At 48.1% G+C, this 71,217-nt stretch overlaps 2 protein-coding genes across 2 annotated transcripts in view; one reads left to right on the forward strand and one right to left on the reverse strand.

Annotated features, from left to right (window-relative positions):
* Nucleotides 1-18,413: 18,413 nt before the first annotated feature.
* Nucleotides 18,414-45,908, forward strand: LOC308469981 (regulator of G-protein signaling 3-like). Its single transcript, XM_080993154.1, has 7 exons — nucleotides 18,414-18,573; nucleotides 36,262-36,684; nucleotides 38,728-38,810; nucleotides 40,902-40,967; nucleotides 42,819-42,880; nucleotides 43,571-43,737; nucleotides 45,228-45,908. Exons 2-7 carry the CDS (start codon nucleotides 36,262-36,264, stop codon nucleotides 45,417-45,419), a joined length of 993 nt encoding a protein of 330 aa, XP_080849280.1. The 5' UTR covers nucleotides 18,414-18,573; the 3' UTR covers nucleotides 45,420-45,908.
* Nucleotides 45,909-58,546: 12,638 nt separating this feature from the next.
* The window catches only part of LST1 (leukocyte specific transcript 1), a 14,239-nt gene continuing 1,568 nt past the window's right edge, over nucleotides 58,547-71,217 (reverse strand). The window contains exons 2-5 of the mRNA XM_080993416.1: nucleotides 71,179-71,217; nucleotides 67,752-67,862; nucleotides 63,314-63,336; nucleotides 58,547-59,629 (exon numbers count right to left, since the gene is read on the reverse strand). The exon at nucleotides 71,179-71,217 is cut by the window's right edge and continues 13 nt beyond it. Coding sequence (XP_080849542.1) covers nucleotides 59,378-59,629; nucleotides 63,314-63,336; nucleotides 67,752-67,862; nucleotides 71,179-71,206 — 414 coding nt within the window. The 5' untranslated portion in view covers nucleotides 71,207-71,217 and the 3' untranslated portion in view covers nucleotides 58,547-59,377. The remainder of the gene's footprint in view (nucleotides 59,630-63,313; nucleotides 63,337-67,751; nucleotides 67,863-71,178) is intronic.

Raw genomic sequence — 71,217 nt, forward strand, 5'->3', positions numbered from 1 at the left:
TGCCCAGACACTGAGGTCCAGCACCGAGGGCCTTCTGGTGGTTCCCTCATTGCGAGAAGTGAGGTTGCAGGAAACCAGGCAGAGGGCCTTCTCGGTAGTGGCGCCCGCCCTGTGGAACGCCCTCCCACCAGATGCCAAAGAGAACAACAACTACCAGACTTTTAGAAGACATCTGAAGGCAGCCCTGTTTAGGGAAGCTTTTAATGTTTGATCTATCACAGTATTTTAATATATTTTTGGAAGCCGCCCAGAGTGGCTGGGGAAGCCCAGCCAGATGGGTGGGGTATAAATAATAAATTATTATTATTATTATTATTATTATTATTATTGCCCTTTCATATCACCTGCATGAGAAGAATGTGGTGGGTGGAAGGATCTGCACTCCAGATCAACAGCAAAAACAGTTAAAATAATAACTGCAAAATACAAAAGCAGCATCCATTAAAAGCAGATTCAGGAGCCTTTTTTAAAAATAATAATAATAATAATAAGGAAGCAGCCAGGTGTATCTTGTAGAGAGGGACATTACGCTCGTGGAACAACATTTCAGCTGCCAAAAAGAGGTCCATATGTGGAAGCAGCCTGGGTTAGCCTTAATCATTCTTTCAAATAATTTCTGTTGGTATCTGGAAGCACCTGCAAAGCTTATGCTGGACTCTTACTACAGTAGCAGTCCAAACCTGTTGCTTTTTTAAAATCACGGGGCTCTTGTGCCTCCTGCTGGTCAAACCAGAAAGTACAGTCTTATCTGATCCGTGTGACGTTCCCATGTCCTACAGTACAGGTGGATTCACGGAGAAAGAAAGACTCTACAAGATGTGGGTGTGTTTTGTGACACAGGGGAGAGGCACACATACAGCATGGCTGGCCCTACCATTAGGCAGTTTGAGGTAACTGCCTCGGGTGGCAAAGGTTCGGGGGCAGCAGCAGCACATGCCCTCTCCTGGCACCCCCTAAACTGGCCTGCTGTCTCAGGTGTGGTGGATTCAACTCCCATCAAGGAGATAAAGAACTACACAACATTTAGAAGACATCTGAAGGAAGTCCTGTATTGGAAAGTTTTTAATGTTTGATGTTCTGTTATGGTTTTATATGTGTGGGAAGCAGCCCAGAGTGGCGGGGGCAACCCAGCCAGATGGCCAGGGTATTATTATTATTATTATTATTATTATTATTATTATTATTTGTGGGAGGGGTGCCATCTTGCTGTTCACCTCTTAAGCCAGCGGTTCTCAACCTGTGGGTCCCCAGATGTTGTTGGACTACAACTCCCATCATCCCTGAGCTCTGACCTTGCTAGCTAGGGATGATGGGAGTTGTAGTCCAACAACATCTGGGGACCCACAGGTTGAGAAACGCTGTCTAAAGCAGTATCATTCTCCTTTAAACAGGCCTGCCTTTCCCCCAAAGGATCCTAGGAAATGTAGTTTGTTGAGGGTGCTGAGAATTTATTTATATCATAAAAATTATACACAACAATAATACACTTGTATTTGAAGGTGAACCTACCTGGTTCACGCTTTCTGGAACAATATGCCAAACAAAACACAGCCATCCTTCAAAATTCGCACTTCTCTGAATTTTGCAATGCAGTTCTCCGGCCAAGTAATGTGTTTTAAAAATCCATATACTCAGGTAAAGCATGCATAGAAATGCACATGTGCATGAAAATAACATACAAAAATGGATTAGGTAAAGGTAAAGGGACCCCTGACTGTTAGGTCCAGTCGTGGATGACTCTGGGTTTGCAGCGCTCATCTTGCTTTATTGGCCGAGGGAGACGGCGTACAGCTTCCGGGTCATGTGGCCAGCATGACTAAGCCGCTTCTGGCAAACCAGAGCAGCGCACGGAAACGCCGTTTACCTTCCCGCCAGAGCGGTACCTATTTATCTACTTGCACTTTGACGTGCTTTCGAACAGCTAGGTTGGCAGGAGCTGGGACCGAGCAACGGGAGCTCACCCCGTCGCGGGGATTTGAACTGCCGACCTTCTGATCGGCAAGTCCTGGGCTCTGTGGTTTAGACCATAGCGCCACCTGCGTCCCATACAAAAACGGATTACATTATGGAAAACTGCTTTGCAAAAACATGCCTGCTATGCAAAAATGCATTGAAATGTGTGCGTTAGCAGGAATCTACTGATAAGTTCCACGAGGACTTTCAATTAAAAATAAGATAAAATCGCAAAGGGATGTGGCAATGTGGATAACGGAACATCAGATTGGAAAAGCAAGAAATAGAGAAATGGAAATGGATGGATTCACCCCTACCTACCCAGTGCTAAACTTCTTAAAATCACTTTATTACATTGCATGTGCGGCCTGTAGAGGGCGCTGGTGCTTTCAAATTCCATCTTGTAGCAGTTGGGCTACTGCAACAACATTGCCACAATACAGATTGGCAATGGAAGAATTTGCTCAGGGTTCCTACAGGACCAGAGTCAGCATGTGGTTTCCCTGAGCAAACTACCACCGCGCCAGCTTCCTTGAGAACTCCCCAAATCCAGGATGTGAGGCCAAGAGTGACTTAAGGACCTTCTCCCCCCCTCCACCAAATAGTGCTCTGCCCTCAAGGAGCTTCCAGTCTGAATGTTGACAGTGGGGCGAGAGAGAGAAGGGGAGAGGGGCTCTGGGAAAGCCAAACACAACATGTTAGGAATGTGAACGAATGCCGTTGCACGTGGACTTTTGCTTCGTTTCTGGATGAGGGTGGCCTGAAGCCAAAGGCTTTGCTGCTCTGTTTATAAATAATTGACCCAAAATATGAAAAGTCACCAGTACAATTTTCCACACTTGGAAACAGAAGCTGGGAAGCAGTCTGATTCCTAACTATTGCCTCAGGAAACAGGGAGTGCGAAACAAATGCTTTGGATGAATGTAAGCGTTCTCCTGCTCGCCGTGGGTGACTAGAGAATGACATGCAGGCGATCAAGGAAGGTGGAAGAAAAGGGCTGGAATGGCCTGTCCCTTTTATTCCATCTGCTTTTAGCAAGCCACTAGCCTTGTCTCTCCTCTGCCAGTTGCTCTTAAAGGTAAAGGGTAAAGGAACCCCTGACCATTAGGTCCAGTCGTGACCGACTCTGGGGTTGCGGCGCTCATCTCGCTTTATTGGCCGAGGGAACCAGCGTACAGCTGCCGGGTCATGTGGCCAGCATGACTAAGCCGCTTCTGGCGAACCAGAACAGCACACGGAAATGCTGTTTACCTTCCCGCTGGAGCGGTACCTATTTATCTACTTGCACTTTGACGTGCTTTCGAACTGCTAGGTTGGCAGGAGCAGGGACCGAGCAACGGGAGCTCACTCCATTGCGGGGATTCGAACCGCCAACCTTCTGATCATCAAGCCCTAGGCTCTGTGGTTTAACCCACAGCGCCACCCGCCTCCCTATTCTGCCAGTTGCTCTTAGCAGACTTCTAATCTCCTAGCAGGCTTTAAAATAAAATGCAAGTTTGTGGGCTTATTTAAAAGGCAGCTGTATATGCAAGTGAAAGAACAAAGTTAAGTAGCATTGCTGGGTATCTAAAAAGAGAACCAGATGTTATAAAAGCTCTCACAACAGCTGGTGCTAAAAATAGAAGCCATGGATGCAGCTCCCCCTCCCTTCCCTAAGGTTAAGGGACATGGATCATGAATCACAATAATACCAGTTATAGTAATACGGCACATTTTAAACTCATCTTTCCGGCAAGGAGTTCAGGCTGGCATGCCTTTTGAGCCCCACAAAAAGGCCCTAGGAGGTCGGCTGAGAATGAGCAAGTTGCTTGAAGTCATTAAGCGGACTCCCCAGTGAGATTAGAACTCGCTCCTTGTTCCACTGCTCCGGCTCGTATTTCGCAGATCGTGTCCAGTAGTAGCCAGTGTTGTGGAATAACATCAGGGAAACAATGAATCATCCCACAAAGCTACAGCAGACCAGCAGGGAGCACAATTTTCAATGGAATATTGCTGGCAATCATTGCAACATGCCTTAAGAAGGAAAAATTCTTCTTTTGGTGGATATATGCAAATAGGTTACATAAGTACATGAGAAGAGTCGTGCTGGATCAGGCCAATGGCCCAAACTACTCCAGTATCCTGTTCTCAAACTTGGGCCACACTTTCTGAATAAAAGTTCAGACGTGAATTTTTTATTGCTCAGAAATACATTGGAATATAAAAAGAAACCACTCCTGGTGTACAGTGGTACCTTGGTTCTCAAACTTCATCCGTTCCAGAAGTCCGTCCCAAAACCAAAGCGTTCCAAAACCAAGGCACGCTTTCCTGTAGGAAGTAATGCAAAATGGATTAATCCGTGCATGCGCAAAGTGCGATTTAGCGCTTCTGCGCATGCGCAACCGCTGAAACCCGGAAGTAACCAGTTCTGGTGCTTCCGGGTTTTGGCGATCCGCAACCCAAAAAGACGCAACCTGAAGCGTCTGTAACCCGAGGTATGACTGTACTTAGGAAGACCAGATGGAAAAAGAAACACGGCCTTTAATAGTTGCGTAGAAAATTTCAGAGGATGTGGCTGGCACGGCAAAACACGCCTGAATTCTCCTCTTTGGCGCAGCTATTAAAGGCGCAGGGGCCCCGCCCTCTTTTCCATCTGAACCCGCCCACATAAATAGTATTTTGCCTAACCCTGACGCACATAATGCCTGCTGCCTAATCTCACTTCTAGGCATATAAATGCTTGACCTAATCTAATCATCGAAAAGGGAAATGTTAGAAGCAAGCTTCACCTTTAGACTTGCAGCTACTGTCAGAACGATATCGAGAGTGATGAGGAAGTTCTCTCTAATTCTGACAACTGAGATTGCGGGAGGTGAAGGAGGGGCTGGAATCCAGCAAAGAATGTCCTCAGCAGCAAAGATGCATCTGCCAACGTTTTCTTTCCAATCCTTCCACCCTTAAGCCTTGATCTGTTTATGTGGGGACAACACAGGGCAAGAAAGCCCAGGGCAAGCACCACCCACCGCGGAATAAAGGTTACCAACTTATTCTCTCTTTTAAAAAAAAAAACCAGGCCTCAATCCTGCGCCTTTAGCAACAGCATTATCTAAAGGCTTATACAGTGGTACCTCAGGTTAAGAACTTAATTCGTTCTGGAGGTCCGTACTTAACATGAAACTGTTCTTAACCTGAGGTACCACTTTAGCTAATGGGGCCTCCCGCTGCCGCTGTGCGATTTCTGTTCTCATCCTGAGGTAAAGTTCTTAACCCAAGGTACTATTTCTGGGTTAGCGGAGTCTGTAACCTGAAGCGTCTGTAACCTGAAGCGTCTGTAACCCAAGGTTAGTGCATATTTACATGCCGTGAAAAAGTTTGCCCACAGATTGAGGGCAGAGCCACAAAATACATTTAAAGGGCATAACCTCCACCCCAAGCATCCTGGAAACTGTAATTCCCCCCTCACAGAGCTACAGTTTTCAGGATGCTTAGCAAACCACAGTGCTCAGGGTCCACAGAAGTTGTGTGCTTTCAGTGTGGATTGGACAAAGTATGAGCCTGAACAGTGCGCTTTTCAGTAGCATAGGGAGCAATCCCTGCACCGGTTGGCCTCGTGCACCTATAATAGCATTGCAGAAGAGGAGATTTCAGCAAGTGTAGCTTGTTCTGCAAGGTGCATGAGTCCTCTTCCATATCCGGCCACCCTAGCAGCAACTCCTAGGTCTCACCAGCTTCATCGTGCTGTTACTACACTCCGGAAGGTTGCATAATGGAGGGTGGGAAGTCAAATCTGCCCTTACTGGTTCAGTTTCTTTTGCAGTCAGCGACAGAGCTTCCCACCGAATCTTTGTTCCAGCCCATTAAACGATTTTTAGCCCATTGATCATCTGCCTGATTAATCAACTCAATTTAAATAGCTTGACTATCTCCAGAACCTTAACGCCAATGCCCTTTTGACACGCTGAAGTCAGAAGAGAGGTTGGCTTGGTTAGGAGAAGCACCTTCTTTTCTGCCTTCTGCAAGCTGATTGGCAGAAAGCTGTGGGTGAAGCTTCTCAGGGCAGGTCACAGACAAATGTGATCGTTGTTTTTGGTTACCATGCTGATCCAAGTGCTCCAAACAATTGCAATGAACCAAGGAAGGAAGGAAGGAAGGAAGGGTTAGGTTGTGGGTGAACATATCAGACGGCACAGCGATTCTTCAAACGGCTCTTGTTTATTCACAGGCCAGAACAGAACTGAGCTGAAGGGTTCAGCCAGCCTGCTTATACAGAGCTCCACTACAACGCAACTGTAACAACTTTCTGTAACTATCCAATCACTGAACGTCACTTTCAATCCCTTATTTGCATATGTGGACCTGAGTGAAAACTATCTACAGTATCCCCCCCTTCTGGCCCAGGGTGAAAACTTCAGAACAGGAAGGAAGGAAGGAAGGAAGGAAGGAAGGAAGGAAGGAAGAGAGAGAGAGAGAGAGAGAGAGAGAGATTGCTTTACCTAAAAGCAATCAGTTCCCCAAAGCCTGTTGCCAGCTGAAAGACAGCAAGGAGGGAGCCAGTGTCCCTATTTCCCAGGGACAGTCCCAGAATTACAGGGCTGCCTTCAGATGTCTTTTAAAGATAGGATAGCTGCTTATTTCCTTCACGTCTGAAGGGAGGGTGTTCCACAGGGTGGGGGCCACTACCAAGAAGGCCCTCTGTCTGGTTCCCTGTAACCTCACTTCTCGCAATGAGGGAACCGCCAGAAGGCCCTCAGTGCTGGACCTCAGTGTCCGGGCTGAACGATGGGGGTGGAAACGCTCCTTCAGGTATACAGGACCAAGGCCGTTTAGGGCTTTAAAGGTCAGCACCAACACTTTGAATTGTGCTCGGAAACATACTGGGAGCCAATGCAGATCTCTCAGAACTGGTGTTATGTGGTCCTGGTGGCCACTCCCAGTCACCAGTCTAGCTGCCGCATTCTGGATTAATTGCAGTTTCCGGGTCACCTTCAAAGGTAGCCCCACGTAGAGCGCATTGCAGTAGTCCAAGCGGGAGATAACCAGAGCATGCACCACTCTGGCGAGACAGTCCGCGGGCAGGTAGGGTCTTAGCCTGCGTACCAGATGGAGCTGGTAGACAGCTGCCCTGGACACAGAATTAACCTGCGCCTCCATGGACAGCTGCGAGTCCAAAATGACTCCCAGGCTGCACACCTGGTCCTTCAGGGGCACGGTTACCCCATTCAGGACCAGGGAATCCCCCACACCCGCCCGCTTCCTGTCCCCCAAAAACAGTACTTCTGTCTTGTCAGGATTCAACCTCAATCTGTTAACCGCCATCCATCCATCCATGGGACTACAACTCCCATCAGCCCCCAGCCAGCACATCTGCAGAGCACCAGGTTGGCAAAAACTCCACTAGATCAAGCAGGACTTGGGCTTTTTCAGCCATTGGAGTGGAGACGTGAGGCAACAGCTCCTTCCTTTCCTGGCCGTTCTGCTTCCTGCAGCGGTTACATGGCGAGCCCGTTTCCCCTCACACGGCTCTCTGGTGCAAGAGGCAAAGGCCAAGCGTCAACAGGGGCCTGGTCTTGTTAAAAGCCAGTGATGAAACTTACCGTATATATGTGTGTGAAACAGTTAAAAAACAAAACAAAACACCACAATATTTCTGAATGAAGAAGCGTACTACGTGCCACAGAAAACACCAGGTCCTCCTCCAGTCAAACTATCGCCCGCCTGCCATCTTACATATTGTCTTAGTTCTTTAAAATGGTTAACCACCTGGGGAGAAAGGCAGTACTGTACAGTGGTACCTCGGGTTAAGAACTTAATTCATTCTGGAGGTCCGTTCCTAACCTGAAACTGTTCTTAACCTGAGGTACCACTTTAGCTCATGGGGCCTCCCGCTGCCGCCACACAATTTCTGTTCTCATCCTGAAGCAAAGTTCTTAACCCGAGGTACTATTTCTGGCTTAGCGGAGTCTGTAACCTGAAGTGTCTGTAACCTGATGCATCTGTAACCCGAGGTACCACTGTATATAAATTAGACAAATAGGTAAATAAAGAAAACATATGGGGGGTTTTTGTGGGGGGCAATCACTTTAACCTCTCAGCTAAACCTACCTCACAGGGCTGTTTAGAGGATAAAATGTGAGGAGAACTGTGCATGCCGCCTTGGACATTTTAGAGAGAAAGCAAGAAGGAAATTGTACTTATAGAAAAATAAATGTGTGTGTAGGGCGGAAGCTGCTGCTACTGAAGATCCCTATGCAATGCCTCAACATAGGATCAATGTTGCTAAAGGGTCTGCTGTTTAAGTACAGTGGTACCTCAGGTTAAGTACTTAATTCGTTCCGGAGGTCCGTTCTTAACCTGAAACACCACTTTAGCTAATGGGGCCTCCCGCTGCCGCCGCGCCGCCGGAGCACGATTTCTGTTCTCATCCTGAAACAAAGTTCTTAACCTGAAGCACTATTTCTGGGTTAGCGGAGTCTGTAACCTGAAGCGTGTGTAACCTGAAGCGTATGTAACCTGAGGTACCACTGTACCTGCTGTTTAAAGGCACAGAGAAATTGGCTTGTGAAGAGGAGGAAAGAAAAGAGCAGTTGTCAGCCCTGAATTGGGGATTGGGGGTGGGGTGGGGAAATAAACCTCCCCTATTTCTCTCCACATTGTTATAAGAAAACACTGCTTCCTTTCCCTTATGGGGTATTCCGGAGCCCATATAGAGTCCTTAAGTGGGTTCTCTATCGGTAGGAGAAAATAACAGAAGCCAACCAGAGTATATTGAGAAGCAAAGCGGCTAGTAAGCCTGATCTTTATTAAACCGTTGCAAAAGGGTCCCCACTCACCACACGCAGGAAGGAGGAGGAATCCAGAACAATGGTGCGCAAGCCCTTATATAGACTTTTGAAATTGCCCACCCTGTAGCCCAAGACCACCCCCCTAAACATCATACATACATCACAGAAGGAGGCAGTCTCCAGCAGAAATTTGAGAGTGTTGCTTCTCTCCTGTCTGCCAGGATACCTGATAATGTCTTACTTTATTGCATTTTCTGGGTGGCCTGGCCATTCCTTTGAGATACTTCGTTCCTGAATCTCTTACACATATTGATAGTTTGCTCACCTTAACAGATTCTTGCCAGACTGCATTTGAAATGGGAGATGTAAGCCCTTACAGTCCAAAGACAATTCGAAAGCTCTTCACATTTCCTTCCTCCTTGCAGAGAAATATTTGAGGTCAATTTGGGAGAGTCAAAATGGCTTCAGGATTGCTCTCCTGAACTATTTCAGATATGTGGTTTATATACTTCTGTATGTGTTTGCCTTGTTGTACATTTATGAGCGTTTATTTTATATTTGAGACCTTAGAATTCTTATAACACCTCCTCTTACATTGGCTGCAACAGCTATCTTGAAATCGTCACTTTCAAAGGCTCCAGCACAAAGAAAGGTCTGGGTCGTTCTCGGCTCCGTTTCCAATAGCAACCTTGGGACGGACAAAAGGCTGGCGGCGTTTTTCAATCAATATGGAAGGCTGTCCTTGAAAGGCCCAAAAAACAAAAGGCTCCCCCTTCCTCTTCCCACCCCCTCCCTATCTCGGCAGCATATTTCAGTCCATCCTCAACCCATCCGACAAGGTCCAGTGCTGTCTGCCTTCTCCCTGCTTTGAGAAGGGCAGATAAATGCTTACACCCGTCATTAATATTTCCACCCAGGCAGCTATAGGCAGGGACAGGACTGCCTCTCGCTCGCTCCATTCAGAAAATCCTCCAGACCAGGCCCAGACATAATAGTAATAAGTAAGTAATAGTGCCACTGTATTCTGCTCTGGTCAAACCTCACCTGGAGTACTGTGTCCAGTTCTGGGCACCAGAGTTCAAGAAGGACACTGACAAACTGGAACGTGTCCAGAGGAGGGCAACCAAAATGGTCAAAGGCCTGGAAACGATGCCTTATGAGGAACGGCTAAGGGAGCTGGGCATGTTTAGCCTGGAGAAGAGGAGGTTAAGGGGTGATATGATAGCCATGTTCAAATATATCAAAGGATGTCACCTAGAGGAGGGAGAAAGGTTGTTTTCTGCTGCTCCAGAGAAGCGGACACGGAGCAATGGATCCAAACTACAAGAAAGAAGATTCCACCTAAACATTAGGAAGAACTTCCTGACAGTAAGAGCTGTTCGACAGTGGAATTTGCTGCCAAGGAGTGTGGTGGAGTCTCCTTCTTTGGAGGTCTTTAAGCAGAGGCTTGACAACCATATGTCAGGAGTGCTCTGATGGTGTTTCCTGCTTGGCAGGGGGTTGGACTCGATGGCCCTTGTGGTCTCTTCCAACTCTAGGATTCTATGATTCTATGATATGGGCCTCCGATTCCAAAGAGGGCCTCGGTCAGCATATTTATCTATATTTTCCATTTTGTCTTTATATGCAGATACGGTTCAAGCCTTGAAATAAAATTGTCAGCATAACTTTTGTGAAAATTATTTATATACTTATTTATAAGACTTCAGTTATCCCCAAGGTTAAAAAAGGGGGGGGGCACATTATCTACCTGGCCCGGGCCTCTGCCTGGCTCTGCAAGGCCCTGAGCTTCTCAGGAAACCAGATGATGAGATCGATCGAAATCAGCAAACTTACCGCGCCTTGGACCGGTGTCTCCAGCGCCGATCGTGCAGCGGGCCAGAGAGTGGGGGAGTGCGTGCCCATACGCGTTCGTACACGCTATTTCCAGCGCACTTCCAGGTCAGAGGAGCACCAGAAACAGCTTGTGCGCATGTGCACGGGCCTCCTCTGCCCCGGATGTGCACCAGAAATAACGCTTGCGAATGTGCACCTAACGCTTGCGCGTGCACACAAGCTATTTCGGGTGCATAGCTGTCAACATTTCCCTTTTTTTAAGGGAAATTCCCTTATTCCAAATAGGATTCCTCTCAAGAAAACGGAAATGTTGACAGCTATGTTCAGGTGCACTGTGCTGGTAAGCGTGGGCAGCGGCAGCAGGCGGCAGGGGTCGCCGCGGGCCGGATAAATGAGTCCCTCGGGCCTTATCCGGCCTGCGGGCCTTAGTTTGGGGACCCCTGGGGTAAGGGGCTCAGGGTGCGGAAAGGAAGAGGGAAAGGATAAAAGAAGGGGCCTCTTACCTGTTGCCGGAAAACGTTTTCCAGAAATGGGGACATTTCCTATGGAAGAATGAGTGGGAAAACTTTGGGAACCTGCTAAAATGGCTGAATTGAATCACTATATTGGTTTTAATTGGATAGCTTTGTGATGAGATGGGGTGGGGAAAATAATTGAATAGGTAGTAAAAAAAATAACTGAGACCGATAGCGGAAATAAATTATCAATGTATCATGTTATGAATATAAAGACTATGTTTTGAACATAAGTATTATCTTACAGCGCTATTTATTCATAGAATCAGAGAATCGTAGAGTTGGCAGGGACCCCGAGGGTCATCTAGTCCAACCCCCTGTTTGAAGAATCGCTGTGTCGTCTGATATGTTCACCCACGACTTAACAGCAGGCGCAACCACCGAAAAGGCCCTCTGCCTGGTTCCCTGTAGCCTTGCTTCTCGCAGGGAGGGAACCGCCAGAAGGCCCTTGGCGCTGGACCTCAGTGTCCGGGCTGGATGATGGGGGTGGAGACGCTCCTTCAGGTATACAGGACCGAGGCCGTTTGACCTGGGGGGCCAAGTCGGCACCCCTGGAAGGCAGGGAAGAGCGAGCACCTCTCAGGAACACCGGTCTCACAAACCAAATCTGCTCAGACTTCCTGCTAGGTCGAACGCTGCCCCGGAGACAAGAGGGAGTCAGTCAGTGTGCTGGCAGAAGAGGGATGAGATATGTGTTTGTAAGGTGTTCCTGGAAACCAGCCCACGTCAGAAGGCAAGGCCGTCACAGCCTGCTTCTGCTGAATGGTTTTGCAACACACCCCAAAGGGACTGAACAATGGAGGCAAGCAGAGCGATGTCTTTGTGAAGGATGTCATCCCTTGAGTTTCTGAAGCCTTGTCGCCGGGAGCTGCGGCAGAGCAGGCGCCGTTTGCCTTTCCTCTGGCTGCTAAGGATGGGCAAACGGGTCAAACGCTTTTCCTCTCTCAGCTCCTCCAATTTCCCAATCTTACGTTCCGTTCTCCACATTTCCAACTGTCGCAGGAAACCCCCCCCCCAATCATTCATTTTGTACAAACTTCACAGACACACACACACACACACTCACACACTACATATGCTACACTTCTGTTATAAATTCATAGAAAATCAACCATACATCGGATCTGCACTGTTCCACTTTTATTTTACTCCATGAAGGAAGGACTACAAAATGGGGAAGGTTTGATAAAGGGCAGCCATAATCCCTTGACCATACCAGCACATACAAGGAGGCCCTGCCCAGTTGCTATGCCAACCCTGATGGTCCTTGACAGAAGACCATCAAGATCACAAAGAACTTGCATATGGGGGTGGATTCAGCATGGACTGGAACAAAGGACAATAATCAGCTCTTCCCTCTGGGGGCAGGAAACTGCAAACTCTCCTCTGTCACCTGGAAAGTACTCATGGGGAGGGGGAAAGAGGGAACCAGCCAGGTGACAGGACACTCAGGTTACCACCACAACTCCTCCCTCAACCCCACCTTTTTGTGATGTAGTTGTGATGTAGTTGTGATGTAGTCTTAGGGGTGTAGTTTGGGGGATTAGTTCCTAATTAAAGTTGGGGTCTTCTTTTGTTCTGGGCTTCCATTTTGCTTCATCTTGTTGTGGGTGGGAGTCCTGTCGCGACAGTATTCAATAAAAGCCAAGCCTACAGGCTGCTGTTTTGCTCCAAGTTATCCTGGTTGGTGTCTTTGTTTTTGTCCAAGGGAGCCCTCGGATTTTTCTGTTAACACACATCAGCTTGCGGGAAGCGCAGGTTCTGGGTGCAAGAGCACTCTCTCCTCCTATGGTCTCAAGCGACTGGCGTTCGGAAGCATTACAGTGGTACCTCAGGTTACATACGCTTCAGGTTACAGACTCCGCTAACCCAGAAATAGTGCTTCAGGTTAAGAACTTTGCTTCAGGATGAGAACAGAAATCGTGCTCCAGCGGCGCGGCGGCAGCAGGAGGCCCCATGAGCTAAAGTGGTACCTCAGGTTAAGAAAAGTATCAGGTTAAGAACGGACCTCCAGAATGAATTAAGTACTTAACCTGAGGTACAACTGTACTGGCATCCTGGGCGCAGCCGGCCTCTGAAGGGAATCCGAATGTCATCAAGTGTGCAGGTAGAAATTCAACAGGCAAGGCCTGTCCTTTGCATGGAGAGGTTGTGCGGAGGCAGGCTTTACTGGTTGAATTCTGGCCCACCACGCAGCTGCCAAAGGGTGGCTGGAAGGGGGCGAGAATGCAGTCTCTTGTCGAGAAATATGTCGGTATTCACGCAAACAAGCCCCAACTTGTCTTGTTACACAACGCCTGACTTCCTCATTCCATGGGGCATGAACTCAAGGCTGCTTGTGGGGTGGGAGGTTAGAAATGATCGCAAGACCGCCAGCTCTCTTTGAAATAAAATTTTAAAATGCACACACAAACAGTGAGGCTTGTGGCTTCTTGCAGTAACAGATGACAACTTTGGGATTTAGCACAATTCAATGAACACAAATATCACCCCGTGCCTGATCTCTCTCACACACACACACTCCCTGGCAGAAAATAGAGAGATAGCCTCAAACGGCTTCATGTAGCCATAGCAGCGCAGTTGGGAGAATATAAATAATAATTATGATGTTGTTATCGTTATGATTCTAAACAATCGTTTTGTTTACATGGTGCCTGCCTAATTGCTCTTTGAGGCTCTTTATGGAAATCCTGATGCAGTTCGAAACGTCCTATGAAGATGAAAGCTGTTTTGTTTTTTTATAAGGAGGGAAGAGAGAGGAGGAGGGGGAAATAGGTCTATTAACAGCACAACCATAATCGAGAAAGCCTTATTGACATACCCTCCAACATTTCTCCGATGAAAATAGGAACCTCCTATTCAATATTATTATTATTATTATTATTATTATTATTATTTAGACCCCGCCCATCTGGCTGGGTTTCAGCCACTCTGTGTGGCTTACAGCATGTATCAAAACATAATAAAACATCAAACATTAAAAACTTCCCAATACAGGGCTGCCTTCAGATGTCATCTAAAATTTATGTAGTTCTTTATCTCCTTGACATCTGACGGAAGGGCGTTCCACAGGGAGGGCACCACTACTGAGAAGGCTCCCTACTGAGAAATAGTAATAATAATAATAATAATAATAATAATAATAATAATAATACCACACCCATCTGACTGGGTTGCCCCAGCCACTCTGGGCAACTTCCAACATACAGTGGTACCTCAGGTTAAGAACTTAATTCGTTCTGGAGGTCCGTTCTTAACCTGAAACTGTTCTTAACATGAAGCACCACTTTAGCTAATGGGGCCTCCTGCTGCCGCCATGCCGCCACCACACGATTTCTGTTCTCATCCTGAAGCAAAGTTCTTAACCCGAGGTACTATTTCTGGGTTAGCATAGTCTGTAATCTGAAGCGTCTGTAACCCGAGGTACCACTGTATATAAAAACATTTTCTAAAAACCTTCCCTATACAGGGCTGCCTTCAGACGGTCAGGAGTCGCATAACTCCATACCCTCCAACATTTCATGAAGGTAGGGATGTCCTAAGGAAAAGCAGGACGTTCCTGGGTCAAATCAGAAACTGGGATGGCTTCTGTAAATCCAGGATTGTCCCTGGAAAATAGGGACACTTGGAGGGTCTGCATTTATCAGGCAAAACAGAAATGTGCTGCTGCGCTGCCAAAGTTTCCCTTAACTGTCTTGTGTGATGGCAATTTCCGCAATGTGCCACTCAAAAGGATGCAGAGCCCGCTGCAACAATCCCAGAAAAGGATATGTACATGGTACATCTATGGCACATCTGGTTATGCTTCTTGGGGACAGTTCTGGGTTTCCCAGCAAACAGCCAGAAGTGCTGCAAAAGTCTGCAGAACCAGTTCCACCAGAGATGGCATTCCACTGCAGAAAAAGGGGAACACGATGGCTTTATTGTACTGTCTGCAAACATAGTCTATGTACACAGCTTCAGATACCGAGGATATTACCTGTGATTAGCTATATTGCTCTCTTCCTGGGACAAAGAACATCTTCAAATGTTTGTCTCGTAGAAGATTTGCATGACACGGACTGACACGGGAGCTTCTGCCATTCTCTGCCAATCCAAAGACCTGTGAGAGTTACTGACTAGGTCATTCTGAGCTGCAACATTAGTCCCTCTTGCCCAACACTATCTAGTCCAGCCTTCTTCGCCCTCTGGATGTTTTGGACTACAAATCCCATCGTACCCAGCCAGCATGGCCAATAGTCAGGGGTGATGGGATTTGTAGTCCAAAGCAACTACTCTGTTCCGAACTTAAAAATGGAAAGCGTAAAGCTGGTGGTCAACAAAAGAGGTTTAAAGACTGTCTCAAGGCAAATCTTAAAAAATATACACACTGACAACTGGGAAACACTGGCCAGCGAGCGCTCCAGTTGGAGAACAGCCTTTACCAGAGGTGTCATGTGCTTTGAAGACACTCGAACTCAGGATGCAAGGGAGAAACGTGCTAAGAGGAAGGCACGCTTGGCAAATCCACACCGTGATCAACTCCCGCCTGGAAACCAATGTCCCCACTGTGGAAGGACGTGTGGGTCCAGAATTGGCCTCCACAGTCACTTACGGACTCATTGTTAAAACCGTGTTTATGGAAGACAATCTTACTCGGCTACGAGTGATCGCAGATGAAGAAGAAGAAGAAGAAGAAGAAGAAGAAGAAGAAGAAGAAGAAGAAGAAGAAGAAGAAGAAATCCAAAAATAAACAAATGGAAGACACCAATGCTGGGGGGCATCCTCCTGAGAGCCCCCACCCCACAATTCTTCTCTGTCAGTATTTTGTAGGAAGGATTCAAGGGCACAGTGGAAACGCAGGTTTGAACAATTAAAACAGGGCTTTTTAATTTTGAGGAAAGGCGAGTAGGAGAAGACATGATAGAACTGTATAAAATTATGGCATGGAGGACATGGACCTGAAAAAGCCCCTCTCCCTCTCTCAGAACTTATAAGCATCCAATGAAGGTGAAATATTGGGACATTCGGGATAGAAAAAAGAATGTACTCCTTTACACTGTGCAAAGTTAAGTTCTGGAAAGGACTCCCCCAAGAGGGGATGAGAACAGGATGCCAGATGAGATGAGTGCTTGGCCTGATTTAGGACAGCTCTTCTTGTTTATTTATTCATATTTATATATTGACGGATTGTAAGAAAGTCTCCAAGCCGCCATCAAAAACATAAAACGAAACGTTGGAATTATTCGTACTTTTTCTTCTGATGTCTTTAAAGCAGAAGCTCTTCTCGCTGAAATTCAACACAGCTATTAAAAGTGCAGGAATCGTGTCCTCTTCCGCACCTGGGCAACCTAGCGGAAAGCAGGCAAGTTCTTGGTTTGAATTCCTACTCCCTGCCCTGAGTTCCTTGAGGTGAGGCTCTCACTTCGCTGCTCAAAATACTGGGATGTGGCAGGATCACCTCCTGTGACGTTTCCTACCTGCTCTTCTGCCCCCTCAACAAATATCACATCACAACCTGAGTCATGCGCTGCTCAGATCAGCTATGGAATTCCCTTCGGGCATCTGCACCAAGTTGCTCTTGGGCACATGTGTCACGATGAGCAGAGCTTCAGGAAGTGCATATTTTCCTGGTATGGCAATCCAGTGAGAAGGAGGGCGAGGAAGGATTTTGGCTCATACAGTAGCTCCCTTGTCTTGACACAACTATTACAAAAGGCCCAGGGACCTTGTCCTCATTGCCCTTACCCATCAGATGCAGGCAGTGATGGAGGGTACCCATTAGGACTGGGAGGGAAGAAGGCCAGGAGGCCAACAGCAGAGGGCGCCAGAGCCATCGGCACTATCAGGAGCTGAAGCCAGGAGCAAGTCAGCAATGAAACACCTGATCTCTGTGAAGTTAACTCTTTATTCAAAGAAACCAAAACTGCTCAGGTGCCGTGATCACAGCAATCCTTCCCAGTAGGTCTTGCCCCAATGAGGCACTTGCATGGACTGAAGGTCCCTGCTTTCCCACCACTCTCTAAGACTCCTGCCCCCTCCTACTGGTCCTTCCCCAGCAATCTGAGGCTCCTCCATCTTGTCTCTCTTTGCTCCTATGCCTTCATTCCTCTGTGTGTTCTGGGAGACCAGAGGGGAAGGGAGCTGGTCGCGGTGGGAGGGAGAGACCCCCTGGCTTCTTCAGCAGCCTGCCTCCATCATCCTGTCTGCTGGCCCATCTCTTCTCCTGCCTCTGATTCTGGACTGCTCTCTGCTCCAGACTCTCCCTGCTCACTAAACCCTGTTGCCTCTTCAGCTTCCAACCCTCCTCTTCCCTGTCTTCTCCCTCTTCTTGCTCCGACCACTCATCATCAATCCACCACGGTTCCCTGGGCTCTAAGTCTTCTTCCCTTGGTGGTCCCCCAACTGGTGCCTCCCAGCATTCCTCTGCATCTAGCCAGACCATGATAACGAACAGGTGAAACCAGACGAAGCCTAGCTTGTCTCCATCCCGCCAAGTTCCATATGAAATCGCAACGATACTAAACAGGAGGAGGCCGGTAGCTGGTGGAAAAAAAATACAAAGGCTGGCAGGTGGGGGTTGGCTGAGGTTAATTATTATTATTATTATTATTATTATTATTATTATTAATAATAATAATTTATACCCCACCCATCTGGCTGGGTCCCCCCAGCCACTCTGGGCGGCTCCCAACAAAACACTAAAATACAATAACCTATTAAACATTAAAAGCTTCCCTAAACAGGGCTGCCTTTAGATGTCTTCTAAAAGTTTGGTAGTTATTTTTCTCTTTGACATCTGGTGGGAGGGTGTTACACAGGGTGGGCGCCACTACCGAGAAGGCCCTCTGCCTGCTTCCTTGTAACTTGGCTTCTCGCAGCGAGGGAACCGCCAGAAGGCCCTCAGCACTGGACCTCAGTGTCCGGGCAGAACGATGGAGGTGGAGACGCTCCTTCAGGTATACTGGACCGAGCTTGGTGGGGCAGTGACCCCCCTTCACCCCGGCGGTCCAGCCTGCACTGTAAGCAAGCAATGTGCCTTTGAGCAGCCGAGCGACAGGCAGAGATTGAGTCGCCCCAGCTTTTCCCCCCACGATGGGGAGATTTTGTTGTTGTTTTCCCCGGCCTGATACACACAGTTCTCCAGAGGCACTGGGAGAAAGTGACTAGGCTTGAGCCGCAGGTGGTGTTTAACTCTGCAACACTTCCGTTGCCTGATGACACACTTGTGGCCCATTCAGTCACCGCCACCGCAAATCTCTGGGGAGTGCCTCGTGATGTCACGCTTTACTTTTGCGCTGTCAAAGGCCCAGGGTCACACACACACACACACACACACACACACACACTCTGCCACTCCCATTGAGCATTGAGGGAGGAGCTGACTTGAGCACTAGGCAGTTCAGAGCTGCAAAGGAACTAGCTGGCGGAGGTTTGGCTGCTCCTGTGGCCCAGAAGAGGAGGGAAAGAGTGGGGAAGAGAGAAAGTAAGGAAGAGGAAAAGACTGCAGACGAGTGAGAGACAGAAAGGTGAGCAGGAAAAGCCAGTGCCAGCCTGTTTATTTATTTCTCTGTCTTTTCTTCTCGCCCTCTTTCTCTCCACCTGATTCAATCAATTGCTCTCTCTTGCTGACTCTCTGTATACTTTGTCTGGAGGGAATCAGTTGCCTCACTGTTCTTCATGTAAGACAGAGAGAGACGGACAGGGAGGCTGTGTCTACATAGCACATTTAAGGCAAAACCTGCCCCACCCACCCCCCAGGCTGGGAACTGTAGTTTTGTTAAGGGTGGTGGGAATAGCAGCTCTGTGGGGAGTGAACTACGGTTCTTTGGGAAGGGGGAGCATGCTTTGTGTGTTTTGTAAATATAGGACAGGCACGCAGTGTCAGTACACTTTGATTATCTTTATTGAATCAGTTTCCTCATTCTTTTTTGCCTAGGAGTGGGCGGCGGGGAATCTTCCAGCACTTTGAGAGGCAAATGATTTATTGTGGTCCATACCTGAGCCACAGCAAATCCTGTTAACAGCACAATCTTAGCCACGTTTACTCAGAAGGAAATCCTATTTGGTTTAGGATGGCAGCTGTAGCACTTTGAATACTTATTTTTTTATATTTTTTTAAAAAACCCTTTGCTGTCAGAGACACATCTAGCTTCCCCTCTGGCATTTGCCTCTTAAATTTCTGTGTCCCCAGTTCTGTTCCCATTTTTTAATCTATCCCTCCCTCCCTCCATCTCAACATTGCCATATCCCTCTCCCTATTCTCAAAGACTGAGATCAGGTAATACTTTTACATCAAACAGAAATGAAGAACCGTCACCATTATTTTATTATTATTATTATTATTATTATTATTCACAGTTTAGATATGTGCTAAGGCGATTTGCAGACATACAATGAAAACAGTATCCCCCCCTCCCCAGAATATTTATTTATTTATTCCAGAAAATTTATACACCACTTGATTGTTAAAAACACACACCAAAAAAAAACCCCCAACAACCTTCAAAGTGGTTTACGAAAAGATAAAACAAGAAAAGAAAAGAAAAGGCCTTTCTTTAAAAAGTACAAAACTTAAAATACTAAAGCGGATTAAAATTACCTCAGCTTTCTAATCCTCTGGGTGGACTTGTCTAAACAGGAGTGCTTTTAGCTGGTGCTGGAAAGTGTACGGCGAAGCTGTCTGCTTAATATCAAGTGGCAGGGAGTTCCAAAGCCCAGTCGTTGCCACACTTACAAAAGCAGAACAGATAGTATTGGCAAAAGCAGGATAGATAGCTTTAGCATTTATGTTTGTTATTATCCTGCATATTTTTGTGCTTTCATATTGTAAACTGCCCTACGAACTTCGGATGAAGGGCGGTTCAGAAATTTATGGATAAATATTATGTAGGCACCTCCAGTAGTGCCAATCCCGCCAACAGGAGCGGTCAGTTGGGCAAGGCGATCCTGCAAGTAAACTGCTCTCAAGTTATTAAGCGCCTTATATAACAACAGGAACACCTTGAATAGTAGCACCCAGTTGCAAATCAGGAAAAACGAACACCTAAGGCCCAGCTAGACCTTTCTGCCCAGCTAGAAAAAAAGCTTGCCCGAAACTATTGTTCCCAGAAGGTACAGATTGTGGGTGCAATCCTTGCTCCCCACAAATTGCAGACCCTCCAAGTATCCCTATTTTCCAGGGACAGGTCTGGAAACCGTCCCGGTTTCTATTTCCTGGAATGTCCCGCTTTGCCTTAGGACGTTCCTATTTTCACTGGAGAAATGTTGGAGGGTTTGCAGTTATGCAACCCCTGAGCCGAAGAGATAAGTAACTAGGCAACCTTTAGAAGACATCTGAAGACAGCCCTGTATGGGGAATTTTTAAAAAAAAATGTTTTATTATGTTTTTGTTTGTTGGAAGCTGCCCAGAGCGACGGGGGCAACCCAGTGAGATGGGTGGAGTACAAATCATAAAATTATTATAATTATTATTGTTGTTATGGAGTAGGATGTCCCTGTTTTCATCGGAGAAATGTTGGAGGGTATGTTATTTATCACATTTATTATCAAGGAGTGCAGGAAAGCAAAGAAAAAGACATCTGAAGGCAGCCCTGTATAGGGAAGTGCTTTTCCCCCCACAAAAAACCCCACATGTTTAATGTTTTATTATGTTTTTATATATGTTTGAAGTTGCCCAGAGTGGGTGAGGCAACCCAGCGAGATGGGTGGGGTATAAACAACAAATTTAATATCATTATTGAATAGGATGCCCATATTTTCATCGGAGAAATGTTGAAGGGTATGAAATTGGAGGGGTGGGGGCTGTTTCTCTCCCTCTCCCCACCTTTCTCAGTCCTCACCCTCCTCGTCTCCAAATCCTTGTTGTGTTGCAGCCAGCTGATGTGCCCATGCCCAAGTTAGCTGCAAAGAAAAAGCCTCTTCTATCGCAGTCCCTTCAAATGGCCCCCTTGGTTTTTCTTTCGGTGGTTGTTGATGTTCTGGACATTCCTTGACCTTTCGGGTGGATGGATGGATGGACGAAATGAGTGGCTTTGGGGAGAGAGCCTCTAGGGATGGGGAGAGAGGACTGGGCCGGTTTGGCAGTGGGCTGTGTGCCCATGCGTATGGGACGAAGACGGGGAAGGAGCATAGCTGTCAACTTTTCCCTTTTCTTGTGAGGAATCCTATTCGGAATAATGGAATTTCTCTTTTAAAAAAGGGAAACGTTGACAGCTATGGGAAGGAGAGAGGGCAGGCAGGCTTGTAGGGCACCAGCGCTGGGCTTCTCCCTTCCCTGCTTCGACTTTTCTGCAAGCGCATGATTTACGTCTCAGCAGAGACATAAGCCAGAAACTCCATCCCTGACCTTTTGCTCTCCCGTGGGGTACACACATGCATTAACTCTTCTTTCCCTGTAGCGACAGCAGGCTGGCTTGTCCCAGAAAGGCGAGGGGACGAGGAAGATGAAAAGCCACGGCGGAATGCGGAATGCACACCCGTTCATTACCAGTGATTACTTTCGATCCACGGATTTGCCAACCCAACCCGCTTGGGGAGGGCGTGTGTGCGTGCACCACCCAAGTCCTCCAAACGTGGCAAACCAGTGTGCCATGTGCCTGGCAAACCAGGGTGCCATAAGCTGCGAACAGGTGCACCACAGACAGATGGCTATAGGGCAGGACTCTGCGCAGGCGACTCAAGCAAGTGAGCCAAGCTGCATGTTACAGTGGTACATCTGGATGCGAACAGGATCCGTTCCGGAGCCCCGTTCGCATCCTGAAGCGAATGCAACCTGCACCTGAGCATTCACGGGTTGCGATTCGCCACTTCCGCGCATGCGTGTGATGTCATTTTGAGTGCCTGCGCATGCGCAAGCGGCGAAACCCGGAAGTAACGCATTCCGTTACTTCCGGGTCGCCGTGGAGCGTAACCTGAAAATGCTCAACCTGAAGCATATTTCTCCCAAGGCATGACTGTATAAAGGAACGCGGGTGGCGCTGTGGGTTAAACCACAGAGCCTGGGACTTGCCGATCAGAAGGTCGGCGGTTCGAATCCCCGCGACAGGGTGAGCTCCCGTTGCTCGGTCCCAGCTCCTGCCAACCTAGCAGTTCAAAAGCACACCAGTGCAAGTAGATAAATAGGTACGGCTCCGGCGGGAAGGTAAACGGCGTTTCCGTGCGCTGCTCTGGTTTGCAAGAAGCGGCTTAGTCATGCTGGCCACATGACCCGGAAGCTGTACGCTGGCTCCCTTGGCCAATAAAGCGAGATGAGCGCCGCAACCCCAGAGTCAGTCACGACTAGACCTAATGGTCAGGGGTCCCTTTACCTTTACCTTTATGACTGTATAGGGGATGGCAACACCTTCCCACCCATGTGTGTGTGTCTCCAAGGTCTCGGGCAGGGTCCGCCCGAGACCCTTTCGGCTGCAGGTGCCCACAGCTGGACTTTGCATCTTCTGCATGCAGGGACCTGCAGTATGCATACTTTAGACTAGGATGAGGGAGACTTGGGTTCAAATCCACTGTCAGGCATGACCTTCGGCTAGTTGCACATTGCTGTGAACTCTTCAGGGAAAGGAATGGATAGGCATTTACCAAATTCTGCCCTCTACCAATGAACTCTAGCTCTTCGTCATATGGAGCGGATTCCAAGAGCGAGTGGTCTGTGCTGTGTTTATTTATTTGTTACATTTATTTATTTGCCCAGGTAGCTCAGTCAGTAGAGCATGAGGCTCTTATTCTCCGGGTCGTGCGTTCGAACCCCACGGTGGGCAAAAGATTCCTGCATTCCAGGGGGTTGGACTAGATGACCCTCAGGGTCCCTTTCAAGTCCACAACTCTATGATTCGAATTCTATGATTCTGTATCCTGCTCTTCCTCCAAATGGCGTCTGAGGCCTTTACAGGGGCGGCTCCCTGGTTGCGGAACACTTTCCTCAGGCATTTCATTAGGCTTTGCATAACTGTTTTAAATATTTTTTTATTACAGTGGTACCTCGGGTTACAGATGCTTCAGGTTACAGACTCCACTAACCCAGAAATAGTACCTCAGGTTAAGAACTTTACCTCAGGATGAGAACAAAAATCGCGCGATGGCAGCGGGAGGCCCCATTAGCTAAAATGGTACCTCAGGTTAAGAACGGTTTCAGGTTAAGAACGGACCTCCGGAACGAATTAAGTTCTTAACCCGAGGTACCACTGTACTATCATTTTAAACCATTACCTCTGTTGTGTAATAGCAGGTGAGATGGTGCTTTTTAACTTTTCAACTTTTAGCTTTTCTGATGTAGAAACGTAAGTTGTGGTAAGTTGGCAATTCCTTTATTCTTTTGTGCTGGTTGGGCTTTTCACATGGATGATGTATACTGTATTAACTGCCGTTTTATATATATGTGTGTGTGTGTATACAGAGGTACCTCGGGTTAAGTACTTAATTCGTTCTGGAGGTCCGTACTTAACCTGAAACTGTTCTTAATCTGAAGCACCACTTTAGATAATGGGGCCTCCGCTGCTGCTGCGCTGCCGGAGCCCGATTTCTGTTCTCATCCTGAAGCAAAGTTCTTAACCTGAAGCACTATTTCTGGGTTAGCGGAGTCTGTAACCTGAAGCGTATGTAACCTGAAGCGTATGTAACCTGAGGTACCACTGTATATATGTACACACTCTTTTACTTAGTTTTGCATTTATATTACCTAATGAATCTACATTTTCCGGCAGCTAATAAATATAATGAATGGATATGTAAATAATACGGAACGACAGCCAACATTGCCTGAGTGGAAGTCTGCCTGTGCAATGGGACTTCCCCCTTTCACTGTCAGAGGCAATATGTTTCCGAATACCAGTTGCTGGAAACCGCAGAAGCATGGAGAGGAGCTGCTGAGCTGCTGTTCTGCTTGTGGGTCACTGTGAGAACTGGACGCTGCGGGAACAGGATTCATTATATCTTATTTTCTTAGGATCTCACCCCATGGGCCTCCTTAAAATTGCTCCTGAGAGTCAGGAGCAGATTGTGGGGCACAGGTGTTGCCATGGGGGCAGGGAAGAGAAGTATATTATTATTATTATTATTATTATTATTATTAGTGCTATTTTTCTAGAAAAAGAGGTGCCGGAACTCAATTCCTGTAGCTTCCCCCTGAAAAAAAACCCTGGTGGTGGTTGTTGTTATTATGTGTTATTATTTATTATTATTATTATTATTATTATTATTATTATTATTACCCTGCCCATCTGACTGGGTTGCCCCAGTCACTCTGGGTGGCTTCCAACATATAGGAAACCATAATAAAACAGTAAGCATTTTTTTTAAAAAAAAAACCTTGCCTAAAAAGGGCTGCCTTTAGTTGTCTTCCAAAGGTTGCATAATTAAAGGTAAAGGGACCCCTGACCGTTAAGTCCAGTCGTGGCCGACTCTGGGGTTGCGGCGCTCATCTCGCTTTATTGGCTGAGGGAGCCGGCGTACAGCTTCCGGGTCATGTGGCCAGCATGACGGAGCCCCTTCTGGAGAACCAGAGCAGCACATGTAAACGCCATTTACCTTCCCGCCAGAGTGGTACCTATTTATCTACTTGCACTTTGACGTGCTTTTGAACTGCTAGGTTGGCAGGAGCAAGGACTGAGCTATGGGAGCTCACCCCGTCGCGGGGATTCGAACCGCCAACCTTCCGATCGGCAAACCCTAGGCTCAGTGGTTTAGACCGCAGCGCCACAAGAACTGTTTTATTTCACAAACGGTTCTTCATTCTGTTGGTGGATAGACAATGACTGGTATCTCCCAAGGTGTTTTTTTGTGTGTGTGTTGGACATCCTACTAGAAGCAATGTTGTCTGTGTGTGCGCACACTCGTGTGTGTATTTCCCACACATGCAATAGCATATGGCTGTGTGGGCAGTCGTTCACTTGACCTCCCATTGCTCATGTTGCTGCTGTATACAGGGATGGGGAACAGGAGGGGTCAGGCAGCCATGAGGTTAGTGTGGTGCAAACACACCAGCAGAGCCAACCCAGTGTGTTTCCACTGAGTTGTCTCTTCCTCCTCCTACTCACCCCTTCTCCTGCCTGTCTCAGTATGACACAGGTGACCAGAGGTCAGGCCAATACATTCCCTCTGCCGTCACATTATTGTTTAAAGCCCTAAATGACATAGGGCCCTAAATATCTGAAAGACTCCTCCTTCCCTATAGAGTAGACACACTTGGTCCAAGGGGGCCATCTTAGTGGTTCCCCCACCCAGAACAGTTCAGGTGTTGGTGGCCCCAATATTGTGGGACTCCTTCCCCACAGAATTGCATCTGGAACCTTATTATATTGTTTCCGCTCTATGCTGAAGAAGACACACCTCTCTGCCTTAGGGTTTTTTTTTGGGGGGGGGGGGTTCCAGGACACATTCCATTTCTGTGGCCGTAATTTGCTTTAACTGTTTTTAATATGGAATTTTAAATCTCTGCAACCGGCCTTGGGACCTGATGGTGAAAGGTGGTGCTAAATGGAAATAATAAGAATACTGTAATAAAATGATAATAATGTACAGTCATACCTCGGGTTACATGTGCTTCAGGTTGAGCGTTTTCAGGTTACGCTCTGCGGCGACCCGGACGTAACAGAGCATGTTACTTCCAGGTTTTGCTGCTTGCGCATGCGCAGACGCTCAAAATGACACCACACGCATGTGCAGAAGCGGCAAATCGCAACCCGCGCATGCGCAGATGCGGGTTGTGTTCGCTTCAGGATGCAAACGGGATCCGTTCCGGAGCCCCGTTCGCATCCAGAGGTACCACTGTACATATACAGTCATACTTTGGAAGTCGAACGGAATTCGTTCAATTCTGAAATGTTCGGAAACCAAGGAGTAGCTTCTGATTGGTTTCCGATTGCGCAGGCGCGCTGGAAACAATAGTGGAAGCCGCGCCGGACATTCAGCTTCCAAAAAAACGTTTGAAAACCAGAACACTCACTTCCAGTTTTTGATCGTTCAGGAGACAGAACATTTGACTCCCAAGGCGTTTGGGAGCCGAGGTACAACTGTACACACACTGCGAACAGTTAATCTGGTAAAATTTGACCTGAGGTAAAAATTCTCTCCCGCCCTCCCACCAGGGCCAATACTTAGTCCCCTAGCCGAAAGGGGAGCAAATCTTTCACCCAAAGAATCTTCCAGAAGGAACTGAACACAGGGCAGGCGGGCATGCTTGTTTGTGTTTGAGGGTGTATGAGAGACCAAGAGTACCATCGACATTTAAAAGTTTCCTCTCCACTAAATCAGTCCACCACATCTGAAATGTCTCGCAAGCTGAGCCTGTCCGCGCTGCACTTAAAGAATGATGGAAATCAAACAACAGGATTAAAAGGAGGCGGGAAAACATTCCTGACTTCAGTTGGCCAAAATGGAGGCTCCAGGACACGAGCATATACGGCTTCCTGCCACTGAGTCAAACCATAATGCCCATTTATGATCTGGCAGCTATTCTCTGAGGCATCATAAGCAAGAGAGGAGACTTTGGATTTCATTTTAATTTGATCTGGTTTTTATAAACTGCTCTCTTTTAAAGTCCCCAGGGCACCCATCAGAAAGAATCCAATTTCCCTGTGAAAGAGGCTTCTATTTCCCCTTTCTCAGGGCACTTGAGGATTAATTTGTTGTTGTTGTTTAGTTGTTTAGTCGTGTCCGACTCTTCGTGACCCCATGGACCAGAGCACGCCAGGCACTCCTGTCTTCCGCTGCCTCCCGCAGTTTGGTCAAACTCATGCTGGTAGCTTCGAGAACACTGCCCAACCATCTCCTCCTCTGCCGTCTCCTTCTCCTTGTGCCCTCCATCTTTCCCAACATCAGGGTCTTTTCCAGGGAGTCTTCTCTTCTCATGAGGTGGCCAAAGTACTGGAGCATCAGCTTCACAATCTGTCCTTCGAGTGAGCACTCAGGGCTGATTTCCTTAAGAATGGAGAGGTTTGATCTTCTTGCAGTCCATGGGACTCTCAAGAGTCTCCTCCAGCACCATAATTCAAAAGCATCAATTCTTCGGTGATCAGCCTTCTTTATGGTCCAGCTCTCACTTCCATACATCACTACTGGGAAAACCATGGCTTTAACTATACGGACCTTTGTTGGCAAGGTGATGTCTCTGCTTTTTAAGATACTGTCTAGGTTTGCCATCGCCTTTCTCCCAAGGAGCAGGCGTCTTTTAATTTCGTGACTGCTGTCACCATCTGCAGTGATCATGGAGCCCAGGAAAGTAAAATCTCTCACTGCCTCCATTTCTTCCCCTTCTATTTGCAGTGGCCATGATCTTAGTTTTTTTGATGTTGAGCTTCAGACCATATTTTGCGCTCTCCTCTTTCACCCTCATTAAAAGGTTCTTTAATTCCTCCTCACTTTCTGCCATCAAGGTTGTGTCATCTGCATATCTGAGGTTGTTGATATTTCTTCCGGCAATCTTAATTCCAGCTTTAGTGTTTCTTTATTACTTGTGTGAGGGGTGGGGTCTTGAACTTAGTTTGTTTTGGAGCTGAAGGTGCGGGTGTGTTTCTCCCTTCCAACTAAACATTTCTCCAGCGTTCAGCAGCCTCCCCAGGTGCCTGCGCTTCCTGATCTGAAAAAGTCTGATGGGAGGGTTTCTCTCCCACACACCCAGGAAGGCTGCAGAGGGCAAACCAATGGGAATTTTTTAGACACTCACACTGTTGGCCACCTCAACAGTAAGATAAGCATAGTAGCAGTCAGTGGGGCGACACCGGTGGGATGCTGCTGGTGAGGCTGCGTTGATCTTCCGGCTTCTCAATGCTGTGCGTCACTGCTGGTTACTGAGAGGGGAGCTGGCAAGAGTCCTGCCATAGAGGTATTCATGGAACCTCTTCACTCCAGCCACAAGTGCCAATGCCTCCTTGTCGAGCTGGCTGTAATTCCGTTCCGTCGGAGATAGTGTCCTGGAAAAGTAGGCGAGCGGTGCTTCTCTTCCATCTGGAAAACGGTGACTAAGGACAGCACCGATGCCAAAAGGTGAGGCGTCGCAGGCAAGGACCAGCGGCCTGGATTCACTGTACTGTACCAGCACACTGTCTGAAGAAAGGAGAGCCTTGACCGCGTTGAAGGCCGCCGTCTCCCGATGACCCCAGGCCCAAGGCGTCTTAGTGCTAAGGAGTCGGTGAAGAGGCTCAGCCACTGTGGCTTTGTGGGGCAGGAACATGTTATAAAAGTTCAGCAGCCCCAGGAATGCCTGCAACTCCGTTTTGTTCTTTGGGGTGGGGGCCTGCTGGATAGCGCGGATCTTGGATGTGGTTGGATGAAGACCGGAGGCATCGATAAGATAGCCCAGGAACTCTACCTGTGGAACGGCGATCTGGCACTTCTCCCTCTTTACCTTGAGCCTGGCCTCCTGGAACCTGGTCAGCACGGCACGGAGGCGCTCGAACAGCTGCTGGTGTGAGTCTGCAGACACCAAGACGTCATCAAAATATGGTACCACGCCCGGAAGCCCTTGCAGGAGACGCTCCATAAGGCTTTGGAAGATGCCAGGAGCCACACTCACCCCGAACTGCAACCGGCGGCAACGGAATGCCCCCCGGTGGGTGACGATCGTCTGGGCTTCAGCAGTGGCATCATCGACTGGCAGTTGTTGATAGGCTTGGGCAAGGTCCAGCTTAGCGAAGACCTTACCCTCACCCAGGGAATGCAGCAGGTGTTGGACAACAGGAACCGGATAAGCGTGCTGCTGAAGTGCCTTGTTGATCGTGCACTTGTAGTCAGCGCAGATTCTCACCGACCCATCTGGCTTGACAGGCGTGACGATGGGGGTTTCCCACTTTGCGTGGTCAACCGGCTCCAAAACTCCTTGGGCGATCAGTTTGTCCAGTTGTTCGTCCACCTTAGCCTTGAGAGCAAAGGGAACCCGGCGTGGCTTTAGCTTGATGGGGGCGACTTGTGGATCAAGGCTAAAGGAGATGGGCGTACCTGTATATTGGCCCAAGGTGCCGTCAAAAACCTCGGCAAAGTCTTTGACCAGACCCTCAGTCTCTGCGTTAGAGATGCAGTTGATGCCGGTGACTCCCAGGCCGAGGGCATCAAACCAGTCTAGCCCTAGGAGGCTTGGCCGCTGACCTTCGACCACCACCAACCGGAGCAGGCCCGAAAAATCCTTGAAGGCGATCCGGAACCGGCCAACGCCTACCACGGGAATGTCGTTTCCCTGGTAGTCTCTCAGGTGTACGCGGTGAGAGTCGAGTTGCCTTTTGGACACTCTGGGTACCAGTCTTTTGATGGTGCTCCATGACACGATGGACAGGGCAGACCCGGTGTCGATCTCCATGTCACATGGGGCTCCTTCAATGAGCACCGTGACGTTCAGCTTGCGTCGCGTAGGCGAGTCGGTTTGGCCAATCGTGGTTCCAGACGGGCAGCGGCAGTTGGTGAGAGCGAAACAACTTTCCTTGGCAGACTGGAGTGAAGACTTGGACTTGCGAGTCGATGAAGGGGGGGTGTCAGACGGAGCCGATCGGCAGACCTTAGCGATGTGGCCCCTTCTGGAACACTTCCTACAGATGGCGTCTCTGAATCGACACTTGGCACGGGAATGGTTGCCTCCGCAGCCAGCACATTCCGGTTGGCCCTTGGACTTCTGTTGGAACTTCCTGCGCTCCCGCTTTGTCTGGTGCACGTCCTCGTCTTCACTGGAGGATGCCTCCTCACTGCTGGCCTCTTCATGATGCACCGGAACTGGCGCCCTAGCAAGACGCGGGCTGCTGGACTTGCGGATCTCCTGGGCGGAGCGTTCAGCAGCTTCTGAGGCCACAGCCTCCTCAATGGCTTTCTGTAGCGTGAGGTCTGGCTTGGCTAGGAGGCGCCGTTGCAGATGGATGTCCCGGACCCCGCAGACGATTCGATCCATCAGGGCATCGTCTAAGTCTCGGAACTCACAGTGCATTGCAGCCTGTCGCAGGGCGGTGGTGTAGTTGTTGATTGACTCCCCCTCTGCCTGGTTCCGGTGGTAGAACGCATGGCGGGCAGCAATCTTGGACGGCTTTGGTGCGTAGTGGTTGCGGAGCTTCTCTTGGATCGTGTCCCATGGTGTTGCCTGGACTGCTTCAGGCGCAACCAACGCTCGGGCCGTCTCAAACACCTCAGGCCCACAGAGGCTGAGGAATAGGCCCCGCTTCCGATCCTTTGATACTGCTGTCAGCTCGTTGGCTTGGAGGTAGCAGTCGAACCGAGCGAGGTAGGAGTCCCATGATTCAGAGGCTGGCGCAAACGGCGGTAGAGGCACAAGTGAAGCCATGATTCCGATGCCGGCGTGAAGGGCGATGGATGGAACACAGTGCTCTAGCCAGAACAGTCAGCTCTGAATTGGTTCTGCCCAGTGATTTCGCTCAGTGATTTCGCTCTGTGATTCAGCTCAGTGATTCAGCTCAGTTCAGAGGCTGGCCGCATCTGGCTGTGCTCTGATGTCCATCTATCCCACCTTCGTCGCCAGAGTTAAGTCGTGGGTTGACATAGCAGCCGGCACAGCGATTTCTTCATGTAGCTCTTTATTATGGTAAGCTGGAATAGAACTGACTGCGAACAGCTCAGCCGGCCTGTATTTATAGGCAGCCGGCTGTCAACATTGTAACCACAACAGCCCAGAGTTCCCGCCTAAAATAACTGCCGCGGACCTGAGTGAAAACTATCTACAGACCTGAGTGAAAACTATATACAGTATCCCCCTGTTGGCCCAGGGTGAAACTACACTACATAACAGGTGGGGTCTTGAACTTAGTTTGTTTTGGAGCTGAAGGTGCGGGTGTGTTTCTCCCTTCCAACTAAACATTTCTCCAGCGTTCAGCAGCCTCCCCAGGTGCCTGCGCTTCCTGATCTGAAAAAGTCTGATGGGAGGGTTTCTCTCCCACACACCCAGGAAGGCTGCAGAGGGCAAACCAATGGGAATTTTTTAGACACTCACACTGTTGGCCACCTCAACAGTAAGATAAGCATAGTAGCAGTCAGTGGGGCGACACCGGTGGGATGCTGCTGGTGAGGCTGCGTTGATCTTCCGGCTTCTCAATGCTGTGCGTCACTGCTGGTTACTGAGAGGGGAGCTGGCAAGAGAGAATTCAGCATGGTGCAAGCACAGCACCAGAAATGTCAATTTGGCTCAACTGCTGTGCCCACAATACAGGATGCAGCTGCAGCCATAAGCAGAGGGGACAAGATGGGACCTCTCCCAAAAAGCACCCCCAAAGCTGTGGCGGCTCTCTACAGTTTTACAGGTAGAAGGTGTGTGTGTGTGTTATATTTTTTTTTATTTAAACAAGAATAAAAACTGGCAAATAACATAAACGCACATAATGAAAATACGCAGTTAAGCAATTTCGTCTGAACATAAAAAAAGAAAAAGATCTGCCATTAAAACGTACAATAAAATAAGCCCATAAAAACAGCAAACAATAAAAAGAGTTAGAACAGCCATTAAAAGCAATAAAATGCAAGAGGTTCAGGAAATCGGGGGAGGGGGGAGGTGTGCCTGTCCAAACTGCTATGTCCTAAACAGATGAAGTCTCCTGGTTATTGGCAGGGAAGACGTTCCGCTGTGTTGCTGCTGCCAGTGGAAAAAGCCTATCTCTCTCTGACTACAAGCTGATAATCATCAGGTTGTGCAACTAACGTGGGTATGGGGCTCTTTTTACCCCGAAGCGGCTTTTGAAATCCAAATGCACGCTCCATAAACGGGCTGTCTGGAAGAGGCTGTGTCCCCTGCCTCGTTCTGTAAAGTGTAGGGTTACTAAAGGCATAACACAACCGCCACACTGTCCTGCAATAGCAACCAGTGAAGTTGAGTCTGGAGAGAAAGAGGGGAGAGCAGGGGAACTTGCAGAATAATGTCATCATACCATTCACTGAATGCCCCCCCCCCCACATTAATTGGGGTGGGAGCGTAGCTGGTAAGGGGAGCCATGGGAAGACATGCGGCAACGCTTCATGTTCTGCTGTAGAAGAGCCTGTAAGGTTTATGACAAAACCTATTTATCTGTAGGATTTATTTGTAGGATTTATAGCATTCCTTACCTGCCCACTCACCATTGGAGGTGGAAAGGAGCAGCATGAAGGAGGCTTGCAAAGCATGGGCCTGGCTCATAGCTGTCAACTTTTCCCTTTTCTTGCGAGGAATCCTATTTGGAATAAGGGAATTTCCCTTTAAAAAAAAGGGAAACATTGGCAGCTATGGCCTGGCTATGTCACTGGGAACCCCGTGCAAGGGATTTGGGCAGGTGGGTGTGACATCCCATCTGTCAATCATGTGGTCTCTTAATGACATCACACGATTACAAGGCGAGTTGTCCAGTCCACCTGTCAAAGTTGGCCAGTGGGATGAGGGCACTGGGCCCCAGGTCCGAAAGGGTTCTCCAGTCCTGCCTTGAAGTATTCTTTAACCAGCTTCAACCCCATTTTGCTTGTACAGTCATACCTCGGGTTACAGACACTTCAGGCTGCGTTTTTTCAGGTTACGGACCCACTGAAACCCGGAAGTACCAGAACAGGTTACTTCCGGGTTTCTTCCGGGTGCTAAATCGCGCTTTGCGCATGCGCAGAAACGCCGAATCACAACCCGCACATGCGCAGACGCGCCGCTGCGGGTTGCGAGCGCTGCGGGTTGCGAACGTGCATCCCACACTGATCACGTTCGCAACCCAAGCATCTACTGTATTCATTTTTGGTTCACATTTGTCATGGCCAATGACTAGTAAAGGTAAAGGGACCCCTGACCATTAGGTTCAGTCGTGACCAACTCTGGGGTTGCGGCGCTCATCTCGCTTTATTGGCCAAGGGAGCCCGCATTTGTCCGCAGACAGCTTCCGGGTCATGTGGCCAGCATGACTAAGCCACTTCTGGCGAACCAGAGCCGCGCACGGAAATGCCGTTTACCTTCCCGCCAGAGTGGTACCTATTTACCTACTTGCACTTTGACGTGCTTTCCAACTGCTAGGTTGGCAGGAGCACGGACCGAGCAACGGGAGTTCACCCTGTCGCGGGGATTCGAACCGCCAACCTTCTGATCGGCAAGTCCTAGGCTCTGTGGTTTAACCCACAGCGCCACCCGTGTCCCTTCAATGACTAGTACAATAAAGTTATTTGGATTGTATTGAGAACCGGCTTCAACTGTCCACAGAGATGGTCTGGCTGGTTCCTTCACTGTTTTGCTGATATGATTCCATCATATACCAGCAAATTCAAGCTATAGCATTCGGAGTAATGAAGGGACATAGCTCACCAGTAGAGTACCTGGCTTTGCATATGGAAGATTCTAGGTTCAATCCCTGGTATCTTCAGGAAAAGCTGTGAGAGATCCTAGCTAGAAATTCTGAAGAGCCTCTGCCAGTCAGTGTAGGCTGGGTGGACCAATGACCAGACTCATCGTAACGCAGTTTAAAAAAAAAGTTTGCCTGCCCGCCTCCAAAACAAACTGGAACGGCGGGATTTTTGTAGTCAGAAAAGTGTGGGAAGATGCCCTTGAAAGTGTGGGGCAACCATGACATCGCTCAGTGTCAAGTAACCTGCACGCAAACAAAAAAATAGCATTGCCATTTAACCTCTGCGTGAATTTTGTGCTGGCAAATCAGGGCGAATGGTCTGGAAACAGGATATCTGGGTGAGGCCCCTGCTTAAAGACTTGAGGTCCTTGTCCTAGCCTTGGTTATCTGTCAGGACAACCAATGTTGTTTCACGGGCAAAAACCAGGCCAGAAACTAGATTGGATGAAGATTGGCGGGAGTGATGGTTTGGAGTGATCAAATGCCTGCTTGGCCACAAAGCATTTTCCACAGGCGGCCTTGATCTTATCCGCTTTCCTTGGCCTAACTTCTGGTGACTGGTTCTGTTTGGGCAGTCGGTGGAGTCAAGGAATAGTTGGATTCTCTTCCACCTGCTCCCTGCTATGTTCTGCAAGGGCAATCCTGAGTTGGAGGAGGAGGAGAAAACAGACAGGCAGTGGATGTTAGAATTCCTGATCTATGATTGCAGTCATGAGACCCCCATGACTGGTTGTAAGAAGGCAGGGAGGTGGGAGCCCAGGCTGAGGTTGGGGGGTCCACCCCCATTTAGCTTAACTGACCAGCCTTCCCTGTTGCTGTTCATTACGGTTGCCTATGACGTAGGTGATATTCTGGAAAGCATTCGCGACAAGGGAAACGATGGTAATAAAGGGTGGGTGGACCAAGAGCAGGGGTCAGCAAACTTTTTCAGCAGGGGGCCGATCCACTGTCCCCCAGACCTTGTGGGGAGCCAGACTATATTTTGAAGGGGGAAATGAACAAATTCCTATGCCCCACAAATAACCCAGAGATGCATTTTAAATAGAAGGACACATTCTACTCATGTAAAAACACACTGATTCCCGACCCATCCGCGGGCTGGATTTAGAAGGCAATTGGGCCGGATCTGGCCCCCGGGCCTTAGGTTGCCTACCCGTGACCAAGAGGAATACAATTCATCCCCACATGCCTTTCCATCATTGATGCCAAGACCCGGCCAGATAATTCTTTAATGAGCTTCTCTCAGATATTATCTGCCTTGGAGAGATTCCCAGCGAGAGAGCAAATGGATGGGATCCCTGCAGGCCATTGTCTGACAGCGCAATTCCTCAAAAGTAATCCCCACCGATTCCAGCGGGGATTACTCCCAGGAAAGCAGGCATTCGATTGTGGCTTAAGTGAAGAGAGGAAGGTGCTCAGAGCCTGGGTGGCCCAAAATTTTGAGGGGCTCAAAATAACATCTTTTTCTGACTGGCCATTAGCCTGGCGATCTAGAGAGTGTGAAGACTTGACGTGCCCCCTGCACTCTGTAGGAACTTCCCATCATCTTCCAGAGTTCACAGAGGCCCTGTGGCAAAAATAAGAGAGACACTCATGTGGAGACCTGCTCCCTAGACATAAGAAGCTTGACAAATACTGAATTAGAACAATGCTTTGGACGATTCTTTCAAATTGATGTGTAAAACCCACCCTTGCTCGTCTCTTTATCTCCAGTTCAGGGAAGTTTTTCATATGTGATATTTTAGTGTATTTTTCATCTTTGTTGGAAGCCGCCCAGAGTGGCTGGGGAAACCCAGCCAGATGGGCGGGGTACAAATAATAAATTATTATTATTATTATATCCTTGTTAAAGGCATCCCTATTTTCTGCAAAGTCTAAGACTTTCCTTGTTTTCATGTTTTGTACAAAGCGTTTGCATGACCCATCAGAGGATGGCAACACGAGAACGGGGCCTTCTCTGCAGTGGCTCCCTGTCTGTGGGACGCTATCCCCAGGGAAGATCGCCTGCTGCCTTCATTTATACACCTTTAGGCGCCAGGCAAAAATGTTACTTTTTAACCAGGCCTTTGGTTGATCCGATTGACATCCTATGCCCTTTTAAAATGTGTTTTTTTATGGGGACGGAGCTATTGGGTTGTTGTTTTTATTAGGTATTTTGTGGTTTTATATCATGATTTTATTCTGTGAACTGCCCTGAGACCCCTGGGTATAGGGCGGTATATAAACTCAATAAATGATGATGATTATGATGATGATGCCATAGAATTCTCTGAAATTGCTTATACTATCCTTCGTCCTTCTCCCCTTTGCCCTCAATTTTCTCAGTCGTTCTCCTTCCAAACTCGTCTTCCCTAGCTCATCTGTTTGTAGGACTGGTTATGTTATGTATTGAAGTTCTGACCCTAGCCACCAGGGGTATCGTGTATATAGTTTTCACTCAGGTCCACGTCAGTTAATTTAGGCGGGAAACCCTGCGTTGTTGTTGTTACCATGTTGACCGCCGGCTGCCTTATAAAAGCAGGCCGGCTGAGCTGTTTGTAGGCTAGTAGTAGGGCTTCTAGGGGTTAAACCACAGAGCCTAGGACTTGCCGATCAGAAGGTCGGTGGTTCAAATCCCCGCGACGGGGTGAGCTCCCGTTGCTCGGTCCCTGCTCCTGCCCACCTAGCAGTTCGAAAGCACGTCAAAGTGCAAGTAGATAAATGGGTACCACTCCGGCGGGAAGGTAAACGGCGTTTCCGTGCGCTGCTCTGGTTCGCCAGAAGCGGCTTAGTCATGCTGGCCACATGACCTGGAAGCTGTACGCCGGCTCCCTCGGCCAATAAAGCAAGATGAGCACTGCAACCCCAGAGTCGGCCACGACTGGACCTAATGGTCAGGGGTCCCTTTACCTTTACCTTAGTTGGGCTACTGGACATTTAAACCAAAATAGCCATAATTTCTCTCTCTCTCCCACACAGATGCTAAGCCCCCTCCAGAAATGTGGCTCCGAAGGCTGCCTGGTAGACTGCGATTTTTTCCCTTGGCACAGGAGCACCCTCCGAAGGCGGCACCAGAGCTTCGAGGAGTCGGAGTCCGGGGGTGACCACGAGGCTCCCAGCCAGGAGAAGCCCTCCCCTCCCAGCATCCTCTTGGAGGGCGCAGAAGTGTCCACCTGCCTCCAGATCCCCCTGCAAGACCCCGGAGGGGTGTGGCGATCCCGCAGCGAGGGCCGCCTGGACCAAAAGGGGGTGCCGTGCCCAGGGGAGACCGAGGTGGTGGACAAAACAGGAAGCGGGTGGAGCTTGCCGTCCCCTAAGTCTTTGAGGAAAGAGCGACGCCTCAGAGGGAGAGTTGCGGCGGCCAAGCAGCACTTGAGGAATCTCTTCGGAGGGTCCAACAAAGTCAGTGGGCGGCCATTACTCCTCCTCACACAGCACTGCCCTTTTGTTAATAATAATAATAATAAACAAAAATTATTTATACCCTGTCCTTCCCAGTTCAGGAAACCAGGCTCAGGGCGGCTAACAACAAATTTAAAACACTTAATTGATGCAACAAAAAACAGCATAAAGTGCAGTATAAAACGTGAATAACAATAAAATCAGAATTCAAAAATCAATTTAGGGGGGAAATCCATCCAATAAACATTAGATGATCAACAGGGCTAGCTGGCTAAATTAGTCCTATTTGGGCCAGCGAGGAGACCAAGGGAGAATTAGCTGTGGGATCCCAGAGCGGGTAATCTTCATAAAAAGGGGAGGGGGAGGGAAGGAAGGAAGGGGAATAAAAGATCAGACTAAGTTCAAATTAAAAGCCAGGCGGAATAGCTCTGTCTTACAGGTCCGGCGGAAGGAAGTTAAATCCTGCAGGGCCCTGGCCTCATGGGACAGAGCATTCCACCAGGTCGGAGCCATCACTGAAAAGGCCCTGGCCCTGGTGGAGGATAATCTGACTTCCATAGGGCCCGGGACCTCTAAACTATGACTATTCATGGACCTTAAGGTCCTCTTACTTGTTGCTTAACGTCCATCTTTCTTCTTTCCACAAACTCACCCGCCACCGCACACCACTTCCAGGAGAAACTGCGAGCCCAGATTTTATTTTATTTTAGCTGGGTTGTATAAATATTTTAGTGTCTTTGTTCCCAATGGTTTTAATCTCTGGAATTTCCTGCAGTGAAAAAAAGAGAGAGAGCGAGACAGAAAAGCACATCCCGAGGCTAAATAGAAAGCTGATAATTCATTACCAAGGAAGGGTTATGCCAAAGGGCCTGGGAGCCTGGACTCCTGGGTTCTCTAGAGGGGGACCAGAGACTAATAAGTGATGCAAAGGATCTGAGAGGCAAAGTCCTTTGTCTAGTAGGTTTGCTGATGCCATTGTAGCTTAACTGACTCCTGTGGCTGAGAGTACTGTGAGGGGATGGGTCTTTGAAACCTCTTGTGAGTTAAGTGACTCACTGATTGAATAATAATAATCAATACAGTGGAACCTTGGGTTTCAAACGCTTCAGGTTACAGACTCAGCTAACCCGGAAGTAGTACCTCGGGTTAAAAACTTTACCTCAAGATGAGAACAGAAATCGCACGGCAGCAGCGGGGGGCCCCATTAGCTAAAGTGGTACCTCAGGTTAAGAACAGTTTCAGGTTAAGAAGGGACCTCCAGAATGAATTAAGTTCTTAACCAGAGGTACCACTGTAACAACATTTACATATTAAGGAGAATTGTCTTGGATGACCTTTACAGAGGCCCCATTCCCCCCTCCCTTTAAATGTTTTGAGAACCTAAATAATAATCATGATATGTATATCCCGCCCATCTAGCTGGGTTTCCCCAGCCACTCTGGGCGGCTCCCAACAGAACACTAACAACAGAATAAAAACTTCTAACATTAAAAACTTCCCTAAACAGGGCTGCTTGCAGGTGTCTTCTAAAAATCAGATAGTTGTTTATTTCCTTGACAACTGATTGGAGGGCATTCCACAGGGTGGGCGCCACTACCGAGAAGGCCCTCTGCCCGGTTCTCTGTAACCTCACTTCTTGCAGTGAGGGAACCATCAGAAGGCCCTCGGCGCTGGACCTCAGTGTCCGGGCAGAACGATGGGGGTGGAGAGGCTCCTTCAGGTATACTGGACCAAGGCCATTTAGGGCTTTAAAGCTCAGCACCAACACTTTGAATTGTGCTCGGAAACGTACTTGGAACCAATGTAGGTCTTTCAGGACCGGTGTTATATGGTCTCGGCGGCCGCTCCCAGTCACCAGTCTGGCTTTATATCTCAAGATATAAAGAGGGCCCTGTGCATAAGCTGAGGTGACTCTAGCCCTGAATTCAGTGAAATGCAGGGGACGGCATAAAATCCCCTGGCCTCTGGAAGCGGTTGTGGGACACTGGACACCTGGGTCCCTTGGGGCATCACAGAACTCGAACTCTTGTTTCTGTGTTTCAGTCTCTGGCGTCGAGTGTGGAATCGGATCTGGGATCAGAAGGTGACAGCAACTGCCAGGCACAACAGAGGCAAAAACGCCGCCGGTGAGTTGAGTAGCTAAAAGCAGAGCTATAATCTTCCAGGTCCTGGTTTAAATCTCACCTCCTCCTTCGACTTGCTGGGTAGCTGCACTACAGTCATACCTTGGTTCTCAAACGCCTTGCGACTCGAACGTTTCGGCTCCTGAACTCCACAAACTCGGAAATGAGTGTTCCGGTTTGCGAACATTTTTTTGGAAGCTGAACATCCGTCACAGTTTCCGCGGCTTCCGATTGAGTGCAGGAAGCTCCTGCAGCCAATTGGAAGCCACGCCTTGGTTTTCAAACATTTTCGGAAGTCAAACAGACTTCCGGAACGGATTCTGTTCGAGAACCAAGGTACGACTGTATTCCTGAGCCCGCAGGATTTCATCTAAACAAGGTGAGGGCAGCCAATGGGCCTCAAACCATTGGTGAGTTAGGGCTCCAGCGGATTGAGCAAACGGGTCAGACCCAGTAGTGGGTCCAGTGGTCAAGAAGGCCATTTCTGCATGTGCTGTAGAGGGAAGTGAGGGGCATATGGGGTTCATCAACCTGGGAAGGTAGCCCATCTAAGAGAAGGGAAACCATGATGGCCTTGGAGGTCCCAGGCCACAGGGAGGTTAGGCTGGCCTCAACCAGAGCCAGGGCTTTTTCGGCTGTGGCCCCGATCTGGTGGAACGCTGTGTCACAAGAGACTAGGGCCCTGCGGGACTTGACATCTTTCCACAGGGCCTGCAAGACAGAGCTGTTCCGCCTGGCCTTTGGCCAAGGCACAGCCTGACCCCCTCCTTTGGTAATCCTCACAGAACTCTAGCCCAATGGATGTGATTTAATTAATTCGGTTTTGAATTGATTTTAGAATGATGTGTTACTTTTGTTGTTAGCCGCTCTGAGCCCAGCTTCAGCTGGGGAGGGCGGGATATAAATAAAAAATTATTATTATTATTATTATTATTATTATTATTATTATTATTAATCTTAAACCTCCACTGCTTTGTGGGAGATCTTCAGGAGAAGAAAAGGCTAAGGAGTAAATCTTACACAAATTCAGAGCAGAGTCCCTAAGACTGTTAGATGGTGCTTTGTATGCCTCCTTCCGGCAACTCCTGCAGCCAAGTTGGTGCCAAATGTTACCATAATTTATAATAATAATTTATTATTTATACCCTGCCCATCTGACTGGGTCTCCCCAGCCACTCTGGGCGGCTTCCAACCAAATATCAAAAACAAAAGCAAATACAGAGCAAAATGTTGTTGCTCTGCTTTCCTTTGGACCACATCAGCAAGGCCAAGAGGGGAGTCTTGTCCTCTGGGCAGCCCAAGAACTCCAGACACACTGCCCAGGGCTGCGCCCCAGGGAAGGTCACTTTGGTGATGCTAAGGCAGCAGATTGGCTTCACCTCTTGTAGGCACAGTCCATTGTCTCTCAAGACAGAACAGATGCAGACAACAATCCCCGAGCCCCCAGGTCTGTAGTACGGCAACGATAAATGCTAGCAGCCTGCCTTTCAAGGTTGTTGTAAAGATGACCGAAAGAACGTATCTACTGAGGCACTTCAGCAGGGAAAGGTGCTATAAAATGCTAAAGAGATTCTAACACCTATTGCTGATAAAGTTCCGATCTTGCCTTACATGTGGAAAATGGGGGTAATACTCTAGATCCACTTTGTAGGACTTACTGAGATAAGAACAAGATCAGGCCAATGGTTCATCTGCTCCAGCTTTCAATACTGTTTGTTGCCTGAACATGTCTTGGGTTGGACTTACTACTTCTTTTCCAATTGGTGCATGGCCCATAGCTTCCTGATGCAATCCTGTAACTTTTTGTACCCAATGTTCTGGTTGGTTTCCCACAAACACAACCTGCTGTTGTTGCACAGAAGCTCAGGAGTGGCTCCTTGGACACTAACATGAGAGGAGCACCGCAGAGCAACTAGGAAAGAGAAACAATGCTCAGATGGGCCAGGATAAATGCACCTCTAATGCACTCTTGTTGCATCAATGATGTGTTGCAGAATACCGCCCCCCGGGGGGGCAAACCCCACACCAATCTGAAGGTTGGCTTCCGCTGCCTCTTTGCATTTGATTTACTTTTTCTTTCTTTCTTTTCAAAAGGAGGAAAAATAAGAGAAACTTCCTAAGGTTATGGAGCTCGGGGGGTAATGAAATTCAATCCCTAAGGTAATTTAGCTCTCTTATTCTAACAAGAACTGTGTGTGTGTGTGTGTGTGTGTGTGTGTGTGTGTGTGTGCGTGTGTGTTTGTGAGAGGGGGGGTGAGGCTTCAGTGGACCATACAGTTATTATTCTGTATCTCTGTCAGGGCCGGCCCTACCATTAGATGAAGAGATGTGGGAGATAATGGGTCAGGGCAGTAGTTGCAGCCCTGGCTTGTTCTCATAAGCCCCTCCCTGGACTACTCCCCTCTGTTGCAGGACAGAGCTGTGCATACTAGCCCGTCCCCCTAGACTAGCCTGCTGCCCCAGGTGTACATCATTGCATCACCAGTGCTCGCAGCAGAGTAAGATTTTTTCCATGAATTTAGTTTTAACATTGAGTCCGTAAGTGACTGTGGAGGCCAATTCTGGATCCACACATCCTTCCACACTGGGGACATAGGTTTCCGGGTAGGAGTTGATCGCGGTGAGGGTTTGCCAAGTGTGCTTTCCTCTTAGTACATTTCTCCCCAGTGTGGTGTAGTGGTTAAGAGCGGTAGTCTCGTAATCTGGTGAACCGGGTTCGCGTCTCCGCTCCTCCACATGCAGCTGCTGGGTGACCTTGGGCCGGTCACACTTCTCTGAAGTCTCTCAGCCCCACTCACCTCACAGAGTGTTTGTTGTGGGGGAGGAAGGGAAAGGAGAATGTTAGCCGCTTTGAGACTCCTTCAGGTAGTGATAAAGCGGGATATCAAATCCAAACTCCTCCTCCTCCTCCTCCTCCTCCTCCTCCTTCTTCTTCTTCTTCCTCCCTTTCGTGCTGAGTTTGAGCACCTTCAAAGCCCATGACACCTTTGGTAAAGGCTGTTCTCCAACTGGAGCACTCGCAGGCCAGTGTTTCCCAGTTGTTGGTGTTTGTACTACATTTTTTTAGATTTGTCTTGAGAGCATCTTTAAGCCTCTTTTGTTGACCACCGACATTACGCTTTCCATTTTTAAGTTCAGAATAGGGAAGTTGCTTTGGAAGACAATCATCAGGCAACTTGACCAGTCCTGCCTAACAGGGTGTAACCCTGCAAGTCTATGATTCCATGGAAAGCTCTTAGTCCTGCTACTAAGTACCTGGACGGAAATGGCAAAGGAAGGCGTTTTTTAAATCAAGAGGTGGAGGGACGTGGGGAGGAGATGGATTGGTAATGGGGAAAATACATTTGTAATAAGCCAGCAATGAATCACATTGTTTTTCGTTTTTAATTTTTAATCCTTCTTGTTAACCCGTCCACTTAACCTCTTCTTCCAGGAAGAGCTATAGGCCATTTAGATCTGGTCTGGGGCCAAAACTCTTTTAAAAGTGGTCCGCGGTGCAGGGAGTGTGTGTTCGTCTCGATGTTGTCGATTATCTGCCTGATTTCTGCGAGTGAATCTAGTAGAATTATGGGTTGGCCGGATAGAGACGGAGATTTGAGCTGTGGTGCAGTTATCAAAAATGGCCCATGGCTTAATGATCTTATGAGGAGCGGCCCTCTTGAGACAGCAATACTTCCCTTGCCTCACAAGGCAGCAAGCCGGCTCTGCTGCGTTTAGGGTCATTCCTGGTTATTTTGCCGAGTGGGAGTCTGGACCTGTGCCCTGAAGTTCCCCTCTGAAGGCGCCACAGGAGTTCACAGAAGAATATCAGCGTTCCTTTAGTGCAACTACCACCAACCTGTGGCGAGGCAAGATGGGATCTGTAGTCCAACAACATCCAGAATGCCACAGGTTCCCCAGTCCATGCTGTGAAGAGTAGGACCTGGGAAGCCTTATGCAACTCTGGCCAAATTGCTTCTGGGCTCAGAGGGCAGCTGGTTCCCAGTTGCTCAGACACTTTCTCTCTTATAGGCCGACTCCTGAGGAGGCGCAAGAATGGGCTGAATCTCTGGAAAAGCTACTGCTTCATCCATGTAAGTGTGTGGTTCAGAACCACTAAAAATCTTTAGAAAAGCTGCCACAGCATATTATGTTTTTTGTTTTTTTTTTTATTATTATTATTATTATTATTATTATTAAATTAATAAAATTATTATTGATTACATTTGCCTACTACCCTTTATCCACATAGAAATACTATCCCTCCCATTTTCCCTTTCCAAGAAACAAGAGCTGAAAATCCGAAGCAGAAAACAATTACCGTATTTTTCGCTCTATAAGACTCACCTGACCACAAGACGCACCTAGTTTTTAGAGCAGGAAAACAAGAAAAAAAATATTCTGAATCAAATGTTGTTGAAGAGGCTTTGCACTGCTATCCCTGAAGCCAGAACAGGAAGAGGGATTGCTGCACAGCAATCCCTCTTGCTGTTCTGGCTTCAGCGAAAGCAACGCAGCCTGCATTCGCTCCATAAGATGCACACACATTTCCCCTTACTTTTTAGGAGGGAAAAGGTGTGTCTTATAGAGCAAAAAATACGGTATGTACAGAAATTTCATAGAATCGTGGAATTGTAGAGCTGGAAGGGAACCTAAAGGGTAATCCAGTCCAGCCTGCTGCAATGCCGAAATCTCAGCTAAAGCATTTGCACCCTTTATTCCAATAAAATAATTTGGATTCTTTGAGGGGAAACCCCTGACTCTTCCATCCCTCTTCCCTGCAGATGGACGGTCTGTCTTCCACGCTTTCCTCAAGTCAGAGTTCAGCGAAGAGAATTTGGATTTCTGGCTAGCGTGCGAAGACTACCGGAAGCTGCGAGGCTGCGACAAACTCCAGGACAGCGCCAAGAAGATCTATGACCAATACGTCACCATCCACGCCCCCAAAGAGGTAAGAGAACTGGGCTCGATAAGCACGCTTCCAAAACTATCCTCACCCAAAATGCCTTTTGAATGAGCTGGTCTTCTTTTCTGAGGTGGAGGCAGAGGGATGGGTGAGGTTTTCTTAACCAGGGGTTGGCCCAAGACATTTCGCCACCTGAAGCAGACCTTGACATGGCACCCCCCACCTCTGCGCCAGGGAAGAAAGGGTCAGGGAAGTTCTGCATCAGGAACAAGAGTGGGGGAGAAAGATTGACATCAGGATCTGCTGTGCCGCAGAACTCTGTCGCCTGAGGCGGTCGCCTCACCTTGCCTCATAGGTGCGCCGGCCCTACACTGTAATGGTGTGGGTAAAGTCCTGGACTAGGACCTGGGAGACCATGGTTTGAATCTCCACTCACCCAAGAAGCCTACTGAGTGACCTTGGGCCAGCCACTATCTCTCCTACCTCACACGGTCATTGTGAGGAAAAATTGAAGAGGAGGAGAAGGGTGTACACCACCTTGAGGTGGAATATGAACATATCATCGTCATCGGGGGGGGGGGGAGAGAGATGTGCTTTGACTGTATGGTATTGGATGTGACCCGAGTCACCAAATCATCTTCCTGCCAGTTCTCCACCTCCGCTCTACACTGCACTTTGCCTATGAGTTAATCCGGACCTAGTAATTTCTTTTTCCCAACTCCCTGCTTGATGCTACCTTTGGTATCCTACTGCCATTTTGGCCACGCCTCTCCATCCTGACCCACAGACGCCTGTTTTCAGTGCTCCAATTCTCCCCTGCAGCTATGACTGTATTATTATTATTATTATTATTATTATTATTATTATTATTATCACCCTGCCCATCTGGCTGGGTTTCCCAAGCCACTCTGGATGGCTCCCAACAGAATATTAAAAGCACAATAGAACACCAAACATTAAATACTTCCCTAAACAGGGCTGGGACGCGGGTGGCGCTGTGGGTTAAACCACAGAGCCTAGGACTTGCCGATCAGAAGGTCGGCGGTTCGAATCCCCGCGACGGGGTGAGCTCCCATTGCTTGGTCCCTGCTCCTGCCAACCTAGCAGTTTGAAAGCTCGTCAGAGTCCAAGTAGATAAATAGGTACCACTCCGGCGGGAAGGTAAACGGTGTTTCCGTGCGCTGCTCTGGTTCGCCAGAAGCGGCTTAGTCATGCTGGCCACATGACCCGGAAGCTGTACGCTGGCTCCCTCGGCCAGTAAAGCGAGATGAGCACCGCAAGCCCAGAGTCGGCCACGACTGGACCTAATGGTCAGGGGTCCTTTTACCTTTAAACAGGGCTGCGTTCAGATGTCTTCTAAAAGTCAGGTAGTTGTTTATTTCCTTGACATCTGATTGGAGGGCATTCCACAGGGTGTGCGCCACTACCAAGAAGGCCCTCTGCCTGGTTCCCTGTGTGCTAGCAGTTGTTTAAATCGCTGTAGCAACAGCCATTTCCTGGCATATAACCTGACCACTTCCATCTCATGTTTGCAGGTGAACCTTGACTGCCAGACCAGAGACATCACAAATCGGAACATTTTGCTACCCACTCGTTCGTGCTTCGAACAGGCTCAGCGGCGCATATACGGCCTGATGGAGAAGGACTCGTACCCCAGATTTCTCCGATCCCTCCTTTACCAAACCTTGTCACAGCCTGACAGACACCAACCCAACGGGCCTGTGTAAACCAGCCATATTTGCCTTTCGTTCTTTGGAGAGGAGGCCCGTCTAGGATAGCAGGAACCAAAGACGAAGACCTCCTTCTTCCTAGACTTCCTCCGGCGGACTGTTTAGGATGTATGCAGCCCAAAAGCAGGAGAGATGGATTGGCCTGACGTTAACATCAATGCTGGCAAGGCTGTGGACTTGCCACCAGGGGCGGACTTGGGAAATCTTTCATAATATGGCACCCTGCGTGAGGCCAAAATGTGGCGCCCCCAAGTGGATCTTCTCAATTATGGATCTTCTCAGTTTTGCACTCCCTTGGCTCTTCGGCCTTTGTGGGGAAACGGCCCACACCACCCTAAGTCCGGCTCTGTTGCCACACCGGCACGCCAATCCTTTCGTGGAGGAAAGAGCTCATGGAAAGTTGGAGCTGGTGCCCATTTGCCCATGGGGAGAACTTTTTGTGGACTGATGCAAAAAAATAATAATAATAGTAGAAGTATAGAGTCACTGACCATGAGCTGTATGTGTTTTTTGTGTGTCTGCGGTCCTGTTGCGACATTGGAATTTCCACATACAGTGGTACCTTGGGTTAAGTACTTAATTCGTTCCGAAGGTCCGTTCTTAACCTGAAACTGTTCTTAACCTGAAGCACCACTTTAGCTAATGGGGCCTCCCGCTGCCGCCGCACGATTTCTGTTCTCATCCTGAAGCAAAGTTCTTAACCCAAGGTACTATTTCTGGGTTAGCGGAGTCTGTAACCTGAAGCGTGTGTAACCTGAAGCGTATGTAACCCGAGGTACCACTGTATTAGGTCGGAACGGGTCTATTGTCACCACTTGGCACCAATGGGCAGCTGCCAATACCCCAGGAGCTGACTGGTACACGCCCTGGGCACCCCCTTAGAAACAGCAACAACAAATACATCTGGTGATCGGCCTTGTTTTGAATTTCCCCAGCTGCCCCTGCCACAGCACTGCCCTGGGTCATTGTGGGAAATTTAAATGGTGGGACTGTTTGTGGCAGCAGTGGGGCCTGGAGTAAGAGGGCCCCTAGAGAGGGCACGATGCCAAAGCGGTCACTTCCCAGGCTTTCCCCCACATGATGCCCTCCAGACATTTTGAACTACAGCTCCTCAGCTAGTATGGTCAGAGTCGTAGTCCAAAAAAATCTGAGAGGCACCATGCTGGGGAAACTTAACCTCCTCTGGCTAGCTGCATCTCACCCATGTCTTGAGCAGAAGGTCTTTTCCATCCCTCGGTTCTTGATTCTTTTAACTGGAGAGGACAGGGACCAAAACCAGGACCTTCTGGGTACAAGCCTTGCGGGGTCTACCAACGGGGCCTTCTCTTAATAATAATAATAACAATAACAACAACAATTAATAATAATAATACCCCGCCCATCTGGTTGGGTTTCCCCAGCCACTCTGGCGGCTCCCAACAGAATGTTAAAAGCACAATAAAACATCAAGCATTAAAAAATTCCTTGTACAGAGCTGCCTTCAGGTGTCTTCTAAAAGTCAGGTAGTTGTTTATTCCCCTGACATCTGGTGGGAGGGCGTTCCACAGGGCGGGTGCCACCACTGAGAAGGCCCTCTGCCTGCTTCCCTGTAATCTCGCTTCTTGCAGTGAGGGAACCACCTCGGTCCTGGACCTCAGTGTCCAGGCTGAACGATGGGGGTGGAGACGCTCCTTCAGGTATACTGGACCGAGGCCGTTTAGGGCTTGAAAGGTCAGCACCAACACTTTGAATTGTGCTCTGAAACGTACTGGGAGCCAATGTAGGTCTTTCAGGACCGGTGTTACATGGTCTCGGCGGCCGCTCCCAGTCACCAGTCTAGATGCCGCATTCTCGATTAGTTGTAGTTTCCGGGTCACCTTCAAAGGTAGCCCCACATAGAGCGCATTGCCGTAGGCCAAGTGGGAGATAACCAGAGCATGCACCACTCTGGTGAGACATTCTGCGGGCAGATAGGGTCTCAGCCTGCGTTCCAGATGGAGCTAGTAGACAGCTGCCCTGGACATCTGTGCCTCCATGGCTGCAACGGGCCCCAGCAGGCCACCCTGTGGATGCAATGGGCCCTAGTGGGCCTCTTCCTGCCATGCAAGGTCACACACATGCCCCCCCCCCAAAGTTGGGCAGAACCCAGTGCATGTGGTGAAGGATGAGGCCTAAGGAGAAGGCAAGTAGCCTGGTAGAGGGGCATGGCCTAGGGTCCTGAGGGTCAAACAGAGAGGCCTGGAAGGCTGCATCAGTCCCCTATGGCCTGAGGATCCCCACACCTGTTGTACATAGAGTGAAAGCCCTCTGGCCGGATCCTCAACAGGGTGGGAGCTTACGTAGCCCTATTTCAAACCTGCTCAGGGATGGCGTTGTTGTAAACAAAATCTGCCCTTCTTTCCTTATGGGGTATCCAAGAGCCCGTATAGAGTCCTTAAGTGGGTTCCCTATCGGTAGGATAAAATAACAGAGGCCAGCCAGATAATATTGAGAAGCAAAGCAGCTAGTAAGCCTGATCTTTATTAAAGCTGTTTCAACAGGGTGCTCCCCTCACACACAGGAAGGGAGGAGGACCCAGAACCAAGATGTGCCTGTCCTTATATAGACATTTTAAATTCCCTGCCCTGGCGCTCAAGACCACCCCTCCATACATCATACATACATCACAGAAGGGGTGTAACCCAAGACCACCCCCCACAAACATCACACCCACATCACAGAAAAGGCGGTCTACAACAGAAATTTGAGCGTTGTTGTTTTTCCTGTCTGCCAGGTTATCTGATAATGCCTTATCTGATTGCCTTTCCTGGTAGTCTGGCCATTCCTCTGAGATGACAATTACCCAACTCCTGAGACAATGGGAAGGTTCCCTCGCCCCCTCCCTCCTTGCAGAGAAAACATTTGGTCAGTTTGGGAGTCAAAATGGTTTCAGGGCGGTCTTCCTGTGCTGCTCCCGACATGTAGTCCACATATCTATATGTATGTGCTTGGTTGGTACATTTATGAACATTTATTATATATATATAAGACCTTAAATTTTTTATTACAGCGTCACTGTGGACCTGCAGCCTGAGGCTGGGTATTTTCTGGAACTCTCTGCTCTCGGTCCTCAGAACTCCCTTTAATTTTAATTTATTAATGCTGCAATGGTATAAATTGCTTGCTGGCCTGAGGCCATCAAAGCAGCGTACAGCAAGACAAAGGTAAAATAAAATACTAGCTGTACATATTCTAAAAGCATTGCTACAGATGCACAATTAATATTTCATAAATGACCGGATCGCACTTCAGGGAAAGGCTTCACATCATGATACCAGGTGCCTGTCAAATTTCAGCCGGTAATTGATTCCAGAAGGCTGGTAGCTGCAACACCGAAAGCCCCGTTTTGAGGGATATATGGGGGAGAGGCAGTTCTTCAGGTAACCTGGTTCCAAGTTGCTTTAGGGTCTTGATGCGCAGAAAGGGATCAAGATGTACGCAACTCAGTTTCAGCAACCAGCGGGCGATTTGAAGTCTTTGGGTTATCCAGGCCTTTTCCCTTCAAGACAGAGCAATGCTATCTGTCTGCTGCACTTCTGGCTTTAATTCTCGGCTTCCATCATGCGGCCTCAGAGACTCTCATGGAAGACTGCATGCCAGGCAGGAACCTAAACAAGGACTTTATTGGTTGTCTGAACCAAGGACAGGGTAGACACAGGAAAACACCTGCTTCCATCTAGATTACAACGCCACCTGGTGACTCAAGTGTATAATGACGCGATCTACAAAGTGTTCATCAGAGTTTGAATATTAAAGCTACCGGTATGGTTTTTCCAGTAGTGATGTATGTAAGTGAGAGCTGGACAATAAAGAAGGCTGATCGCCGAAGAATGGATGCTTTTGTATTCTGGTGCGGGAGGAGACTTTTGAGAGTCCCATGGACTGCAAGAAGATCAAACCTATCCATTCTGAAGGAAATCAGCCCTGAGTGCTCACTGGAAGGACAGATCCTGAAGCTGAGGCTCCAATACTTTGGCCACCTCATGAGAAGAGAAGACTCCCTGGAAAAGACCCTGATGCTGGGAAAGATGGAGGGCACAAGGAGAAGAAGAAGAGGACAAGATGGTTGGACAGTGTTCTCGAAGGTACCAGCATGAGTTTGACCAAACTGTGGGAGGCAGTGGAAGACAGGAGTGCCTGGCGTGCTCTGATCCATGGGGTCACGAAGAGTCGGACACGACTAAACGACTAAACAACAACAAAAGCCCCAGGATGAGCCCAGTCATCGAGTAAAACTCTGCTGGATGCTATTTTTGAAAACGTGGAAGTCTTTCAAAGGTTTCACTTGCAATTTCCCCTCTCGAAACATACTTTATGTAAACATCATTGCACAAAGAACCACTAGGGGGCACTGCATGCTCACTCACTAGGGCTAACCTGGGTTTACACTAGGATTATGATTCCAGAAAATGACAGAGAGGCAAAACGCCGATTGCTGTGTGTACATTGTAATTATTTGCAGCAGTATGGATTATGTATGTACGTGCATCCTTTAAACACCCGTGTACACGCAGGTGGAGGGTCCTTTGCTGACAGTCCATTCACGTACGCATGCTGGCTCACACCATGTGTGTGCTGTTTGGGGGCTGCTGTATACTTACAAGCATAGTGAGGAGACGAGCGTTTGCAAAATGTGTACTGGAGACTCTGCAGGAAATGGTGTCAGAAGTGTCAGGGCTTGAATCTGTGACCTGGGAGAAGTCAGGTGGTTGTTTGTCTTGTGTGCCACCAACTGGCCAAAGGAGAGAACTACAGGCAAAAAGCCTCTTAACGGTGATAGGCCTGCAACAGGTTGTGTGAGCTTGGCCTCTTAACAACATTTCCAGCCCAGGTTCACTCATCAGCCCTAGCCAGCATGGTGAATGGTCAGGAATGATGGGAGCTGTAGTCTTGCAACTTCCAGAGAGCAATACATTCTCCACCCCTGATTTTAGGACTTGCAGAGCAAAATTAAAGTGGTTCTGGAGAAAGCAAACGACCCAATGATCTGAACCAAAGATTTTTGAATTTTATTGATATTGATGCTGCATTTTATGTTGCATTTTATGCTGTTTTATGCTGTTTTTAAGGGACGCGGGTGGCGCTGTGGGTTAAACCACAGCGCCTAGGGCTTGCCGATCAGAAGGTTGGCGGTTCGAATCCCCGCGATGGGGTGAGCTTCCATTGCTCGGTCCCTGCTCCTGCCAACCTAGCAGTTTGAATGCGCGTCAAAGTGCAAGTAGATAAATAGGTACTGCTCCGGCGGGAAGGTAAATGGCATTTCCGTGCGCTGCTCTGGTTCGCCAGAAGCGGCTTAGTCATGCTGGCCACATGACCCGGAAGCTGTACGCCGGGCCCCTCGACCAATAAAGGAGATGAGCGCCACAACCCCAGAGTCAGCCATGACTGGACCTAATGGTCAGGGGTCCCTTTACCTTTTATGCTGTCGCATTTTAATCAATGTTTTATATTTGCTGTTAGCCACCCTGTGCCCGATTTTTAAACTGGGAAGGGTGGGGTAAAAATAAATTATTATTATTATTATTAAAAGGCTTACATCCAGCACTTCCCAAGCTGCAGCCCTCCAGAGGCCGTTGAACTCCAATTCCCATTAGCCTCAGACAGTATGGCCAATGGCTAGGGAAGATGGGAGTTGTTGTCCAGTAGCATCTGGAGGGCCCAAGGTTTGAAACACATGCATATAAGACCTCTCTAAGGACTCAAAGGTTGTCCTATCTCTGCAAAACACAACACACACACACCTGTTTTAAAATATTTTTTAATGACTGAACTATATATACTTGCAAAAAAAAAAAAAAGCCATTTAGGTTCCTGTCTTGTGACCAGGCCTACAGAAAGGATTTGATCCTGTGAAAAAGAGGCATTAAAAGTCACATGTCGTTTGGCCCCCCCAACCAATCCATTACAAAGCAACAGGTGGAGGTTGCAGCCGTTTCTGCAGGACCAAGGACAGCTCAGACATTGCTTCAGCAACAGCCAGCAAGCTTTAATTACCGTATTTTTTGCACCATAACACTCCCTTTTTTCCTCCTAGAAAGTAAGGGGAAATGTCTGTGCGTGTTATGGAGCGAATGCCTGCGGGTGGCGGGGGGGGATCTGCTGCAGTCGTGAGCAGAGGATCCATGGTTCCCCTTCCTTTCCTCCTCCGTGGTTACAAAGCATGGATCCACATGGATCCTCAGGATTTTTGCATTGGGCTACTCCAAACTCACTGTCAGATCACATGTCTGTGGCCACAGCATGAACCACAAAAATCATATATCCACTATTTCGTTTCGAATATTTTTTTTCTTGTTTTCCTCCTCTAAAAACTACGTGCGTGTTATGGTCTGGTGCGTGTTATAGAGCGAAAAATATGGTAATTAATCTAAGCTGGCATGGAGACATAGAATCAGAGCAGGAGGCGCTGTGGTCTAAACAACAGAGCCTAGGGCTTGCCGATCAGAAGGTCGGCGGTTCGTATCCCCACGACGGGGTGAGCTCCCGTTGCTCGGTCCCTCCTCCTGCCAACCTAGCAGTTCGAAAGCACATCAAAGTGCAAGTAGATAAATAGGTACCGCTCCGGCGGGAAAGTAAACGGCGTTTCCGTGTGCTGCTCTGGTTCGCAAGAAGCAGCTTAGTCATGCTGGCCACATGACCCGGAAGCTGTACGCCGGCTCCCTCGGCCAGTAAAGCGAGATGAGCGCCGCAACCCCAGAGTCGGTCACGACTGGACCTAATGGTCAGGGATTCCTTTACCTTTACCTTTTAAGCTGGCCTGGAGGACATAGACTCATAGAATTGCACCAACCCCCAGCAATGCAGGAATCTTTTTGCCAAACAAGGGGCTTGAACCCATGACCTTGAGATTAAGAATATCCTGCTCTGTTGACTGAGCTATCACTGTATGTATCCCTGCCATGGGAAGCTGCTTAATACTGAATAAGACCAACAGCATCTCTAGCCCAGAACTGTTTACAGTGGCTGCAGACGCAGTTCTCCAGGTTTTCAGGCAGCAGGTCTCCTCTAGCCTGACTTGGTGATGAAAAGGATGACACCTGGAGCCTTTTGTATGCAAAATGGACACTCTACCACTGAATGTGCTCTCTCTTCTGAAGCTTTGTTGTTGTTTTGTTGTTTAGTCATTTAGTCGTGTCCGCCTCTTCGTGACCCCCTGGACCAGAGCACGCCAGGCACTCCTGTCTTCCACTGCCTCCCGCAGTTTGGTCAGACTCATGCTGGTAGCTTCGGGAACACTGTCCAACCATCTCCTCCTCTGTCGTCCCCTTCTCCTTGCGCCCTCCATCTTTCCCAACATCAGGGTCTTTTCCAGGGAATCTTCTCTTCTCATGAGGTGGCCAAAGTGTTGGAGCCTCAGCTTCAGGATCTTTCCTTCCAGTGAGCACTCAGGGCTGATTTCCTTCAGAATGGAGAGGTTTGATCTTCTTGCAGTCCCTGGGACTCTCAAGAGTCTCCTCCAGCACCATAATTCAAAAGCATCAATTCTTCTGAAACTAGCATTAGCTTTAGGGGGGAATCCCACACGGTTAGGTGAAAAGACACATTTCATGTCATGTGTATTTTGGTCTGGAAATTCCATTGGGAGCAAAACACCCTGCAAACTGTGCTACCATGATCCTCTGCAGGGGTCAGAAATTGCATTGCAGTTTTGAAATGCCTGTATGTCTGGAGTTGTGCAAATGCTGCAATTTTGCAGGTTTCCTTTCAAACCCGCTCGTCTGCTTTAGAATTTCACTTCCCTTCAGGGTGTGTTATAAAAAGGACAGCGAGTCCCTGGCAGGATCGGGGGTCAAATGTTTGGTTCGCTTCACATCTTAATGTCTGTCTACCTACTCAGCGCTTTCCAGAACAACAGGCAAAACTGAAATGCAAACCGAAATCTTTCGAAATGTGCACTTTTTGCAATGCAGTTTTCTCTGCATCTACAAAAATGCAGATATTGGCAGAAAACGTGCATTGAAAAAAAGCATAGACTCGTGAAAATGCATTCACAAAATGCGTTATGTTGGGGGTAATGGCTTGCAAAAATGGGTCCGTTGGGACAAATTTTCAGGACGTCTTTTAAAAAAACACAGAAAGAGACAGAGAGAAATTGATGTGGAAATGTGGCAAACTGAATTTAAGATGGGAGAGATGAGAAATTGCTGGAAACTGAAATAAAGAGTGGTAGCACCAGTCCCTAACTCTGGGAGATACTGTATGGGATGCATAGGGAACATAGCTAGCTTGGACCAGCTCAAGGTCTTTGCTCAACATATCCAATAATTGTTGTTGTTGTTAATAATTAATTCATTAATTAATAATACCCTGCTCATCTGGCTAGGTTTCTCCAGCAACTCTGGTTGGCTCCAAGCAGAATATTAAAAACACGATAAAACATCAAACATTAAAAACTTCCTCAAACAGGGCTGCCTTCAGGTGTCTTCTAAAAGTCAGGTAGTTGTCTATTTCCTTGACATCTGATGGAAGGGTGTTCCACAGGGAGGGCGCCAACACTGAGAAGGCCCTCTGCCTGGTTCCCTGTAACCTCACTTCTCGCAGTGAGGGAACCGCCAGAAGGCTCTCGGAGCTGGACCTCAGTGTCTGGGCTGAACGATGGGGGTGGAGACGCTCCTTCAGGTATACTGGACCGAGGCCGTTTAGGGCTTTAAAGGTCAGCACCAACACTTTGAATTGTGCTTGGAAGCCTACGGGGACACATACTTATTCACCAGCTCTGGCTGGCAGCAGCTCTCCAGGGTCTCCGGCAAGAGAAAGGTCTTTCCATCACCTGCTCCCAGATCCTTTGGCCTGAAGATGGCAAGGATTGGATCTTGGATCTTCTGCGTGCAAAGATAGGAGCTAGGAGCTTCCCCCTACCAGCTGTCAGGACAGCACAAAGATGGATACAGTGGTACCTCGGGTTAAGAACTTAATTTGTTCTGGAGGTCCGTTCTTAACCTGAATCTGTTCTTAACCTGAGGTGCCACTTTAGGTAATGGGGGCCTCCTGCTGCCGCAGCACGATTTCTGTTCTCATCTTGAAGCAAAGTTCTTAACCCAACGTAGTATTTCTGGGTTAGCGGAGTCTGTATCCTGAAGCGTCTGTAACTGAGGTACTACTGTACACTAGGTTAAAAACACACCATCTCACAACCACACACACCCCTTTTCCACTGGTTTTTTAAGAAGCTGAAGGGTTAAAGTCATTTCTGGGATGTTGTCAATTATGTACCTCATGAGAATTATTTTACGCTTTCTGTTTTATGATATACAGTGGTACCTCTGGTTACGAACTTAATTCTTTCCGGATGTCCACTCTTAACCTGAAACCGTTCTTAACCTCAGGTACCACTTTAGCTAATGGGGCCTCCAGCCGCTACCACCACGCGATTTCTGTTCTCATCCTGAAGCAAAGTTCTTAACCCAAGGTACTACTTCCGGGTTAGCAGAGTCTGTAACCTGAAGCGTCTGTAACCAGAGGTACCCCTGTACTGGGAAGCTGCCTTACCCCCAGTCCGACTCTCAGTACAGTGGTACCTCAGGTTAAGTACTTAATTCGTTCCGGGGGTCCGTACTTAACCTGAAACTGTTCTTAACCTGAAGCACCACTTTACCTAATGGGGCCTCCTGCTGCCGCCGCGCCGCCAGAGCATGATTTCTGTTCTCATCCTGAAGCAAAGTTCTTAACCCGAGGCACTATTTCTGGGTTAGCGGAGTCTGTAACCTGAAGCGTATGTAACCTGAAGCGTATGTAACCCGAGGTACCACTGTATATCAAGTTTCAGTTCTGTCCACACTGACTAACAGCAGCTTTCCAGGTCTTCAGACTTCCCTTGCAACCTATACATGGGATGCCAGAGATTGAATTTTACATACAAAGCATGACCTTTGCCCCTGTGCTAAAGCCCTTCCCTCGAGTGCTTGCTGGTGAAGCGTGCCCCAGTCAGCTGCCAAGGCTATGTGCAGAGGAGCAAAAGAGGAAAATGGGAAAGGGGGCAGGTTGCAGCCAGCACTGAGAGCCAGCTATGTTGCATTTTAGCCAGAGAGCCAGCAGCTCCTAAGCGTGAACTACATATTACCCCTGTGTTGCATCAGCCAGGCCACAGATGGGAGGGGAGCTGTCAGTCGTAGGAGCATAGGAAGCTGCCTTTGAATGATAATAATAATAATAATAATAATAATAATTTATTATTTATACCCCACCCATCTGGCTGAGTTTCCCCAGCCACTCTGGGCGGCTCCCAATCAAGTGTTAAAAACAGTACAGCGTTAAATATTAAAACTTCCCTGAATAGGGCTGCCTTCAGATGTCTTCTGAATGTCAGGTAGTTGTTTATCTCTTTGACATCTGATGGGAGGGCTTTCCACAGGGCGGGTGCCACTACTGAGAAGGCCCTCTGTCTGGTTCCCTGTAGCCTCACTTCTCACAATGAGGGAACCACCAGAAGGCCCTTGGCGCTGGATCTCAGTTTCCGGGCAGAATGATGGGGGTGGAGACGCTCCTTCAGGTATACTGGACTGAGGCTGTTTAGGGCTTTAAAGGTCAGCACCAACACTTTGAATCGTGCTCAGAAATGTACTGGGAGCCAATGCAGATCTCTCAGAACCGGTGTTATGTGGTCCCAGCGGCCACTCCCAGTCACCAGTCTAGCTGCCGCATTCTGGATTAATTGCAGTTTCCGGGTCACCTTCAAAGGTAGCCCCATGTAGAGCGCATTGCAATAGTCCAAGCGGGAGATAACCAGAGCATGCACCACTCTGGCGAGACAGTCCGTGGGCAGGTAGGGTCTTAGCCTGCATACCAGGTGGAGCTGGTAAACAGCTGCCCTGGACACAGAGTTAACCTGCGCCTCCATGGACAGCTGTGAGTCCAAAATGACTCCCAGGCTGCGCACCTGGTCCTTCAGGGGCACAGTTACCCCATTCAGGACCAGGGAATCCCCCACACCCACCCGCTTCCTGTCCCCCAAAAACAGTACTTTTATCTTGTCAGGATTCAACCTCAATCTATTAGCTGCCATCCATCCTCCAACCGCCTCCAGGCAATGAGCCATGCCACGGGGTCATTTAGCAGAGGCAGTACTGCGTACACTGGCTGGCAGGGACAATCTCCATGGTTTTCAGACACAGTTCTCTCCTAGCCCACCATGGAGATGGTGGGGATTAAGCCTGTGGCCTTCTACGTGCCAGAGCTGGATTAACCATTAAGGAAAGTAAGCATGTGCTTAGGGCATCAAGGGAAGTGGGGGGCGGGTACCATGGAGATTTTCCATTGCCGGATTTTTCACATTAACGGTGACAAAATTGCTCAGCTGAACATTCGTTTTCTCAGCTGAAATATGTTAAAAATCCTGACAGAACAACTACGCAACAAGGCGCAGGCTGGGTGCCTCATCTCTTCGGCTAAGTGTTGGAAGCAGATGTGTTACGTAAGATTCGTTTTGAGGATCTGATGAAAGACTTTGCAATTAGAAAAAGTAGCAGAATTCACTTTCAAATATAGATAAAGTGGAAGTGTACAAAAGTAAACATTGTTTTCCACCTTACTGTTGGTTTTGTTTCCTTTTTATTTTATTTTATTTTAATTTTACGGTTGATTCTTGTTTATATTTTGAATTAGATATACAGTGGTACCTCGGGTTACGAACTTAATTCTTTCCGGACGTCCACTCTTAACCTGAAACCGTTCTTAACCTGAGGTACCACTATAGCTAATGGGGCCTCCCGCTGTCGCCGCACGATTTCTGTTCTCATCCTGAGGTAAAGTTCTTAACCCAAGGTACTATTTCTGGGTTAGCGGAGTCTGTAACCTGAAGCGTATGTAACCCGAGGTACCACTGTACATGAGGGCACCAAAATCTGCATGCGAAGCAGGTGTCCTGCAACAGACTTTATTTTTCTTCTCCTTTTCAAAGCTTCCTGACTGAGGAGGCGAGAGGAAGTGCAAAGCCTTCCTCTTTTCTTGAAACTTACCCACCCGCTTTTTCCGTGGGAGAGAAGGAAAGAGCAACACGCTCAGAACCTCAAAAGAGGATCTTTCTCTTTTCTTGCTCGAGTGTCATTTGGGGCAGTTCTATGCTCAGAGTTTATTTATTTTTCCCCCTCCATTTGCACATTCACTCATCCTTTGACGCATAGTCCATCTATCTGCCAAAGCAACACACCCCTGTCTCTTCCCCCCCTGAAGGAGTGTCTCCACCCCTATTGTTCTGCCCGGACACTGAGGTCCAGCACCGAGGGCCTTCTGGCGGTTCCCTCGCTGCGAGAAGCCAAGTTACAGGGAACCAGGCAGAGGGCCTTCTGGGTAGTGGCGCCCACCCTGTGGAACGCCCTTCCACCAGATGTCAAGGAAATAAACAATTACCTGACATTCAGAAGACATCTTAAGGCAGCCCTGTTCAGGGAAGTTTTTAATGTGTGACATTTTAGTGTATTTTTGGTCTCTGTGGAAGCTGCCCAGAGTGGCTGGGGAAACCCAGCCAGATGGGCGGGATACAAATAAATTATTATTATTATTATTATTATTATTATTATTATTAATGTCACCTCTCTATATACATCTGAAGTTGGAGGGCATGAGATTAGGGTAGCCTAGCACATAAATAGGAACGTGGGTGGTGGTCTAAAACCACTGAGCCTCTTGGGCTTGCCAATCAGAAGATTGGCGATTCAAATCCCCGTGACGGGGTGAGCTCCTGTTGCTTGGTCCCTGCTCCTGCCAACCTAGCAGTTCGAAAGCACGTCAAAAAGTGCAAGTAGATAAATTGGTACCTCTCAGGTGGGAAGGTAAACGGGGTTTCCGTGCGCTGCTCTGGTTCACCAGAAGCGGCTTAGTCATGCTGGCCACACGACCCGGAAAAACTGTCTGCGGACAAACGCCATCTCCCATGGCCTGTAAAGCGAGATGAGTGCTGCAACCCCAGAATCGTTTGCGACTGGACTTAACTGTCAGGGGTCTTTTACTTTACCCTTTTTTAGCACATAAATGCCCTTTGCACTGGTGCAATGCTCCATTCCATTCCTCCAGCAACCAGACAGTGAATGTCACTGAATGAGTTTGACTTGAAGACGTCCTACAGCCACATTTGTTGTAAGATTATTTGAAAAATAAAAATAAAACGAGGAGACCTCCACAGTAAGTTTTACTGGTGCACCTTGCTTTGAGGGGAAGCGAAAGAAAGACTATTGTAGACTCAATGAAGATAGTGTACAGTAGGAAAATAACAGCTTTGTGTAATGAGAGAGGGCAGGGTGAAAACACAGATGCTGGCAATATACAAGAAAGAGTCTCCCTGTTTTCAGCTCTGACATGCTGGGAAGTCTGGTGACATGTCACAGCGCAGATACGGAACCTGCTTTCTGTCACAGAATTGGTTTTCTTCTAGGCTAGTCCTCATGATATATATATTCACATATATTCACGTTTGGTCACTTTTGCACCCCACCTATTGTTCCATACATGGGGGTCCAGCCTGAGAGGTAGGTCAGCCTAAAATGAATGGCTTATCTGAAGCCCAACCCATTGGAGATTTGAACCCAGGTCTCCAAATCCATGACAGCGTGTCAGTGGCTGTAGAGATGAGCTTGGGCAGGTATAGGCAAACTCCGGCCCTCCAGATGTTTGGGACTACAATTCCCATCATCCCTAGCTAACAGGACCAGTGGTCGGGGATGATGGGGATTGTAGGAAGGCCGGAGTTTGCCTATGCCTGCATCCCCTTTGCGAAAATGGAATCCAAATTGTTTGCAGATGCGAAAAGGGGGGAGCAAAATAAATTAGGCACACCTCTTCCCCACAAGATCTATGCAAAGATATTCAGCCTGCATCAAACAGTCCAATGGCAGAATGTTCCAGCTTCTCTGGGGCCAGAATCCGAGCACAACTGATACACAGTCCACATCAAGCACAGAACCTTCTTCCCCTCGCTGAATCTCCCATTCCAGTCCAACGAAAGTTCAGTCCTGTTCCATGAACGACTGGTCCCCACTCACCGCGCCATCCGCCCCGTCCTCTTTGTTTGGCTCAGGCCTGCAGCGGCTTCCCTGATCGGCCGTTTCCTTTAGCTCTGCCACTGTAGCATAGTCGTTGTTGAGAGATGCCAAAGGGGCTGTGCAGGTCCCCCCATCACACTGCCCTCTATTGCAATCAGGGAGGTTCTGCAATTCAGCATAATGCAAGCTGGCTTCATCCGGATTGCCAGCCACACCCTAGTGATAGGGAAGGATACAGCAAGAGGTCACATCGGTTAGTACCAAAAGATGAGAAGAGCGGGCTGGTTAATTCAAACCGGAACGTGAAATTCAGCCCCACCACCACCACCATACCACCTCCTCCATCCTTGTTGGCCCCTGGGAGTTCCCTGGGCACAGTGCTTGGATGATGGCAGAAGCCACCATTGGCAGAATTCACCTGTCAGGGAGGGTCTCAAGCCCATCTCTCCTTATCTCCGCCTGTGAGGGCTATGTTTCCCTCACCTGACCTCACAATAAAGGTAAAGGTAAAGGGACCCCTGACCATTAGGTCCAGTTATGACCGACTCTGGGGTTGCGCGCTCATCTCGCTCTATAGGCCGAGGGAGCCAGCGTTTGTTCGCAGACAGCTTCTGGGTCATGTGGCCAGCATGACTAAGCCGCTTCTGGCGAACCAGAGCAGCACACGGAAACGCCGTTTACCTTCCCGCTGGAGCTGTACCTATTTATCTACTTGCACTTCGTGCTTTCGAACTGCTAGGTTGGCAGGAGCAGGGACCGAACAATGGGAGCTCACCCCGTTGCGAGGATTCAAACCGCTGACCTTCTGATCGGCAAGTCCTAGGCTCTGTGGTTTAACCCACAGCGCCACCCACGTCCCTGACCTCACAATAGGCATGGATTTAGTTCAGTTTTGGTTCTCTCAGTTTCCTATTTTTCCAATCAGTTCTCCACATTCCTGAAGCAGTTAGTTAGTTAGTTAGTTAGTTAGTTAGTTAGTTTTACAAAAAGATCGCAATGAAAATTATTCAGCATTTTAGTGTGAATTTCTCTGAACGGGCACATTTTTTGTATGCAGCTTTGAGCGATGTACACATTTTTTTGCAAGCAATTCATCCTAGTATAATACATTTTTGCATGTTCCTTTCACCACTCATTTCTATGCACACTTTTACTTTAAATACAGTAGATGCATATATTTTTTTTGTAAATATTCTTTGATTGCAGAACTGCATCCTGGGAGTAAGCCCTATGGAACTCAACAGGACTGACTCTGCCTGGACCTGGGGCTCAGCTAGACTGGTAAAGAAAAAGCGATTTATGCGCGTTGTATATGAGATATAAGATTGTGCCACCAGACGGTGATGCAGAGTCCCGTTTTTCTCTACCTGTTTTCCCTGTTTTGCAATGCTTTAAACTGGAGCGCTTCCCTGATGGGTCTAGATCCAGCCCTGGTTCGTACTGTGTTGTGCAATTGTGTGCACCCAGAAGGAACCCCCACTGAGTTCAACGGAACTTATTCATAGGTAAGTGGGGTTAAGGTTGCAGCCTTAGTCCCTTAACTGGAATAAAAATATCTGTATTTGGGCCTTTGCTGTATCAGTTGATTTCCTCTCTACCCACCCACTTTCTGCAGCAAGTACAAATTTAGCCCTATCACCTCCACCACCACAATTCTGGTCACAGTTCAGCGGAATTCAGTTTCATCCCACTGCTCAAATTTTATGCAAATCTGAGTCCTTTTTTGGGTTGCGTACTTCTTCTGCATTTTTTTTAATCCAGCCTCCACTGAGGAGCTAAACTTGTTTCTCTGGACTGTACCAGACTTTAGATGTGCCCTCATAGGCTTGAATTATTCTGGACAAAAAAAACCCCACCTCTCCACATAGAAAAATAGAAGACAAGAAGAGGGTTTTCAGCTTGGCCTCCCTCTTGATACATCAGTTTTCTACGTGTATAAAGATTTTCCCTCCCCTCCCCCTATTTAGTCATGTGAGCCCTTGTCCACAGTCCAAAGTGGTACAGTCTCAAGAAGACACTGGCTGGTCATCACTAGGGACGTATGTAGGCATTTTTCCCCCCATTCCTCCTTGGATTTCTCACATGCAGCGCTGTTTCTGTTCCGCTGCAGTTCATCTCCCACCAAAAATGACATTAGCCATATTGCAGGACGTCCTAATTTCACGCGCACAATTTCAAACATATGTGCTTAAAGGCAGGCTGATTGAAATTGCGCAAGTCTAGTCCCACGCAAGGTGGAGTGCTCTTTTTGTACCAGGTCCACTTGGGGGCAAGGTCCACTTAGCACACCAGTTCTGGAATGCTCCCTGAGATCACGCGGGAGAATCTAAGATCCCGCGAGATCTCACGTGAACATCCCCAGCCTTCCATTTCCATGGCAGCAAGTGGGCCCAGTGAGGCCCACTTGGCATGCCAGTTTTGGTAATCCTGGGGTGTTCCCTCCCCCTCTCACCCACTAGCCACAGGGTACCGCCAAAGGTTTGACTACATGCTTAACCCTCAGAACTGAACCCCTGCCTAAGATGAGGGAATACTGTACATCATTAGCATTACATTACGTTGTCATTAGGTTATTCCAATGAAAAGGAAATGCAATACAGATTGGGGGGGGGGGGGGTTAGGACATAATTAAGTGTCATTTATGGGCTGAAAGCAGCCACAACAACATACAGGTAAAAAAGGTAAAGGACCCTTGGATGGTTAAATCCAGTCAAAGGCGACTATGGGGTTGCAGCGCTCATCTCGCTTTCAGGGTGAGGGAGCCAGAGTTTGTCCACAGACAGCTTTCTAGGTTGTGTGGCCAGCATGACTAAACCGCTTCTGGCGCAACAGGACACTGTGACGGAAACCAGAGCACACGGAAATGCCATTTACCGTATTTTTTGCTCTATAAGACTCACTTTTTCCCTCCTAACAAGTAAGGGGAAATGTGTGTGCGTCTTATGGAGCGAATGCAGGCTGCGCAGCTATCCCAGAAGCCAGAACAACAAGAGGGATTGCTGCTTTCACTGCGTAGCAATCCCTCTTGCTGTTCTGGCTTCTGAGATTCAAAATATTTTTTTTCTTGTTTTCCTCCTCCAAAAACTAGGTGCGTCTTGTGGTCTGGTGCGTCTTATAGAGCGAAAAATACGGTACCTTCCTGCCACAGCAGTACCTATTTATCTACTTGCGCTGGCATGCTTTCGAACTGCTAGGTTGGCAGGAGCTGGGACCGAGCAAGGGGAGCTCACCCCGTCACGGGGATTCGAACCGCCGACCTTCTGATCGGCAAGCCCAAGAAGCTCAGTGGTTTAGGCCACAGCGCCACCCACGTCCCTACAACAACATATACACTGGGTTGGTTTCCAGTTTCTGGACATGAAGCAAACCAGTGAACATTGGCAATTTCCACTCCAACATCCCTAGACACTACACCGAGCTCAGGCCAGTGGGCAGCTCATGGGACGAGCACTGCTTTTAAGACAAGCCGTTCCAAAAGCACAATGATCAGCTCTAACACCTTGAATTTATCTCAGGGACGACCTTCTGGTATTGATAGAATTTAGAGTCTAGAGATGCTCCCTTAGAACTATGAAGGTTGGGTATGTGAGGACTTGCCCGAGAGCCACAGGGCCCAGGCAGTTCCAGAGGCCTAGGGCAGGGATAGCCAGTGTGGTGATGTGTTGGGCAGGCTGGCTTAGGATGATGGGGCTGGGAGCCCACGACATCTGCAGGACTCCACAGAGGTTGTTGCGCAAGTTTGCCTTAGAAGCTCCGGAGAATAAAGTTCCTTTGAGCCGTTCCCCATCCCTCCAGTTCGTCTGTGGATCCTGAATCTACATGCTGCAAATGTGTACAGTTCTTCCTCACCCAACCTCCTCTGCCCGCTTGGTGATTATCTCTAAATCACACCATACTTACTTCTACAGGTTTCCGCTTCTTTCCTGCGAAGGAAAACAAAAACACTTGTTATACCCGAAGGAGCGTCTCCACCCCCATCGTTCTGCCTGGACACTGAGGTCCAGCGCCAAGGGCCTTCTGGCGGTTCCCTCGCTGCGAGAAGCCAAGTTACAGGGAACCAGGCAGAGGGCCTTCTCGGTAGTGGCACCCGCCCTGTGGAACGCCCTCCCAACAGATGTCAAAGAGAAAAACAACTACCAGACTTTTAGAAGACATCTGAAGGCAGCCCTGTTTAGGAAAGCTTTTAATGTTTAATAGATTATTGTATTTTAATATTCTGTTGAAAGCCGCCCAGTGTGGCTGTGGAAACCCAGCCAGATAGGCAGGGTATAAATTATTATTACATTTCCGAGCACAATTCAAAGTCTTGGTGTTGACCTTTAAAGCCCTAAACGGCCTCGGCCCAGTATACCTGAAGGAGCTTCTCCACCCCCATCGTTCTGCCTGGGCACTGAGTTCCAACGCCGAGGGCCTTCTGGCGGTTCCCTCACTGCGAGAAGCCAAGTTACAGGGAACCAGACAGAGGGCCTTCTCAGTAGTGGCACCCGCCCTGTGGAACGCCCTCCCAACAGATGTCAAAGAGAAAAACAACTACCAGACTTTTAGAAGACATCTGAAGGCAGCCCTGTTTAGGAGGGAAGCTTTTAATGTTTAACAGATTATTGTATTTTAATATTCTGTTGAAAGCCGCCCAGTGTGGCTGGGGAAACCCAGCCAGATGGGCAGGGTATAACTTATTATTATTATTATTATTATTATTATTATTATTAGGACAAAAATTGTGAATTAAAGGTATGTTTGCTTTCATTTTATATTCTTCTTTCCTCAGGTTGTGCTTTATTTTTTTACAGCAAGCAGCAGCCCAGGAAGCTGCCTTAATAACCAAAACTCAGCCACTACATTCTCCATAATCATCACACATCCACAGGCTTGGGAAAAACCCCAAGGTTTGCAGAAGTACAAAAATACTTTACATGCAGGCACGCAAAGCTCGCATAGGGTAACCACCTATTTTTCCAGGCAATGTCACTGGGAGGAGCAACACTGTCAGGACATTCTGTTGCTCCCAAGGCAATTTACAGTCCCTGCTTCTTAAAATGTGGTTGCGTTGGGTCCCGGTAGCAGCCAAACTTTGTAGCTGCTTGCACGGTGATTTTCTGTGTATACAAAAGTGCTCCTTAAAAGTATTTGGCGAAGTGAAATATCTGATTTATAGGTCCCTCCAGAATATGTCTTTGGATTTGTTTGTTTTCCCCCAAGAGCTTTTGACAATACAGTGGTACCTCGGGTTAAGTACTTAATTCGTTCTGGAGGTCCGTACTTAACCTGAAACTGTTCTTAACCTGAAGCACCACTTTAGCTAATGGGGCCTCCTGCTGCTGCCGCGCTGCCAGAGCACGATTTCTGTTCTCATCCTGAATCAAAGTTCTTAACCTGAAGCACTATTTCTGGGTTAGCGGAGTCTGTAACCTGAAGTGTATGTAACCTGAGGTACCACTGTATATCAGTGATGCAATATATGTATGTGAGTGGTAGATGTACACTGGGTCATCCACATATCATTTTGGTATATTTGGTGCCTTATTGCCATCTAGAGAGGTGCTTTTACCCTACATCTTCCCATAATGGTTGGCTGGTGGTCTCTGATTTTAAAGGTTTGTGCATTTTTGTTATAATTCTATATAGCTGTAAATTGCTTTGGGGTTGTTGTTTTTTTTAAAAGTATAGTAGTATATAAATATTTTTTAAGAAATAAAAACAACAGTAACCCAGAACACTTGTGGTGTGGAAAGCCAACAGGATTTCAGTAGGAAGTGGCAAGACATGCACTGATTGTGGAAACAACGCAGTCTGCCATCCCACAAACACCTGCAAGTGCTTTTAGATGTGTTGGAAGCCGCCAAGAGTGGCTGGGGAAACCCAGGCGGATGTGAGGGGTATAAATAATAAAATAATCACTAAAATTATTGTTGAAAGCGGGATTTCGTATTCTAGCAGGGGTTTTAATTTTGGTTGAGTTATTTCCCTGTCCATATCTGTACAGTGGTACCTCGGGTTACAAACGCTTCAGGTTACATACGCTTCAGGTTACAGACTCCGCTAACCCAGAAATAGTACCTCGGGTTAAGAAATTTACCTCAGGGTGAGAACAGAAATCACGCAGTGGCAGCAGTGGGAGGCCCCATTAGCTAAAGCGGTGCTTCAGGTTAAGAACGGTTTCAGGTTAAGAACGGACCTCCAGAACAAATTAAGTTCCTAACCCGAGGTACCACTGTACTGGAGATGTTTTGAATCTGTCATGGATGTTTTGTTGAGATTTCTGCATCGAAGCAGGTTGAACTAGATGATCCTCAGGGTCCTTTTGAACTCTACAATTCTATCATTTTAAGGCTTTTAATAAATTGCTTCATCACTTTTTTTTTGCTTGCCTGCGATCCTTGATAATAAATACGATAAATAACATACCCTCCAACATTTCTCCATTGAAATTAGGGACATCCTATTCCATAACAACAACAACAAGAAGAAGTAGTTTATGATTTATGCCCCACCCCATTTGACTGGGTTGCCCAAGCCACTCTGGGCGGCTTCCAACAAACAAAAACATAATAAAACATTTCCCTATACAGGGCTATCTTCAGATGTCTTCTAAAAGTTGCCTAGTTACTTATCTCCTTGGCTCAGGGGTCAGATAACTCCATACCCTCCAACTTTTCTCCAATGAAAATAGGAACGTCCTAAGGAGAAGCAGGACATTCCGAAATCAAATCAGAAACTAGGACAGCTTCTGTAAATTCAGGAATGTTCCTAGAAAATAGGGACACTTGGAGAGTATGAAATAATAAATACACAAAACAAAGCATGTCTGAAAGGTGCCCTGTATCTGCGTTCTAGACCAGGAGACGTAGTTTGTATGGACATAGGAGGCAGCTTTATGCTGAGTCAGATCCTTGATGTACTCAGCTGCATATTGTCTACACTGACTGGCAGCCTCTCTCCAGGGTGTCAGGCAGGAAGCCTTTCGCAGGGAGATGCCAGGAATTGAATTCAGGATGTGATAGGAATTTTATGGTCTTAGATATATGGTAATGTTCATAAGTGTACCAACCAAGCACATACATAGATCAGCACAGGAAGGCCAACCTGGAACCATTTTGATTCCTAAACTGAGCAAATGTTTTCTCTGCAAGGTCAAACTGGAAAAGCCTCCCCATTGTCTTTTCCTTCACAAATCCTGTCTTAAGGGTATGTCTGTGTTTGAATAGGGTGTGAGCCTGTGACATGGCCCAGGAACTAAGTATTTATCATTACAAAAGACTGGCCAGGCTCCCCAGGCAATCCAATCAAGTAACCTGCCAGACAGGAGATAAACAAGGACAGGAGAAAAACAACATTTAAATTTCTGTTTTAGACTGCCTTTTCTGTGATGTAGGTGTGATGTATCTGAGGGGTGGTCTTAGGTTACACCCCTTCTGTGATGTATGTACAGTGGTGCCCCGCAAGACGAATGCCTCGCAAGACGGAAAACCCGCTAGACGAAAGGGTTTTCCGTTTTTGAGTTGCTTCGCAGGACGAATTTCCCTATGGGCTTGCTTCGCAAGACGAAAATGTCTTGCAAGTCTTGAGATTTTTTTTTCGCTTTTCGCCCCCTTTATCTAATCTGCTAAGCCTTTAATAGTCTTTAATAGCCTTTTAGCAGCTAATCCGCTAAGCCTTTAAGCCTTTAATAGCCGCTAAACCGCTAATAGCGCTAATCCGTTAAGCCGCTAATAGGGTTGCTTCGCAAGACGAAAAAACCGCTAGACGAAGACTCTCGCGGAATGGATTAATTTCGTCTTGCGAGGCACCACTGTATGATGTTTCTAGGGGTGGCAATTTCAAAAGTCTTTAAAAGGCCTTGCGCGCCATTTTTCTGGGTCCCTCCTCTCTCCTGCGGGTGAGGGGAGCACCCCGTTGCAACAGATCAATAAAGGCCAAGCCTACAGGCTGCTGTTTCGCTCCAAGTAATCCTGGTTGGTGTCTTTGTTTTTGTCCAAGGGAGCCCTCGGATTTTTCCGTTAACAGGGACCTTCTGCATATGCGACCACAGAAGTCTGTCCTCCCCCCCCCCCCCCCGAGATCAGGTCTCTCCGAAACACAGAGCCAATAAACATATTGAGGTTTCCTAACTGTTGGGGACCGGGACTGATTTGAGGAAAGTATTCTCAACTTTAGAACAATTCCCCACTTCCCTACTCGTTTCAGGAACAGAGGTTTAGGACTTTGCAGGCTCTCCAGCAAGGACCAACCTCTCAGCTAAAAAGGTTTTGATTTTAAAAAAAGGACGTCCTTTGTTTCAGGAAGTTTTTCTCTCCTGCTTTAGAGGCTGTTCCCAGATATTTCGCAACGAGATCGTTACCTCTTTTGCAGACACGGCAGAGGCAGATGGAGAGGATCACGATAACCAACATCATCAGGAGAATGGCCGCTCCTCCTCCGAAGAGCAGCCACTTTGTGATTTGGCAGCGATCTGCGTAATTGGGAAGATGTGACGCCGTCAGTGCCAGGGAGCCCAGTCCCCCTCTTGCCCCCCATTCCTCTTGCCTATGATCCCACTCCTCGCCTTGGAACCAAAACTAGCTGTAGTTCGTGTCACCCCTCCTGAGGACGTAGGCCTGAGGGGGCTGGAGCAAGACCTTTTCCACCCAGCGCCCATTCCAGAGGGTGGCATGTCTGGGCATTTGCCAGGCCCCACCAGCACTTCCACCTCCCACAGAGTATCTGGTGAACAGATGCCGCCTAAGAAAATTCTTTCAGCCAGAGAGAGAGAGGAGGCAGCGCCAGCGTGTTCCAGAGGGGGGTTTTGGTGTTGTTTTTGTGTGTGTGTGTGTGTGTGTGTGTGTACACACACACACCATAGCTGTCAACTTTTCCCTTTTCTTGTGAGGAATCCTATTTGGAATAAGGGAATTTCCTTTAAAAAAGGGGAAACGTTGACAGCTATCACACACACACACAGTGGACGCCCGGGTTGTGAACGTGATCTGTGCGGGATGCACGTTAGCAACCCGCAGCGTTCGCAACCCGCAGCTGCATGTTTGCGCATGCACGGGTTGCGATTCGGCACTTCTGCACATGCTCAAAGCGCAATTTAGCGCTTCTGCACATGCGCGACCGCTGAAACCCAGAAGTAACCGATTCCGGTACTTCCGGGTTTCGGCGCATCCGTAACCCGAAAAAACGCAACCTGAAGCGTCTGTAACCCGAGGTATGACTGTATGTATATGTGTGTGTGTGTGTGTGTGTGTGTGTGTGTGTGTGTCTGTATATATATATACGGTATATACACACACACACACACACACAGAGTGGTACCTGTGCTTCAGGTTACATACACTTCAGGTTACAGACTCTGCTAACCCAGAAATAGTACCTTGGGTTAAGAACTTTGCTTCAGGATGAGAACAGAAATCGTGCTCCGACAGCGTGGCGGCAGCAGGAGGCCCCATTAGCTAAAGTGGTGTTTCAGGTTAAGAACAGTTTCAGGTTAAGAACAGACCTCCGGAACGAATTAAGTACTTAACCCAATACCACTGTGTGTGTGTGTGTGTGTGTGTGTGTGTGTGTGTACACACACACACACACATGAGTGGAACCTCAGTTTTCGAACGTAATCTGTTCCAGAAGACTGTTCAACTTTCGAAACGTTCAAAATCCATTGAAAAAATGGAAAAACACACAGTGGAAGCCGTTTAACTTCCTAGGCACATTCGAAAACGCAAGCAATTACTTCCGGAAGATTTACGGCGTTCGGCTTCCAAATTGTTTGGCTTCCGAGATGCTCAAAAAACCAAGGCTCCGCTGTATTCGAGTTAGGACATTTTTAAATTCAGCTTTCGTGAAATGACAGTTATTTGCTATTAAAATGCACGATTCATCATGACGCTCTTTCATCTAAGTAAATGTGTGTTTGAATATTTAAAGGGAAGATTTAAAACGTGCCCTTTCACGTGCCCTTTTGAGTTTGTTGAGGAAAAATGCTTTTTGAAAAGTTCTGCCGCCTATCCCAAGCTCCTGTTGGATTAGCTCACACAAATTACCTGATTTCTTTTTTTCATAGCATCCGCAACACACACAAAAGAACACAGCAGAATAAATCAAGACGTTTGCCTGAGCCAATCTAAGGGCTTGAGAAAATTACCTGCTCGTCTCAGCTGCCCTACCTCATCGTCAAAAGCTGCCACCCAAAAACATACTCTCCTCATTTTTCATACCTTGGTGACATAGGTGCCAACTCCCCGGGGACCTGGGTGCCTGGGAACCCACAAAATTCTCCATGAAGGGGCCAGGCACCCACAAATTTCGGTGCCGGTGCCTTGCACACTGCATGGCACTCACAGCCCAAACACCCACGGTTGTGGGGCCAAACAGGCACTCCTGCTGGTGATGAGAGCAGAGGTGAAGGGGTCCAAGCAGAGGAGGAGAATGAGTTTTGGGGTGTCTTCTCTCGCCTTTGTGGCTCTGACGTTCTGGGTAACAGCACATCCCAGCTCAGGGGTCCATGGGAGGTGCAGTTTCCACAGCCCCTGGGAGAACTACATTTCCTATGGCACCACCAACCCCACACTGAGGCACAAAGCTGGAAACAGTAGATTGTTAAAAGCCCCCAGGAATTGTAAGCCGGCGGATGGTAAACAACACTTGCCAAGATTCCTTGGGGGGAAGCCATGTGTTCTAAATGGGCATTAACGATACGAAATGATATCTTTATTGTCATGGTCCCATAGAGAACAATGAAATTGAAAAATCTACGTAAGACATTCAAAAACCCCTAAAAACTCTGAAACCCCATTTTAAAATACAATATACTATAAAAGGTAAAGGTACCCCTGCCCGTACCGGCCAGTCTTGACAGACTCTAGGGTTGTGCGCTCATCTCACTCTAGAGGCCGGGAGCCAGCGCTGTCCGCAGACACTTTCGGGTCACGTGGCCAGCGTGACGAAGCTGCGCTGGCGAGCCAGAGCCGCACATGGAAACGCCGTTTACCTTCCCGCTAGTAAGCGGTCCCTATTTATCTACTTGCACCCGGGGGTGCTTTCGAACTGCTAGGTTGGCAGGCGCTGGGACCGAATGACTGGAGCGCACCCCACCGCGGGGATTCGAACCGCCGACCTTTCGATCGGCAAGTCCTAGGCGCTGAGGCTTTTACCCACAGCCCCACCCGGGTCCCTACAATATACTATAGAGACTCCTTATGCTGCGTTTAGAACCAGAATTGCATTTGGCTAGAAACTGTTTCTCAGGCGGCTAGTCCTGGTCTTTATAACCCTATACCTTCTTCCAGAAGGCAGAAGCTGAAAGAGATCATTTCCGGGGTGCGTACTATCCTGCACTATCTCCGCAGCTTTCTTATGGCACCTGACGGCATAGATTTGATCCAAGGTGGGAAGAGTGCACCCAATTATTCTCTCTGCAGTCTTTACAACCCTGGACAGCAGTGTTTTCCCCCTGGCCGTGCAGCTCCCAAACCACACACAGAGACCATAAGTTAATACACTCTCCACAGTGCAATGGTAAAATGCCATCAACAGGTCCTTTGAGAGATTGTTTTTCCGGAGGATTCTCAGAAAATATAACCTCTGCTGTGCTCTCTTCATCAGGTCTTTGCTGTTTTCTCCCCAGGTTAGGTCATCTCTCAACTCCATTCCCAGAAATCGAAACCCCTCTGCCCCACCTCTTCCCCTGCCTCTTGAGGAACCTGCCTCAGTCTACCCAATGGCAGGGCTGGCCCTGATTCCAACCTGTGGATGAGAACAGTTGACACCAAGGACTGAAATGCACCTACCATCTCCTTCACAATGCAAAACAAGCATTGCCAGAGTAA

This window comes from Podarcis pityusensis, assembly GCF_964106645.2.
Source record: "Podarcis pityusensis genome assembly, chromosome: 2".
Classification (NCBI taxonomy): domain Eukaryota; kingdom Metazoa; phylum Chordata; class Lepidosauria; order Squamata; family Lacertidae; genus Podarcis; species Podarcis pityusensis.

What these genes read in the sequence shown, in the direction of transcription:
- LOC308469981 (XM_080993154.1), top strand. Translation starts at nt 36,262, where the DNA reads ATGCTAAGCCCCCTCCAGAAATGTGGCTCCGAAGGCTGCCTGGTAGAC. An exon ending in AAAGCTACTGCTTCATCCAT is followed by an intron (nt 42,881 to 43,570) that starts GTAAGTGTGTGG and finishes TCTTCCCTGCAG; the next exon opens with ATGGACGGTCTGTCTTCCAC. An exon ending in CCATCCACGCCCCCAAAGAG is followed by an intron (nt 43,738 to 45,227) that starts GTAAGAGAACTG and finishes TCATGTTTGCAG; the next exon opens with GTGAACCTTGACTGCCAGAC.